Source organism: Peromyscus eremicus, chromosome 1 (assembly GCF_949786415.1).
Source record: "Peromyscus eremicus chromosome 1, PerEre_H2_v1, whole genome shotgun sequence".
NCBI lineage: Eukaryota > Metazoa > Chordata > Mammalia > Rodentia > Cricetidae > Peromyscus > Peromyscus eremicus.
Window position 1 is genome coordinate 17,735,829 of NC_081416.1, and position 70,014 is coordinate 17,805,842.

Genomic DNA, 70,014 nt, shown 5'->3' on the forward strand with positions numbered 1-70,014 from the left:
AAAGAGACATGAGGAGCCCATCAGAACCGCCTGTCTCCTGACTCTGGAGGAGAACTAAGTATGCCTGGAGACAGTCAATATTCAGCCATGGACAAGGACGAGTGATCACTGGACCTTGTAAATGCTCTAATCAAGTTTCCTGACTATCAACTTAGTATTCTAGGGCATGACCCTTTGGAGGTCCATTTTATTTTTCCTCCCCTTTTACAATACCCTGTGTATCTATAAGCAATACCCATCAGACAGAAGATGGTCTGAGGAGCCAATAACCCCCAAACACCTGAAAGTGTGTTTGCATGTTTCTCTGATGTGCCTCAAGAACTTTAAATGCTTCTCTGTTCTAACAAAAGGCCACCTGCATTAGTCTTGGTGCTCTCAAGCCTCTAGGCATCTCTGGTGTTGAGGCTAACCACTGGGAGGAGGTAAGACAACTAAAATTCAAATCTCCTTCTTTTACCCGATGGACCAGTGATATACCTAGGTGAGAAGCAGGACTCAACACTACCTAGAACAGCCCTGGCCCAGCTGGGAGAGCACAAGAAGCTGCTTTATTACACACTTCCCATTCCAGAAAAATCCTCTCAGGGGTCCCCAGATGGCACATATGCCCCAAGGCAGACATTACTACTAGCATGGAACGGATTATAATGGATCCGCCAGTCATGCCCAGCTCTCATCAGAAAACAAGATTTCCTAAATATACAAATAAAGTCAATGAAGAGGACAGCAGCTACTGAGACAAGGGGAGCTCCAGAGAATGTCACCAACCCTTACCTCCTGTGGATTCCCCAAGGCCTCTCCAAGCATCTTCTCGATGTTTCTCATGATGGCTACTTTCTGATGAGCTTTGAGAGGATATTCAATTCTCTTAGGGGTAGGAGCCCCCTACAAAGGAAGCAGTAGCTCAGGAAATACCTTTAACACAGGCTTTCAGCTCTAGTACCATATTCTCTTCTAAAAAAAATAGTTCAATTTATTCCTCTCCCTCTCCCTGCAAATCACTTCCAGGCATAACCAACAACCCCATCCCAGCCAAGACCACTCACTACACTATGCCTACTTCACCCCAGGCCCAGTTCCAGTTCCATATGGATACAGACACAAATAAAATGTCTGTGTGTGTATATCAGTAACAACAACAACAAAACGCCACTAATATTCACCTTATACCAGAAGTTCACAGTGATGGTAATTCCCCCATTTAGTAATGACTCTATGTGGTGCCACCTATTAAAAAGAAAAGAAAAAAAAAGAGGCTCCTGTTTACTTTCCAGAGACAAGGATAGAAAACTACTATAGTCCAGCTAAGGGAAACAGTGAAGACAGGAACTTTATGCTCATCCTGTAAGACACACAGTGGGCTAGAGGCTGTGGCGTTCAGTCTCCAAATATTGAAGAGGTGGATACAGGGAGTACAGATCTCTCTGGACTTGAGCAACTGTCTTCCTTTCTTAGGAGACAGAGTGGTCCTCCATGCTTAGTATGCTCATGTCTGGACATGCTAATCTTCCTGCAGGCTAATCCCGCCACAACTGAGAAGGGACACAAATAAAGCTTTCTGGGAACAGGAAAGAAAGTATTCCCAAGAGGCCCCATCCCTAGCCTCCTCACCAGTACATTGGGATGTACAGAACATCACCAGGGCCCACCACTGTTTCATAACCAACCACATTTCGGAAATTGGGGAAACTCTCGTAGTCAGGATTGTCAAAGTCCACCTAAGGGTCAAGAAAAAGAAAAAAGATCAGTCCAGTGATTGCTTGCTATGGCAGCTTTAAAAAAAAAAAGAGACTTAAAACATGATTTCAGAGTTTGTATCCAGAAGACACAATGGATATTAACTGCCCCTCTCAGAGAACAACTTAAGGAAGTCCATGCTCATTTGTTACATGATAAATAATTTTAGACTTCAGTGCTCCTGAGCTCTGAAAAGCTCCTCAAAAGCCTTAGGATATGAGGAGTTAGGATTCATCTGTCACCCAAACCTTTCCAAATATTTTCTCCCAAACAAATCCTAACCTGAAGACTCCTACATGAAGTAGTAAGGCATCTTTCTCCTCAAGAAGAGGATGTCGGGAGCTGGAGAGATGGCTCAGCAGTTAAGAGCACTTGCTGCTTTTGCAGAGGACCATGATTTGGTTCCCAGCACCCACATGGTAGCCTCACCACCATCTGGAACTCCAGTTCCGGGGGATCCAACGTCCTCTTTTGACCTCCACAGGCACCAGGCATGCACATGGTGCACATACATACATGCAGGCAAAACACTCATACACAGAAAGTATTTTATTTACCTATCTCCCTATCAAAAAGAAGTAGCATACATGATAAAAGAAAACAATTATTCAAGTCAATGGAGGCATTCATATTTTGATGAAACTGAGTCAAAAAATAAACAAGTGATCTGAGTCCACCAACATTAATGATGGAGCTTGTCCCCCAACAATTAGCTCTGTTTATACTTACAAATATCTGGGAATCATCACAGGAGCCTAGAACATGGGGACTACACTGTGAAATGATTCTCTGGCCTTGTTTGTAAGGCAAGACCAGTCAGTAATGCTGACCTGCCATACCCACAAAGGGAAGAGCAACAGTATTCCAGCCTCCGGTCTCAAAGGCGCCCTTAGAACCTAGAGCTCTACCCCCTCTTCAGACCACAGAAGCTCACCTGGCTCTGCCTGTCACAGGGATGATGGACAGGGTATGGATAGAGGCACTCAAACTGATCTGGAGGGAATAAGATGCAACGCTTGTGGCCTTTTATCTGGGCAAAGAAGTTCTGTTGCTCATCATAGTGAGCAGGTGTCACATTTCCTGTAAGAAAAAGACATTTTCTTAGCTGAAGTAGTGGCTCTACCATACAGCTGAAATGCAGACAGAGCCTAGTGCTGGAGTGAAGTCTAGCTGGCCCCCCAGCTAAAAGTTAAATTAAATCTGAAACAGGATCAGGAAATTGCCATTACAACTCTCAGTAAATCAGGTGTTACATTTTGAGCAGTAAACTCTAGCAACCATCACTGGGTAAGGCATCAGCTAGTAGACTGTCCTCAATGGTGGCTGATGCCCTTAGCTGGCAGCAACCATGAGAGACCACTGGCGTGACGGGTACCAACAGCACACAGTACACTCTGGTGCTAACTACTCACTTTGCTTCTGGAGCCCAAAGACTCTCAATGGTGCTCTCACTTCACCCACCACACCTATGGGACGCAGCATCGCTCAGAGCAACACTGGGCTACTGACTCAATGAGAGAAATATTACTGAAGAAAGGGTCATAGAATTTAAGAGACATTGCTTAGAATGCCACCTTGGCAAGGCCTTGTAGTGCAGGCCTGTAATTCCAGCTACTTAAGAGTCTAAAGCAGGAGGGTCATAATTCAAGGCCAGCATGGACCACTTAGTGAAAATGTTTTAAAATGGCTGGAACAGCTCAGTGGTACAGCACTTGCCCAGCAAGCACAGGGCCTGTGTTCAATTCCCAGCACCACAAGTTTAAATACACACACACACACACACACACACACACACACACACACACACACACGTTGTTACCTTGAATTAGTTCTGCCATAATGCACGTTCCATCTATTCCTGTATACCCAAGGTCACATCTGTATATTCTATATAATCTCTGAGTTTAGAAAACATTCCCAGATAGACATGGTGGTACATACCTGTAACCCTAGCACTAGGGAGGCGGGGCAGGACTGCTGTGTGAGGCTACCCTGAGCTACATAGTAAGTTCATAGACAACCTGGGGTATATAGTGAAACCTTGTCACAAACAAAACAAAACATCCTGCAGGCTAGCCAAGTATGCCAAAACAGCTGTCTTCCTAGTGCTGACAGTCTAAGTGCATCCTCAAATAATAGAGCCCTCACATCTCCACCAGAGGCAGCTGCTTCCCTGCACCTGGCCACAGGAAAGGAAAGCAATGAGATTAACCCAGAATCAAGGAAACCAGAACTATATTCTTTCTAAAGAGCCAAAACTTGGTTTTAGAGGAGCAGATAAGTTATCAATTCATAAGCTGCACTGTGGGAAACCTATTTACTATGTTATCAACCATCCAAACCTGTGGAAATATCAACAAAAGACGACCGAGGAGCTCAATTAGGTCAATGGTATCAAATAATTATTCTGTTTCTTTGTTCAACGAAGTTTACTCACCACTTATTACACAGCTCTTGATGGCTGGAAAAGAAAAATAATAATCCTGTCCTGCAAGCAGTGTTCCTTCTCCTGACCAGCACTTAGACACTTCTTTCTACTCAAAACAACAAACAAGGGGCTAAAGAGCTGGCTCAGCGGTTTGGAGCACTTGTTGCTTTGGTAGAGGACCAGGGTTCGACTCCTAGCACCCACATGATGGCTCACTACCATCCTAACTCCGGTTCAAGGGTGGTATCCATTGCCCCCTTCTGATGTTCACCTGTACCATGCACACAGATGGTGCATATACATACACACACATGCATGTAGGCAAAATATTTATACACGTAAAATTAAAATTTTACAGACCATTAAAAAACTCAGAACACATTTTACATATTTACTTATGTGTTTATAAAATTCCCAGCAAGATACACACACTAGAATACCATGAAGTGCCTTTAGAGAGGGAAACTGAGAAACTGGAAGTAAAGGGAGAAGACTGATGGCTAAAACCCATTTATATCCTTTCAATGTGAACCCCATAAATATATATTTAAGAGATAAAGTTTTACCATATTACAATAGTTTCTGCCAGGCACTGTAGCACATGCCTTTAATCCCAGCACTCAGGAGGCAGAAGCAGGTGGATCTCTGTGAGTTCCCGGCCAGCCTGGTCTACAGAGTGAGTTCCAGGACAGACAGAGCTACACAGTGAGACCCTGTCTTTTAAGAAAAAAAGTTTCCATTTTTACAGGAATACAATCCCCTCAGTGTACTGAAAGGCAATGGAATGCAGTAGCATTTCAAGGAGACCTCACTATCGCAGTGTCTGTGCTCACACAGCAACTGAGAAAGGAAAAGAACAGCCTTGGTGGTCCTGGAACTACTCTGTTGACCAGGCTGGCCTCGAACTCAGAGATTCACCTGCCTCTGCCTCTGAGTGCTGGGATTAAAGGTGTGCGCCACCACTGCCCAGTGAGAAAGAAAAAAAACTTTTTTAAGACTGTATGACGGCCAGGCAGTGGTGGGGCACGTCTTTAATCCCAGCACTTGGGAGGCAGAGCCAGGTGAATCTTTGTGAGTTTGAGTCCAGTGTAGCTCGAGTTTTCCTGCCTGGCCCACAGTCAGGACAAATCTCTCTCACCTGCCAGTCCCACAGTCGCTCAGACCCGACCAAGTAAACACAGAGACTTATATTGGTTACAAACTGTATGGCCATGGCAGGCTTCTTGCTAACTGTTCTTACAGCTTAAATTAATCCATTTCCATTAATCTATACCTTGCCACATGGCTCGTGGCTTACCGGAATCTTCACATGCTGTTTCTCATCGTGGTGGCTGGCAGTGTCTCTCTGACTCAGCCTTCCACTTCCCAGCTTTATTCTCCTCCTTGTCCTGCCTATACTTCCTGCCTAGCCAATGGCCAATCAGTGTTTTATTTATTGACTAATCAGCAACACATTTGCCATACAGAACATTCCACAGCAGTCCAGCCTGGTCTACAGAGTGAGATCCAGGATAGGCTCTAAAGCTACACAGAGAAACCCTGTCTCAAAAACAAACAAACAAACAAACAAAAAGACTGCATGACACTACCCAAGAGATTTAAAATATACATTATCTTATTTAATCTTGGTAGCCATTTATAAGATCTATCTTGTTCCTCAGCAGATGAGGGGGCTGCAGCATTGAAAAGTTCAGTGACTTGTTCAAAGTTATGGAGCTAGTAAGTGGAGGAGACAGGATTAGAAATCAGGTTTGCATGATGTAAAGCCATGCTTTCAAAAGCATTTCTTACCTTCCATGCCAATGAGCAGCAGGTTAGAGGTCAGTTGCCCCCAGCCACGTTTTCCCTGTTGCTTATTAATCCAGTTCCAGTTAAAACCCAAGAAGTCCATGACAATCTTCCTCCCAACGGTGTCATTGAGCGTTTGCTGCAGATACAACCTATATCCCCAAGAAAAAAATCCCATCAGTATGTGAGATCAGTCCTTGGTATGACCTCTCTGTTTGGAAACTCAAATCTGTTACTACATCCCCAACAGAAAACAGCTGTAGTCATGCAAGACTTCAGCACGGTTCACAGCTGAGTTCTTTCTCCCTGTCTGAGCTCTGCTCCACAACAACCTCTTAAAGATGAGATTCTTAACCTTCTGGGTCACAGCACATATTACCTAAGAATTAAAGGCCTCATTTAAGAATGTGCATACACAGAGAAATTTCATACAATTTAATTTCTTGGAAGCCTATCCACACAGTCTATGATGAATCTCCTTCTTTCAGACTCTCAAGATCTGACACAGCTCCTTTGGCCCTTGATGACCACTGTGGCTGATTCTAACACTGTTCATACTACCAGTCCCTCCTTGTGGAAAGTTAACTCTCTGGTGCTCACGTAAGACAGTCTTATTTAACTTTCTTTGACCAATGAAATGTCCACAGAGGGACTTGTGTTGCTTCCAAATATAATTTTAATACACAGTCCACGTTACCCTGTTTTTCTCTTTACTACATCCAACTGCAATTCCAGATTGTAACTACTGGGACAATTGTGTCCAAGAATCAACAAGATGATGTGACCCTAGACAAACACATACGAGAGTAAAAAATAAGGAACTTCACTGCTTTAAATCCTAACAGTTATGACAAAATTAATTAGAAATCTCAGTAACTTGGAAAAACTAGCTACAAGGAACCTTCAAAACTCTCTTACAATAAGAGGCTGGCCTTGAATTCTTGATTTTTCTGCCTCTACCTCCCGAGTGCTATGATTACAGGCATGTATCACCATGCCTGGCTATAACATACATATTTACAAAACAAAACAAAACAAAACAAAACGAGTTAGAGACACTTCCAGAAGTGAATAGAAGCAATACTCCTATGACAACTGAATAGTAAAAGCTCAACTATCTCACAGCATACATGTGGAGGGGAGAGGACAATTGGGAACTGGTTCTCTTCTTCCCTCATGCTGGTCTTGGGAAGAAACTCAAGTTAGCAGGCTTGGAACTCAGCACCTTTACCCACTGAACCACCTCACTGGCCCAGACATTTAAAATTGATTCATTAGGGACATACTGCTGACAGGAAGTCAGAAAGAGAATCAAGAGAGGACTCCAGACATGGCCATTCCAATGCAGGACAGTCACTCACTTTAAGTACTCAGCAAAAGAGAGTCTCCAGGGACAGTTTCACAATGTGGGACTGACTGGAACCTATATAACTCGGCTGTCCTCAGAAGTGGAGATAAAAACAAAGAGGAAGAAAGAATCACTCTCCCAAGTGATTTTTGGTCACTGGTACAAAACAAGCATTCTGTTCTGCTCTTCCCAAAGCTAAAGGATCCTGAAATCCCTTAACTCCAAATCATAACAAACTACTTCACTTTTCTGCATGAACTGTCTCCAGACAGTATTCTAGAACCAAGACTGCAAACTGTCAACTTTCAGGGCTAAATCCAACAAGCAATTATTGGCTGTCTGGCTGTCTGTCTGTGTGTGTGTGTGTGTGTGTGTGTGTGTGTGTGTGTGTGTTTTAAAACTTGTAAGTGGGGCTGGAGAGATTGCTCAGCAGTTAAGAGCACTGAGTTCAATTCCCAGCAACTACATGGTGGCTCACAATCATCTATAATAGGATCTGATGCCCTCTTCTGGCATGCAGGCGTACATGCAGAACACTTATACATAAAATATAAATAAATAAAATTAAAAAAAGAAAAAAATCAGAAGGGGCTGGAGACTATGCTCAGCAGGTAAGAGCTCCTGCAGAGAGGACTGAGGTTCAGTTCCCAGGACCCACATGACAGTTAACAACTGTCTGTAACTCCACTTGCAGAGGTGACTTCTTCTGGCCTCCATGGGCACTGAATATATACGGTGCACAAGACATACACACAGGCAAACACTCATACATGCCTTTAATCGCAACCCTCAAGGCAGAGGCAGAAGGATCTTAGTGAGTTTGAGGCCAACCTGGTCTATATGGCAAGTTCCAGGCCAGCCAGTTATAGAGTAAGACCCTGCCCCATCCCCTGGAACCAAACCAAAACCCGAAACAAAAAACCAACACCCATACACTGACTTCTTACTTCAAACATTCAAGCCTGCCTTTCATCTGTCTGACCCTGCAAGGTAACTGTCACTCTCACTGCCTAAGACAAGAAATTAGATTCACAGTTTAAGGCTAATGCTATTCTCATCCCTCACACTTCTACAAAGAACCACCAAGAGCTCAAAGCCCTTACAGGATAGTAGAGCAGAATATCCATCCGATCAATAATAGAACCCAGATGCTGGCGATGCCAATCTCTTCTCACCCAATTCCACCACACCTTCAAACAAGTACAGGAACATGGATCCCCTAACTCTACTCACTGGGCAACTTACCGCTCTTCTCCCCCACGCTGCTGTATGTCCTGTAGTTTCTCAACAAACTCATGAAATTTAATTTCCTCCCTGTTGGACCTCGGCTTAAAGTTCTGGAAATTAGCCATCTTCTTTTCATCATAGTATAAGAACTTATGGGTGCTGGCACTGTACACAGAGAAATCTCCGTTGCCAATATTCTCTTGCAGGTATTCTAGGTCCCACTTCAGAGCAGGATACACAAGGTTTGTGTCGGTCAGCACCACAGGCTCCTAAGCAAAAACATCAGCAAAATCAATGAAGTAATTCCAAGGAGCTAATAATTTCTTTTCGACGGTATCTGTACTTATCAAATTCACAACATTTCTCCTGCCGAGCACTCCTGACATACCATCATCTCTCCTTCCCGCCCCCTAAGTCTCAGTCCACAGCCCGGTCAGTTTCCCACCTCTCCCCATGACTGGGTCCCTTCCTCCACCCCTTAGCAGCAGCCCCGCCCCCCACCTCATTTTCGATGAGCTCTTCCGCCCGAGGGTCACTCTGGCTCAGACGTGGGATGGGCCGGGTCGGAAAGCTGTAACTTCGTAGCTGTGACTCATCCCAGGCGGGGCCCGGAGCTTCCGCCTCTTCCCGGGGCTCTCCAGAGCCAGAGGCCGCATCTTCGGCCGCTGTCGCCGCCATCTCTACTCTAGAGACGGCCCCACCGGAAGCAGAAGCCCCGCCCTTTCCGGAAGCAGCCACAACGGACACCATAGAGATGAACTGCAAGAGAAACCGGTCCAGACCCTTCAAGAAGGTGGGGCCCTTGGTTGAAGGCGCGCCCCCTACGGTGACCTGCAGCACTACAGTCTAGGCTCCACTCTTGGCTAATTAGTCCCTCAGAAACAGTACTAATAATTAACAAAATATTAAAAATATTAATGAGACTAACAAAATATTGCTGCCTCGGCATGCTCAAGCCTACAGAGGCAAGGAAGACGGCAAATGTAATTAAGCTTTAAACTTCGTTCTCATGGATGCAGAGAGAAGCCAACGTTAGACCCACTTACGGAATCAGTAGAAAAATCAATTATCACATAGATCTTGGGTAAAGCTATCCTGAAAGCTTAGGCGTATGATAAACGGCAAGCTGAATTCGTTCAGAATCAAGGGAAGACCAAGGACTTATAGTTCCAGCTACTCCAGAGGCTGAAGCAGTTAAGAAGATCACTTGAACTCAAAAGTTCAGAGACAGCCCAGGCAACATGGCAAAGCTGCCATCTCTCTTTTTTTTTTTTTTAAAAAAAAAAAAAAGTAAAGTAAAACCAAGGGAAGAATTCTTTCGTTTAGTATCACTTGAATTTTCTGCATATATAACCGTTTCTCCTACTTAAATCTATTCTTGCAATGAGACCAATGTTATTCATCTACAGACATCCACATTTTTAAACAGTATACACTGGTTATAAAAGACCATATTGTAGCTAGAGTTTTCCTGCCTGGCCCACAGTCAGGGCAAATCTCTCTCACCTGCCAGCCCCACAGCTGCTCAAACCCGACCAAGTAAACACAGAGACTTATATTGGTTACAAACTGTATGGCCGTGGCAGGCTTCTTGCTATCTACTTCTTCTATCATGAATTAACCCATTTCTATTAATCTATACCTTGCCACATGGCTCGTGGCTACACCATATCACTTGGTGTATATGTCCTATTTAAGTCTCTCCTTAAATGATGGCAAGACTTGTGAACATGACAGGGTAGTGCTCCTGTAATTAGGTCACATTATATGGCAAAGACACAGGCAAAGTCCCTAACCAGTCAATTTCAAGATCATCACAATGGAGACCTATCTTGAGTAGGGCTGACATTATCTCTCTAGCCCTTTAAATCTGGGCTTATGGGTCAGAATAGAAGTCTTGGAGATTTGAAGCCAAAACACATGCTGTCTGGTTTGCCTTGAAGGACCATATATGCCGCATGTCAGAGAATGAGAGGTGAATTGTTGTTTTGTTTTGTGACAGGGTTTCTCTGTGTAACAGCCATGGCTGTCCTGGAACTCACTCTGTAGACCAAGCTGGCCTCGAACTCACAGAGATCTGCCTACCTCTGCCTCCCGAGTGCTGGGATTAAAGGCTTGTGCCACTGCTGTCTGGCGATAGGTGAATTCTTTACAAGCTGAGGAAGACTAACAAAAAAGTGGGGAACACAGTCTTATAAATTCTTGTAGTTGAATTCTGCCAATAACTTCCATGCTTATATGCAGAGCCTCAAATGATATGGGGAACTCTGATTTCAGAGTAGTGAGACCCTGAGCTGTGGACCCAACTAACTGGAACCTATACTCATGGGAAATGTGAGATAATAAGTTGGTGTTGTTTGGGCTACTAATTTTATGATTTGTTTAAAGAATACTAAAACAAAATTTAACAATATGCAGCAACAGAAATTAATATTGTCTTAATTATATAATTATGCTACATAGTATTGGTGAAATTATTAAGGCCACTCCACGTAGTTAAAAGGGAGGTTTATTTAGTGGCGTAACTTACAAATGAAGGGATAGGTAGGTTGCAGGGTCTGGGAAAGGTATAACGCAGTCCTGCGGTGTTCTCTGGAGAACTCTGCTCGGTCTACCTCCAGCGTCCAGGGTCCAGGAACCAAGAGAGGCCCCCCGCATCCGGAACTCGGGTCTTCAGGGTCCTCCCTCAGCCCTGCCTTGTAGGCGTGACCATTCCCGAAGCCTCTATGCGGGTTGAAACTTCCAGGTCAACGCTGGAATGGCTACCCACTACCACACAGAAACTATATAACCAACTGATAACAGGGTTATCTCCATGAAGGGGTTTGGCGGCAGTCAAGGTTTTGTCTGCAATGTTTGAATGTTTCCAGATACATCAATTTATAACACTGGAAATTAAAATCATACCTGGAAGTTCATATCAATAAAATCAGGAATGAATGCAGGAACATAAAACGGACTTTACAAATATAAAAAAGAATATATAAAGTACTCTTAACAAGTGTATGTAAAAAATAGAGAATCTAGATGAAATTGAAGAATTCTTGTAAAAACACAAACTATAATAACTGATTCAAAAAGAAATAGAAAAATCTAACTGGACCCATATCAAAACTACATTAGGAAATAATTTTAAATACCATCTAAAAAAGCCGAAAACAATATGGATTCATTGATGAATCCTACCAAACACTTAAAACAGAATTAACAACAATCCTCAGGAACAGAGGAGGAGGGAAGACTTCCAAATTCATTCTATGAGGCCAGCATTACCCAGCTATCAAAATGAGATAAAGACAGCTAAAGAAAAGCAGATCAATATCCCTTATGAACACACATACAAAAGTCCCCAGCAAAACAAATCTAGATCCATACATATGGTATGCCCAAAAGGTTTAGGCACCAAAACTAAATGGAACTTATTTTTGGAATGCCTGGTTTATTTAACATTTGAAATGTTGATCAATGTAATCTATTAATCAAAGAAAAATATCACATGGTCATCTCAATATTCACAGTAGAACCTTTTGGCAGACTTTAACATGGTATTTTTCATGATAAAAGCAGTTCCAAAGGATGTCATTGAGACAGTAAGAAGATAGGAATGGTGATATATCTCAGCTGGTAGAGTGCTTGCTAGCACGCACTGAGTCCTGGGTTTGCTGTCAAGCACCATACAAACTGGCTATGATAGTGCATGACCATGACCCAGTGCTTTGGAGGTAGAGGCAGGAAAATCAGAAGTTCAAGATCATCCTCAGGTATCATCAAGTTCTAGGGAAGCCTGGCCGATGTGAGACTCTGCCTCAGCAAGAGAAAGGTGTGTGCTACCATGGCCCAGCTCCCCCCTCCCCCCTTTATTTTCTCATTCTCTTTGCTATCATATCACTATATCACTAGTCATCAAAGTTAAGCAAATGAAAATGAGATACTGCTATTGTTTGCTTGTGTTGCTCTAAAAAAGTCTGTATTGGAAATTTAACCCCCAATGTAAGCGCTGAGAAGTGAAGTCTAATGAGAGAGGTCCCAGGGCCCCACTTTCATGAATGAGTTATCCTTATTATAAAAGGGCTTGAGGCTGGGAGTTCAAATAGTGCTTTTGCATGTGCTCTCTGGCCCTTCATCACCTGCTTTTTGTCACCAAATAACATATCAGGAGACAATCACCAAGTATGGACCCATCAACCTTGGATCTCTTAGCATCCAGAACTATAAAAGATAGATCTCTGCCCTTTTTAAAAGTTCCTAGTCTCCAAACAGAGCAAGAAAGATGCCATCCATGCCCATAAGGCTGGTTTTAATGGAAAAGAAAGTAGCAAGTGTTGATGAGGACAAAAAGACACTGGGGTTTTTCACCTACTGGGGAGGAGGAGGGAGGATGCGAAATGGTGCAGCTCCTTTGAAAAACCATCTGGGAGTTTTTCAGAAAAGGAATCATACAAGACATCCTATGAGCGCGCAAATCTGTTCTTAGGACATAATTGAGAAAATTGAAAACATACATTCAAGCTCGGTTTGGTGGTGCATCCCTGTAATCCCAGCACTTAGAAGGCCAGGACAGGAGGCCGTTCAGGGCTTCAGAGTGAGTTCAAGGACAGCCTGAGTTCCAGAGTGAGACCTTGCCTCAAGAAGCCAGTGAACAAGACCACAGAGCAAAACAAACTCATAAAAACAAAAAAGAAAGAAAGAAAGAAAGAAAGAAAGAAAGAAAGAAAGAAAGAGAAGAAAGAAAGAAGAAAGAAAGAAGAAAGAAAATATACTATGTAAACTCACAGAAAAATTTGTACAGGAATATTTATAGTAGCATTATCCACAATAGCCCCAAAGTGGAAACAACCCATTGTTCAATAATTGATAAGTGTATAAAGTGTTGTATAGCCACACAACAGACTATCACTTAGCCATACAAATAAATGAAATATTAATACATATTGCAATGTATTCACATTATGTGAAAGAAGATAGACATAAAGGCCACATATTGTATACTTGCTTTTCTATACATATACAGATTAGGCAAAAGCCTAGAAACAGACAGTAGGTTAGTGGTTGCTAATGTGTAGAAGTAGAGGAATATGCTAATTGGTAGGAGATTTGTTGGGGGAGTGATGAAACAGTTTAGGATTAGACAAAAATGATGGTTACACACCTTTGTAATGTACACTAAAATCATTATACACATTACTTTTTTTTTGAGACAGAGTCTCACATAGCCCAGACTTGCCTTAAACTCCTTTTGTTAATCAGGCTGGCTTTGAACTCCTGATTTTTCTGCCTTCACTTCTCAAGTGTTGACATTACCAAAGGCATACACCATCATTTGAGGCTTGTTGTGTTCTTTAAAAGAGTATATTGTGGGGCTGGAGTGATGTCTCAGAGGTCAAGAATATTGGCTGCTCTTCCAGATAACCGAGGGCCCAGGACCAGTGTTCAATTCCCAGCCCCGCAGGAGGGCCAACAATCCGCTGTAAGTCTGGATCCCTTCTGCTCCAGTTCCAGGGGGTCTGGTGCCCTCTTGGGCCTCCTCCAGTACTTTGTGCATGTGGCGCACAGATACACATGGAGGCAAAGCACCCAAGCACATCATTTTCTTTTAAAAAAGAATCAATTATTTTGTATATAAATGATATTAGACCTACTTTGTTTCTTGAACCACATGAGATCAGGGCTTACTATGAGTTAAATGCAGATGTTGTCAAATTAATTCTGATGGTGTCAGGGTTTGCTATTAGTTAAATGCAGATGTTGTCAAATTAATTCTGATGATGTCTAGCAATTCTACAAGGGGACAAAATTCACTGCAGTAATCCTCCCCAAATTTACACATTGAAGACGACACGTCTGTGTTTGATGCTCTGGTATACATTAAGAAAGGATTCTATTCCAGTGATTTTTGTCCTAAGAACTGATAGAAATATGTGCATATGTAAAATATCCACCCCCTACTTGTGTAAGTAAAATGAAAACTTAATAGTATGCAAACATGTCTCCCAGTCGACCGTGTTAGAGTTTGTTAATTGTGTTCGGTTTGAAATCTGGTTTTCCTGGCAAATGGGAGGTTTGGGGCAGTGTCAAGGGAGCCGCCTCTGGTAATAGGCTTGGCTTTCTATTTGTTGGGTTGAGGTGACCCGGACGTTTAGATGAATTGAGACTAAGGAGCTAACTCCGAGCATCTAAGGAAAGGAGTCAACCAATTTGGAGAAAGGATCAAACAAAACCAAGAGCTAAATTTGGAGAAACGACGACGTGTGAGGACGGACGGTGGAAATGTCGATGGGGCGGGGGTGGGGGTGGGAGAGGCAAGCAACTTGACGAAAGAGTAAGCTGATTTTACTTTGGTCAGTTGTCTGAGACGTTCGGTGGGTACACCCCTGAAAGAGCCTCAGGCAGCCGAAGGCGAAAAGGAAAATAAGAAGTAACTTTGTTTTCTCTCCTTCCTGCCGTCCGCTCACCGCCTAGGATCTACTGCGTATTTAAAGCCCGCCCAGCTTGACCCCGGAGACCTCTGCGCCGGCTTCAGCGGTCGCGTTTGGCCCAGCTCAGCCACCGTGACTCGCCTTTGCGCATGTGCAGGGCGAACGGCAGAGAAGGTGAAGATGGCGGCGGCCGGGGCTGCGGCCCTGGGAGTCCGGTGGCTGCAAAGGGCAGCCCGCGGCGTGGTGCCCCTGGAGGCACGGAGAGGTCCGCAAGAACGCGCGAGAGGCGGGTGTGGGAAGGGGGTGTCTGACGTTTGCGGTTTCGGGAGGGGGCGTCCTCGGTACAGTGGCGGCGGTGTCCCGGCAGGGGGGCAGGTGAATTAGTGTGTCCGGGAAAGGGGATGGAGGGTTACCGTCGTTCGGCCTAGTGCGGAACTCCGACCTCTGCAGTCATTGCGGCTTAGTGCCTTCTGGGTGGCTAGAGAACGGTGTCCATCTGACCTGCATCCCTCTGCGTCCAGCCTTCCATATGACCAAGGACATGCTGCCGGGGCCGTATCCTAGGACTCCAGAAGAGCGGGCCGCGGCCGCCAAGAAGTATAACATGCGCGTGGAAGACTACGAGCCGTACCCGGATGAAGGCATGGGGTGAGGTGGGGGGTCTGCTCGCCTGAGGGGCAGTGATGGATGAAGACCGTTGGATGGGGGGGGGGGGGGGGTGCGCGACTCTGACGTTTTCTCTCGAACCTTGTGACCCCGTCAGAGTCTATGGTGTGGGTGCTTTTCTTGGTGGGGGGAGGTGGGAGTGGGTGAGTGAGCAGCTGCAGCCGAGAGGACTTCAATTTTTTCCTTGGCTCAAGCTGTTTCCTCAAATGAGGGAGCCGAGGTTTTAATGGCTCCCTCGAGGACTCCAGAATAGCAAAATTCTTCCTTGGCTCCATCCAGAGTACTGGGCTTCATTTAGATTGAGCATCTGCTGGGCTCAGGTGCTGTCATCTAGGCACGTGACCAGGCTGGAGCTGCACTCCTGTCACGAGAACCTTAATCGTGGATGGTGTGTACTCCGTATTTGTATATGTCTCTTCAAAAATTTGTCTCTCCCTCACCCCCCCCCCCCGCTTTTTTTTGACGTTAGAGACGTGAAAAGCGCATCAACTGTTCAGCAAATTAAATGCCAGCCTTCCTTCTCCATTTGGTGTTAGTTCCTTCTGCCCCTGTATCCATGAAGCACGGTGAATGATGTATAGTAATTAAACATCACCCTCACTTCCTGTGTTAGAATTTCTCCTTCCAGCACCTCTTGTTCTTGTTTCCCAGTCAGTTTCTCTGACATTCTTTGACAGTTACTATCATTTTCTATGTTTTTTTTTTACTGTGTTATGGACAGGGTAGTAGTCTGTATAAGGGGAACTTGGATTTGTTGGGGGAGAACCCAGCTTCTAAGCAAGGCCTCCCACGAGGCGTTTGAAGCATGAGGATGTATACCAACTTGTGGTTAAGAAACACAGTAGTTATGGAGGGGAAAAAAAAAGCCTTTTTTAATGTGTACCTTTTTTTGTTTCTATTCCAGCAAATGTGGATGGCTTTGTAGTTGGAGCCTGTCTGATGTAGGAATGGAATAATTGATTGCTAAAATTCCCTTTTAGTCCTAATTATAGAGTTGTGTGACTTTTCTGTGTAAAAGAAGATAAGGCCATGTTGTTTCAGGATTTAACGTAACCTCTAACTATAGTTTGAACTTTTTTTTTTGTTCTTTTATTAGTACTAGAACCTGAGATCTTGATTTGGGGTAGGTTCTTCTATCCTTAAGTAGTTATATCTGTCTCTTTGTTTCTCATCTTTGAGATGAGGGTGCTGAATTGTCAGCCACTGCTCACAGCCCTTTCCAGAAGTTCTTGCTGTCTGTCTCTCAGGTACGGTGACTACCCGAAGCTCCCTGACCGCTCACAGCAGGAGAGGGATCCATGGTATGAATGGGATCACTCAGAACTGAGGTTGAACTGGGGCGAAGCGGTGAGAAAACCATGCTCATTTCACTTCTCTCAGTTTCCTTATGTTTTCCTGGGATTCTCTTTAGTTCATGTAGTACTTTTTTGCTAAGCTTTTCTGCTCAAGGAAGCAATGTCTAGTGATGTGAGACCTGCAGTTCTACATGTGGCACACGGGACGGACCTTCTAGGAATATCCAGAGTCCTGTGTACTGTGAACATTGTGTGTGTCATGCTTGAGCTACCTTTGATCAAGCTGCCATTCATCTTTGCTGGCTCTGTGCGTCTTGGGCCTGGCTCTCAGAATATTGCCCCCAGGAAGTGGAATGGTTCTGTTAAGCCTTGTATCAGGCTCTGGCCATTCTAGATTGCCTGTTGTCTTAGGGTTTCTATTGCTATGATGAAACACCATGACCAAAAAGCAAGTTGGAAAGGAAAGGGTTTATTTGGCTTATACTTCTTCAGCACTGTTCATCATTGAAGTAAGTCAGGATCTCAAACAGGGCAGGATCCTGGAGGCAGGAGCTAATGCAGAGGCCATGGAGGGGTGCTGCTTACTGCCTTGCTCAGCCTACTTTCTTATAGAACCCAGGACCACCAGCCCAGGGATGGCACCACCCACAATGGACTGGGCCCTCCCCCATCAATCACTAATTAATAAAATGCTTTACAGCTGCGTCTTATGGAGGCATTTTCTCAATTGAGGTTCTCTTCTTTCAGATGACTCCAGGTTGTGTCAGGTTGACATAAGACTAGCCAGTACACCTGTCTTTTGCAGGAAGAGCAGTTTGTGACAGTTATATGCCTTTCTGCCACAGATGCACTGGGACCTAGACATGTATATCAGGAATCGTGTGGACACATCCCCTACACCTGTTTCTTGGGATGTCATGTGTAAACATCTCTTCGGCTTCGTAGCTTTCATGGTTTTCATGTTCTGGGTTGGAGAGACTTTCCCCTCCTACCAGCCTGTGGTGAGTATTTTATGTGTTCCCCAAAGGATGTCTGCTTTGCCTCCTTTCCTGAGAGAGTGAAGTCTCTGGAGTAGGAAACTAGCCAATACCAAGTTTGGCTTCCTAGAGTTTTAGAAAATAGGAAAATGAAGGGCCTTATCAAGCAGCCCAGCACAGTCGTCAGAGCACTGCTCTACCTCTACCTTGTGGACCAGTCTAATTGAAAAGACAGACTTTAGCATTAAATAGTGGAGGAGAATGTGGAAGCTAATCTTCAGAGTTTCCATTTGAGGATGGTAGTTACCAGTTACAATTTAGTGAACGGCCTTTCAAGGCAGAGTCAAAGAATCTAGAGCTGAAACCTTATCCTGTACTGGACACATGAAGGGCACTCTCTGCAGAGTAAATAGTTGTCCATGGTAAGCATAGACAGTTATATTCCAAAGATTTCGGAGGACATAGAAAATACACTTACCAGCTTAAAGGAAGTTTTAAGAAATTTTAGAGAAACGACATAATGAGCATCATTTGAACATGTTGTGAGAGCCTGGCGTGGTTTGTCTATGTATGCCTATAGTAAATGCCCAGAATAGGAGGGGCTGCTGTGAAGGAGTAGGATTGAAACTAGAGGCTAAAAGAAAGGGTTTGGGTGGTGGGAAGTCAGAACAGTAGGAGAGGAGGGTTTGGGTGGTGGGAAGTCAGAACAGTAGGAGAGGAGGGTTTGGGTGGTGGGAAGTCAGAACAGTAGGAGAGGAGGGCCAGTAAGTCAGGCCAGTGAGAGGCTCAGTGGGGAATGCACTTGCTGTCAACCCTGTTGACCTGAGTTGAGTCCCTGGGACCCCGTGGGTAAGGGAGAGGACTGGCTCCTGTGAGTTGTCCTCTGACTTCTGCATGAGTACCATGGCGAGAGTGTGCCCACACACTTGGATAGTCAAGAAGTAGATGTTATTTTAAAATATTCAAAAATTTAAAGCGGTCATTAAAAAAAATAGTTCCTAGCCGGGCGGTGGTGGTGCACGCCTTTAGTCCCAGCACTCGGGAGGCAGAGCCAGGCGAATCTCTGAGTTCCAGGCCAGCCTGGTCTACAGAGCAAGATCCAGGACAGGCACCAAAACTACACAGAGAAACCCTGTCTTGGGGGGAATAATAGTTCCTAGATAACCAGCTAGGGACTGAGTTTCCTAGAGAACTACAGTATATTCATATTCCTCAGGCCTGGTCCTTGGAAGTCCTAATTCTATGGCTCCACAATAGGGTTCTAGAATCAATATTTTCAACAATCTCTAGGTAGTTATAAAAGGCATTTAGAATTGAAGATCACTATATTAAAAAACACTGTGAGGTGAATTGATTAGTTCCATTGAGCAGCTTTTATTGCATATCTGAGGATTTGAACTTGATGGCATAGTGGTCTATTAATTGAGCAAATATTTATACAACCTCTACTATGTACCAGATGTAGACTGTGCCAGGGGATGGGATGCAGGAATGTCTTGGGCTGCCTCTAGTACCAGGGAGCCTTTTTTGTTTTTGACTAGAAGACGGACATGATGAGGGCCGGGTTCTCAGGAAGATTTATCTGGGAGTAGTCTCCGCAGGCAGGGAAGCTGCAGTGTTTGCAGTCGGGTGCCCAGTGCTCCCTCCGCAGAGAAAATGTCCTGAAGGTAGCTGGGACGGCCGTGTGCACTGACACCAGCCTTCTTGCCAAGCCCCAGGGACTCTCTGCGGAGAGCATGTGGGGCTGTGGTGAGCACTAAGCTCACTTCAGGAGAGCGAGGCACAGTGTGGCTCTCCGCACATCACCCTCTTCTCCTCCCTTTGAGCTGTGTTCTCTGGCGGCTGTTGGCTGGTGACGCCTGCGTTCCTGAAGCGTGTCCCAGCGTGTCTCCTCTGCTTCCCCCACTTCCCCCACCACTGCTCCTGCACGCCTCATTTGCTCGGCCACTTCAGTGGGGAAACCATTAGAGGCTGAGTGACTTACAGGAGATTGAGTCGTCTCGACCCCGAGAGAGAATAGGATGGATGGATGCATCGTCTCATTTAGAAAGCTTTGGCTCGGACGTCCCCCCCTTCCCCACCTCACTTGCAGGGCAGGTACCACTTCCCTTACAATTGAGGCTTTCCTGCTGTGGCTCGAGCAGGGGCAAGGGGCGTTGCTTCTGCCCCTTTAGCTCAGCTGGGTCTGAGCAGAGGCTACTGTATACCCATTTGCTCTGCATCATGGTTAACTAGAGTAGGGTGGAGTCAGGTACTGGAGGCTGGCTGTTGATCTTGCTGACCTGTGTGGGTTTTGTTTTTGTTTTCTTCCTTAGGGGCCGAAGCAGTACCCTTACAACAACCTGTACCTGGAGAAAGGCGGTGATCCTACCAAAGAACCTGAGCCGGTGGTTCACTATGAGATCTGAGGAGGCTTCATGGGCTTTTGTGCTCTCTAACTAGGACTCCCTCATTCCTCGAGGTTTAACCTTAATGGAATCCTAATAAAGCTCAGTGCCGCAGTTCCTGTGCCTCATTTCCCCAGGACTAGTCACTGCTGTGAGAGCCTCACCTTTGTGCTTCCCTCTGCCTGCTGCCCACCGGCTCTGAGATCGGAGGGACGGACGGACGGGAGGGCAGGGTAGGACTGAAGGTCAGAAGACAGTAGTGCTTTCCACTGGGGCTCTGAAGGTGCTTGAGAGCTGCAGGTTGTACAGCAGGTAGGGGAGGGCCAAAGAAGGACGGACTTCCCAGTTTGGAACAGTATTTAAAAACCACGTTTGTGGAGCACACCCATAGTGTAGGCAGCTGAGGCAGGATTATGCAAGTTTGAGGCCAGCCTGGGTACATAGTAAGGCTATAAAAATCAAAACAACCTGAACCTTTTAATTAACAGTTGTTACGTTTAAAAGATGTGTGGTGCATGCCTCTCACCCCAGCACTCTGGAAGCTGAGGCAGGAGGATCTCTATGAGTTCAGGACTGATCTAGGCTGTGTAGTGAGTGTGAGACTATCCTGAACTGTATAGTAAGACTGTTTATTTAAACTCTTCAATAATAATTAGGTTTTAAAAGAAAGTAATATGTTTCAAGTATATGATGGGATAGCGGGGGAAGGACTGCCCTAAAGCTGGGGCATTTCTGCAGTCCTCCTCTCAAAGCGAGATTTCTGAAACAGCTTCTTAGTAAATTAACATTGCCTATACTGTGGATTAAGGGATGTATCCAAGCTCCTGTGACAGCCTTAGAAAAAAGCCATGGTTTTGATAGTCTATCATAATTCATCTCTATTTTCTTAAAAATTTTTAAAGCATGTCTTGTCAACCACAGACAAAAATTATATGCAGATATCACCAAAGACTATGCAAGCGATGTTACTGAGAACTACTCCAATGCTGACTTCTAGATGTCTTGTTTGGAAGTGGCACAGTCGAAAGTTCTCAGATCTACAGTGATTGGTCACATGACTTTAATCCCAGCACTCAGGAGGCAGAAGCAGGGAGATCTCTTGAGCTCTAGGCTGGCCAGGGCTACATAGTAAGATGCTGTCTCAGGAACTTAAAGTGGGGGAAAGATGGCTTAATGTTTAAGAGCACTGGCTGCTCTTCCAGAGGACCTGGGTTCAATTCCCAGAACCCATATGGTGGTTCACAGCTGTCTGTAACTCAGTCCCAGGGGATCCCACACTGACTTCTGTCTTCCAGGGACACTACATACGGTACGAAGACATTCAGGTAAACACTCATTTAAAAAATGAAACAAAACAAAAAGCTGGATGTGCTGGCACATGCTTTTAATCCAAGCACATGGAGACCAGAGGCAGGTGGATCTCTGAGTTGGAGGCTCACCTTGTCTATGTAGTGAGTTTCAGGCCAAGCAAGGCTACATAGTAAGACCCTGTCTCAAAAAACCAAAACACAAAATTAAAAAAGGATTAAAAAGTATAGTGATCAGATTGAAGTTTATAAGGAAGCAATAACAGTCATCAGGGTGGTCATTGAATAATCTACAACGTAACCACATTTGCAGTCTTAGGGACTAAGCAGTAAGGCCCATGGCAAGTAGATCTTACTGGTGTGACCACTGAAGAGTGGGTAATATGGGCTTCCAGGCAACCCAAGCACGTCTGTTAAACTTCAAGGAGGCTAAGAATTAGCAGAAGGAAAATATGGTGGTTCGTGCTTGAAACTCCAGCAAATAAAAGAAATGCTATAAGTATCATCTCTGGGTTTTATAAAACTACAGTGTGTTAGGAGGGACATCCAAAGATGAGCTGAGTACACTGCCCATCAGAGTTCTCCCAGTGACAGTGACGCCCCTGTGTCAATGCAACAAACATTCTGTGTTTAGGATTTTGTCTTTTTGACAGGGCCTTACTATGTAGCCCTGGCTGAGATTAAAAGAATATTTTCCTAACTGTATTTCACTTGGAAACCTGACCCATAAGAAAGCATGTACAAGTCTGTGTACCATCAGAAGATGGCATTGGATACTTGGACTAGAGACAGAAATTGGAAGCTGCAGTGTGGGTGCTGGTAATTGAACCTTATGACTTCAGATTTCTTTTGTAGTACTCCATCAGTGTGGTTAATACTTCTGCTTTATTCCCTAATTTTAGGGTATTGGTCAAGGTTCAGTGTGTGTGTGTGAGTGAGAGAGACAGGATCTCATGTAGTCCGGGTGGCCTTGAACTTGCTGTGTAGCTGAAGAGGACTTGAACTTTGATCCTTCTGCCTCTACCTTCTGAGTACTGGGATTACAAGGTAGCCACCACCATAACTGGTTTCTGTGGTGCTGGGAAATAAAACCAGGGTTCCAAGTGTGTAGGGTAAGCAGCCCTGTACCAGCTGATCCACATCCCCAGCCCCTAAGGTTCAGTCAGCCATTGGCCTTGTTCATTCCCTGACTCCACCACAATCTACCTGTTTCTGTGCTAGGACATCAAAAATGTATGTTTAAATGCTTAGTATGTAACAAGAATGGTCCCGGCACATCTTTGCCGGATGTGGGTTTTAGCCTGCTCTCAGAACAACCGAGTCTGTCATCAGATAGTGAGCACCCCAGGTTCAGAGGTAAGTCAGGTAGGGGTTACCATACAATTCATGAATCAAGTGAACTTTCGAATCAACTTACTTGGTTATCTTCACCTGCCACAGTTCCCTCAACTTGAAAAGCATATGTGATATCTTCACGTTCTCTTTCCTCCTCCTCCAGATCTCTAGCTCTGTTAACAGTGCTACAGTCACCCTGACGCTACACCAGTGGTTCTCAACCTTCCTGATGCTACAACCCTATAATACGTTCCTCATGTTGGGGTGACCCCCAGCCATAACTATTTTCATTGCTGGTTCATAACTAATTTTGCTACAGTTATGAATCAATGTAAACATCTGTGTTTTCTGATGGCCTTAGGTGACCCCTGTGAAGGGGTCCTTCGGCCGAGCTTGAGAACTGCCCTAAGCCTCAGCAGTCTTGAACCCTTACCTTATCAGTCAGGAGAGCCGGTGGAACTTTCTTCAGTCACCACTATTAATCCGGGCTTTCTTCCCTGGTCCCTGGGCTGTTCTATTCCTCTTGTAATTGGATCTCTGCTTCCAGCTCTTCTCTCTCCAAGGGGATTCATACTGCCCAGATGCAAAATGCAATCGTCACTTGTGCCACTGGTCCAAAATTTTCAGTAATTCCCTTTTAACCGCATAATTGGATGGTATCCCACAATCTATCGGCACCCATTCTCGCCCAGTCTCTCTGATTTATGGGATGGAAAATGCCAGGACACCTAGCCACTTTGCCCCCTTTTGTTGATATCACCTAGTGCCCTTTCAGCTCCAAGGAGTAATGGCCGTGCGCTTGAAGTGTGCCTGACATCTTCCATGAAGCCCCTGGTCAGCAGTCGTCTCTCCTTCCACGCACAGCCCTTCATCAGTTTGTGGACACCGCTACTGGTGGGCTTCAGTGTGTATCACTGCTATTTACAGCTTCGATTGCTTTTTATCTTTTTTAGCTAAATGGATCACACCGAGAGCTCGTGGGCTAAGGGCCCGGTCTTCCTTCGCTTTAATAACTACATAAAACATAGAAAGTGTTTTTTCCATACATAGGCTATCCATGGAGCCTGGCTCAAACAGAATGGACTAGAATGGATTAGATCTTGGGCGCCAGAACTGTGCAATCACAGGGCAAGTGAGGATAGCCCTGCTGGGAAACCTCTGCACTGTCGGTGCTTACTCGCGTTACCAAGCTTCTAGGAGCGAGTGGAGGGAGCAGGTCGCGGGTCGCTGCCAAATCAAGTGTTCTTTTGGCCCTCGGCAGCCGCCGTCCGCAGTGAGATGCGTCCTAAAGCCCTTCGCTTGGACATGACCCATAACCCGGGCGCTGGGCACAGGTGGGTTTCCCCCGCGGGTCCGGGGCCCCGGGGCACCGCTCTTCCCGCGGATGTCAACGGGGAGCTCGCCAGTCGCCGAGACCCCGCCCGGGCCGCCTCGCTTCTGGAGCACCCAGAACGAACCCCTCCGACTGGACCCGGTCCCGCTCCCCGTGCCACGCCGGGTCCCCAGCCCCGCCAAGGTCCAAAAGCGCTGCTGGCGCCTGCTCCTCCACCCCGGCCCTGACCTGGCCCGGCCGGAGCCCTGGCCATTCCTAACTAACTGACCGTGGAGTGCCTCCTAGGGCAGTCGGCGGGCCAGAAGCTATGTTGACCTTTCCCTAGGGACGGGACTGCCAAGGGTAGCTGGCGCCCAGGTCGTGGTTCCCCGACCCTATCCCACCGGTCCACTACCCCAGCCGTCTGACCCTAGCGGGGGCTTTTTAGAAACTGATGCCTCAGAGCAAACTGTATGGAAAGCGGATTTTCCCTGTTCCTTCAGTCAGTGGTTTAAGCATGTCATTGCATTTTTGCTTAAATCAATATCGTGGTTAAAAGCACGGGGTTTATATTGCGGCTTAGCCGGTTGTTTTCTGTGCAGAATGGGGATAACAGTTTATAGAACTCTGGAGGGAAACTAATGAGTTGTACCTGTCAAATGCGCTGTTGGTGATCACCGCTGTTCTGTACCGGATGGCTCTGACCAGCAGGCGGCACTGGTGACAGAATGGTATGGTTTGCTGGTCAAAAGACAAGAGAAGCAGAGCTTCAAGTGTTTAGAAGTTCCCAGAAAAATCTTAGCTTAACTGACAGCTTTAAGCTTTCTTCAAGCTGGAAAGAACAGTAGAGATTAAGTAATATTATCTCCTGTTTTTAATAGGTGATCTGCCCTGACTGGCTTGCTCAAGCAGATCACAGTAGGCTCTAAGTTTCCCCCCTTTACCTTTTTGCCCTTTTGAGAGCCTGTGAGGATGAGACCCTGAATGTACATTAGACATAGAAATCACAGAGTTAAATGAATGCAGTGTGGTGGTTCACACCTGTAATCCCAGCACTTGAGAATTAGAGGCAAGAGAATCAATACTTCAAGATTATTCTCAGGTACATAGCAAGTTTGAAGCTAGTCTGGGTTATGGGAGACCACGCCCCACACCAAAGGAAAGAAACAGTAAAGGAAAGAGCTCTGTGGGTAGGAGCAGCAGCATACCGTTCTTACAAGAGGATTAGGGGTGGGTTCCCAACACCCACACGGTAGCTCACAACTGTGTAACTCCTGTTCCAGGGGATCCAACACCCTCTTCTGACCTCTGAAGGCATTAGGTACCCATGTGGTGCACAGACATACATGCAGGCAAAACACTCATATACATGAAATAAACATAAATATTTAAAAGATGACACGAAACAAAAGTGAAATGAGTATTTACATTCATCTGCTCACTCACTCATTCATTCGTGAGATACCAAGCACTTACTCTGTATTAATCATAGGTTTGAGCAGTAGCTAGAATACAGTGAGACATGATACTGGCTTTTATGAAGCTTACCTATTAGTGGAAGAGACTGACAATGTGGCTGTAAATAAACAAATTGTTAGAAAGAGAACAAGTGAGACTGTTTGGGATTGGGCAGGTCACCTCTGAAAATGCTGGATGCTCACCCAGAAAGATTTATAAAAAGCTAGCTATGCATAGAGCGAAGGAAGAACATTAGTATATGGGAAGCAGGATTTGCAAAGACTCCGGTGTAGGCAGAGGCCATGAGATGAAAAAAGACTTGTGTGGCTGGGGTACAATGCCTAGGAGGAAAACCAGGAAGATGTAGCAGTGAGCTGAAGCCTGAGGTTTAGTCTCCATGTGCTAGGTCACTTATTTCATGATGGAATGCCAATATCCTATTTTTTGAGTTCAGTGCCTCTTCGATGTGGAAAATAAATTACATGATGCCATGGGTAGTAAGGAGAGTATCATTTGGAGACTTTTGTAGTAATATGGGTGAGAGACTATGGTACCTTCAAATAGGCTAGTGGCATTGACTGTAGAAAAAGGACATTAAAACCAGGGAGATGAAATGATGGATTAGAAATGGGAGGAGAGACCAAGGATGATTTTCAGGTTTCTGGGCTGACAGCTTGGGTAGGTAGAAATACCATTTATCATGACGAAGAAAGCTGAATGAAGAACAGAGGATTGTGGAGGGACACAGTAGGACAGAAAATTCTGTTGTAGCTAGACTACCTTAGGTATCTTTGCTGTATTTGTGAGTGTATTTTTTTTAGATAAGGTCTTACTATATATGTAACTCAAGCTTGCCTGAATTTATGATCCTAATGCCTCAGCCCCTTGAGTGCTAGGATTATAGATGTTCATCATAAGCGGAAATGTTTAATTAGCAGTTTAATATAGAAATTGGTGCTCCAAGGACAAATGTATGCAGTAACATAAATACGGGGTTCATTGGCTCATAAACAATATTTAAAGCCACGGAAATCAGGCAAAGTCACTGAGAAATTAGCTGGTTTGATGGCTGTTACCATTAGGCCTGTGGTAACTAGTGTGATTAAACCTTGGGAGTTTAGAGAATTCAGTTTTAGCAATTGTATAAATGAATGAACTGCCCTTAACTCCACAGATGATCTGGTTTTTCTCATTCTGCATTTGTTGAAATACTTCATCTTGTGGAGAAGAGAGACAATACCTGTGTCCGCAGATGCTCCCTGGATCTCTGGCCCTAAGATCTTTGGTCTCTATTTTCAGTGAGCCAAGGGCCATATATGTTTTCTGCAACCTTCAGAACAGACCATGAAGTTGAAGGAACTTGAGAGGCCAGCCGTCCAAACATGGAGCCCAGCCAGCCAGTACCCTGTGTATCTGGCCACAGGTATGATGATAATTTGGATTAGGAGCTGCTGGAAGTTGTATGTCAAAGGAGAACTTAGTATCTAGGCCACTTTAATGAACAGGAGAGGAAGCTGTAGGGTTGTCAGGTGGGGTCCCTGGTAACCACGTTGGACTGTGGCTTACGGATGACCTCTCATGCTTTCCTTGGGGTTAGCTCTTGAGGAAGGCTATCCTAACTCTCCTGTTGTTTGCTTTCTACTCCCTGCCGTATTCACGAACTAAATCCATGCATATATTGTTCATTTGCTGCCTCTTCCTTTCTTTTCTTGTGACTAGGAACATCTGCCCAGCAACTAGATGCTTCGTTTAGCACAAATGCCACACTGGAAATATTTGAGGTTGATTTCAGGGACTCTTCTCTGGACTTGAAACACAAAGGAATTCTTTCTGTCTCAAGCAGGTACTATGATGGGACTGTGAGTGGGTTTTCAGGTCAGACCCTGATGAATATACTAATAGAGGTCCTGGGGGTGGTGTATACAACTCAGGGATCACAGTGCGATAAGTCTGGGGAATAGGAGTTCTGTTAAGTCTCAGAGGAGCTAATTCTGTGCAAAAGGATTTGAAAACCAACCATTTTCACCTTACCAGTCAGCAGTAGCAACAGCAGTACCAGGCAGGATGCAGGTAATAGAGCTGCCCTGCACAAGCCAGGACATGCGCACCAGGTCTCTCTTTGAACCCAGGGCTATTGACTCCTTCCTCCATTGGCTTTTGTTCAAACATCAATGTTACACAATGTCACACTCTTCTGCCAACAAGGAGGAGAGTGAGCGAGTGATCTCTCCTCATGGCTCGTGTGGGTGCTGGTTGGGTACTCAGAGTTTCCCTGGCTATGGCCAGCTGGGTGCTCATGGATTTCTTGGGTATATTGTGTAACGGCAATGAAAGGGCGATCATTCACCCTTTATTGGCAGGAATGTCTACAAGAAGTCCTTGTAGAGCTCAGTATGCAAGGCAGTATCATTGGGACCTTGTATGTTTTACTCATTCCTCAGAATAAGCCTAAATTATGAATTCCATTATTTCCATTTTACATGGGTAATGGAAGCCCCAAGAAGCTGGGCTTGGCACTGAAGTATGTTCCTATCTGATGCTAAGTCTGCTTCCTTCTATTGTTTCACTGCTTTTGTTTTCTAGACAAGGTCTTGTTAAGACTGGCTTTGAACTCACAATCTTCTAAACTCAACCTCCTGGGTAGCTAGTGTTACAGGTGTGTGGCATTGTACCTGGCTCTCCACTGCCTTTTTAAGGGTTTTGTGAAGATTGTGCTTGTAGTCTGATATAATAGTCTGTAAGTTTTTATACCATCAGAAAAAAATGGGAATATTCATTATAGTCTACTTCATATTTAATATAAGTAATATACATATATTACCATACTACTGATTATATATATATATATATATATATATATATATATATATATATATATATATATATATATAGACTAAGTATGTCTTTTTCTTATAGCCCAGTAAATTTTCTTGCCTACTCTAATTTAGAGATTTCTGGTCTTGAAGGCAACCTTCCATCTGATTACTGATGGGCCCCTATTCTTTCTTTGCTTCTGCTGTCATAGAAAGCACAGTTGTGTTGGGTTGTGCCTAGCTGTGATGCTAATTAAACTGTGTCATTTTAGAAAGTTACATTGATTGCCTTGAATTTTCTCACTTAATTTTGAAGAAGAGGTCATACAAGATGATGCTAAGAACCTACTGAGACATGCATCCAGATCTTACACGCAATCTCTCCCAACTTTCTCAGAGGAAGTTTTCCTTTCCCTTTTATCCCTTAAAACTTCCTGGGGGTTGTCAGGGTGGCTCATCAGGAAAATATGCTTGCTGCAAAAACCTGGCAACTGGAGTTCAGTCCCCAGAACATCATGAAGGACTCCCACCATGCTGGTGGAAGGAGAGAACCAAGTCCTTAGAGTTGCCCTCTGACTTCCACATGAGTGCTGTAGCACATGTATCACACATATGCCATGCACAAACACAATATTAATAATACAAATTAAAAAAAACCCTCTGTGGTGGTTTGAATGAAAATGGCCCCATAAGCTCATAGGGAGTGGCACTATTAGGCAGTGTAGCCTTGTTGGAGGAGGTGTGACCTTGTTGGAGGAAATGTGTCACTGGGGGTGGGCTTTGAGGTTTCAAATGGTCAAGCCAGGCCCAGTGTCACTCTCTCTTCCTGCTGCCTGCTGATCCAGTTGTAGGACTCTCAGCTACCTCTCCAGCTTCATGTTTTCCTGTGGGCCACCATGCTACCCACCATGATGATAATGAACTAAACCTCTGAACTATAAGCCAGCCCCAGTTAAATGTTTTCTTTATAAGAGTTGCCAGGGTCATGGCATCTCTCCACAGCAATACAATACTGACTAAGACACACCCGATTCTTTCTCTTATACCTTTTCCTATTAGCAAGACATATGCTTCCAAAATCTCTCTTCCTCTGCCTGCTTTTTTTTCTTCACACCCCCAGTCAGATTGGGCCCTGAAACTGCCCCCTTTTTCCCTCAATTTATGATGCCTCTGAGAAATATTCCCTATTTAGAAACATCTGATGGAAAGCAATGTTCTGAAGTACCTATGAAGGTATCAATAAGGGCCAGCTTAAGCTGTAGATAGATTGAAGAGACATCATGGGCAAAAGTTGTGGAATATTACTTTAACTATGTAAAGATGGGTTTCATTTGTTTTACTCTGCCTGCCTAAGGCACCCAATTGGTCTAATAAAAAGCTGAATAACCAAGAGCTATGCAGGAAGAGGGATAGACAGGGCTCGTGGGCAGAGAGAATAAGTAAGAGGAGGAATCTAGGAGAGAGACACACAGAGTACGACATACAGAATGAAAGAAAGGTAAAAAGCCCCAAGGCAAAACATAGATGAAGAGAAACAGGCTAAATTAAGTTAAAGAAAAAAAAGCTAGCCAGAAACAAGCATAAGCTAAGGCCGAGCATTCATAACTAATAAGAAATCTCAGTGTCATGATTTGGGAGCTGGTTGGTGGCCCAAAAGAAAGCCTTCTATAGGTAAAGGCCGCCTGGTGCAAGCAGGGTCAGTGCAGATCAGCATGTGCACTGAAGAAGCCATGTGTGGTTGTTATACAAATATCAACATGGAAGAAGGGTTTGGGGGAGAATCTTCTTGGGCTATGTCAGAATGAGGTTGGAGGTCAATGTGTGACCTGCTGTTTACATTGAGACTCCAGATCTCTGAATATCTGCAGAATCTGACCCCGTCCTGTTAACAACATAGGGGAAAGTGGGTGGTTTATCTGCTCTGAACCTTTATCTCAGTTCTCTGGATACTTGGAGAACAAGGTTTAAAGTGAGAAATCCATGGAGTCTGATCAAAGGGCAAAGGGATTTATTAAGAAAGGAAAACTCACAAGACAGAACAGAGGCATTGTCGAAGGGTCCTGGAAAGGTGAGGCACGGTCCCACGCTGTGTTTCCATCTGAGACTGTCCCATGAGGGAGTGAAGAGAGCGGCCTACAGTGTGTCTCAAGTCTTAAGAGTAGCCCCGAGCCATGCCCCAGGGGCAGGCACTTAGGGCAGTTACCTGCTACATCTTTGGGGTGGTGCTTCAAGGTCGTAGACAGAACAGCTATCCACTACAAAGGTTGGCTCCTCGTTGGGTGCTAAGGGACAATGAACACTAAGCTGGAAAGAAAGTCATTCTGTGTGTCTCTCTTAGTGGTTCTGTGCTCAAGACCCCCCTTCTTAGCTGCATCAAAATCATATGGTAGAGAGAGTGTGGCCTTTATTGTTTCATAAACCCAGGTTCAAACCTCAGTTCTGCTGTTTATTGTCTTCTTGGGCATAGAATCCAACTTTTCTGACTATTTTCTCCACTATTAATTCAGGACATAAAGTAGAAATAGTAATGCCTGTGCCTCTCAGGCATTCAGAAGAGTGTGTTGCCTCTCCAGTGGCCCCGTCCATCCCTCTGCCATTCTCCAGCGAGGGCCTGCTTTCTCCATTCTGCCTCTTAAAGAGACTGGATTCTCCTGGCTCATTTGCTCCGGATATGGACAAACTCTTTTTCACTTCAGTTAACTGTTATGAAGTTGGGATTTTTCAAAAGGAACTCAATAAAATGAGAGCAAAATCTAAAATGAAGACATGAATCAAACCATGTTTGGGAGAGTTTCTGCAGCAGGTGTTCGTAATCATGAGGTGCTAAGTGCTGCTCTCAGATCAGCTTAGCTGGTCCAGCCTCTTGATCATGAGGCTTCAGCTCATTCTCATCCTCATCCCTTTTGTTTCCACCGGAAACAGCTGTGATCTGATTGCTAGGGCTGTGTCTGTCTGTGAATGTCAGTGTTCCCTCTTCTACCCTGATTTGCTGTGCATTGATTCTCAGCCCTGGCTGCTTCTCTGAATCACTTTAGAGCATCTGTTCAAATGTAGATTCCGGTGGCCTGTCTCTTCTCTGGACCTTCTGTTTCCTGGCCTCTTGTAGGAATAGTGAACTGCGTGGTCTTCAGCTGTAGCTCATCGTTATCCTAGGAACACCTTCATCAGAGAATTCCATGCGTTCTCATGTGACAACATGACACCCTCTTGAGTCCGTATGGGCTCGTTCTTCGGGGATTGGTGCCACTTTAGAAAACTTCTCCCCGTCTGCTGGTCACCACAGAACCACTTACGTTGTGTCGCTTTCCCGTTCTTCAGACGTGGGCCCAGCCTGGACAAGTGCTCAGCTTCATGCTCTTGCCAAGTTGGCTGTGCTCAAATGCCAGGTGAAGAGTTCTTTCTCTGTCAATTCTTGTTCACCCAGTTCCCTTGATGACTCCTCTCAGGGTGTGGAAATGTTTCATTGCTCTTAGGGATCGAGTGACATTTGATGTGAAATCTTCTCTCATGGCTAGCCACAGTGAGAGTGAGAGACAGGACCTCCCCCCCCCCCCAACACATACACACCCTCAGGCCTTCCAGTTTTCAAATATTTTTCCGTGGGGCTTTGCATAAGACCTTAACTTTTTTTCTAGGAGACCCAGGGTTTGAATTTTTCTTTTATTCAAAACTCTGGCACTGTTTTTTTGTTTGTTGTTTTGTTTTGTTTTGTTTATACATATCCTCAGAAAGATAGCAAAGAGCTTCCCACTTGGGGTATTTAGTATTTTGTGCCTCTGTGTCTCAAAGCTGGCCCATGACAGTTACATGTTCGTTCCAGTGGGCCAGCCACGAGGGAAAGACAGGATGAAGGGAGACCCTAAGGTTTTCTCACTTCCAGTTTGAGATGGGACAACAGTTGTTGTTCTAGGGAGCCTGATTCTAGTTTGTCCAGGGTAGGCTCTGGATGAGATGCTCTCTAAACCTTGACTCACTTAGCTGTGTGAAGATGGATTGATATTGTGGCTTTGCATACAGAAGCTTGTAACTTCTCCAAGCTCACCTTCCATAACTTGAAATTGGTATAATGGAGCTTCTTCATAGAACTGCAAAACGTTAAACTAGTGAGCTCTTGTAAAGCACTTAAAATACTGTCTATTCTATAACAAGTCATCAGTAAAGGAAGTTGACTTTTTTTTTTTTGAGTCAGGGTTTTATGTAGCCCAGGCTGGCCTTGAACTTGCTTATATAAGATGAGGATGATCTTGAATTCCTGATCCTCCTGCCTGTAATTCCCAAATATACACCTGGCCAGGTTGTATTCTTTTACTATTTGAGCTGTCTATGCAGACACCATGACAACTACTTCAAATAGAGTACATCACTTGGTCCTCACAGCTCACAATGTGAACTTAAAAACAGGCTGGGCATGGTGGCACACACCTTTGACCCCAGCACTCGGGAGGCAGAGACAGGTGGATCTCTGTGAGTTCTAGGCCAGCCTGGTCTACACAGTAAGTGCCAGAATAGCCAGGGCTATACAGTAGAGAAACCCTGTCTCAAAACACCAAACCAACCAACCAAACAAACAACAGCAACAAAATAAACAGAATACTCCCATATTACCCAGGCAGTAGCTTTCTGGATTCTAGTTTAACATAGACTATATTTTTTCTAAAGAAAGGGCAAGTCCAGGCAAAGGAGACTTCCCTTCTGGGTCTGGAGAACAAGGAAAATAGACAAGCAGATACAGACTTGGGCTGGGAAGCCTGCATGATAGTAGATACTGGCAAAGATGCCTGCCCTCTGTATACTGTGATGTAACTAAGTTCTTTTCCTTTGTAGGTTTCACAAGCTAATCTGGGGAAGCTTTGGCAATGGGCTTCTGGAAAACTCTGGGGTTATTGCTGGTGGTGGAGACAATGGCATGCTTACTTTGTACAATGTGACCCACATCCTTTCTTCAGGAAAGGAGCCCCTGATTGCCCAGAGACAGAAACACACAGGGGCCGTCAGGGCCCTGGACTTTAATCCTTTCCAGGTACTGTGTCTCAGCTGATCTGATGGAGGCACGGCACGGCGTTCTGAATGGGAGTGTTCTCTTGTGGCCTCCAGGCTGTAGCTCTGAACCTTTCCAGGCTGCGAGGGGGAGGCTCTGGGTTTCCCAAATGTGGCTCTCCTCCCTCTCTCTTTCTGATGGGAGGGGGTCTTTAGAAATATCTTTTATATTTATATTTATGTTCACACAGCGCAATCTCCTGGCTTCAGGAGCCAGTGATTCTGAAATCTTCATTTGGGATTTGAACAACCTGAGTGTTCCAATGACCCCTGGATCCAAGTCACAGGTGAGGAGGCTCCCTCCAGCCTGGGGCTGCCATTTAGTGTGTGCAGCTGGTTTTCCCAGGTAAAGTTTTGAATTCTGGAGCTGGCAGAGTACCAGAGATTTCAGGCTTTACCACTGGAGGGCAATAAAACTCCACAGACTGACACTCTACTAGCCACCCAAGAGTCAGGAGAGAGGGGATGCCTAGTACTTGGTTCATGGTGGTTATTAGCTGTTCAAAGAATTTCTGGAAGGAAGTGAAGGGCAGGGGGATCAAAAGACACCAAGAAAGGCAAGGAGTGATATTTATCACAGTTGAGGGGACAGGGCTGGGTAGGTCCTGTGCTCAGTAGGGAAGGAGCCAGAGTGGAACCCTGGGTACATCACCATCCTTTTTGTGGGGGGAAGAGCGGCCTCATCTCTGTGTGGCTCTTGGAGTACCTCTGGGTATGGCTCTCTGTCAGTCTGTAGCTTGGCTTATTCTTTTACTTTTCCCTGTCTTGTGCTTCATTATGAAATAATTGTGAGTCGGCTAGCACTCAGTACCCCAGAAGTTACGCTAGTTCTCTCTCTGCTTCCCTTTTCTGGGGCTCTTCATATCTGTTTCCTCTCTCAGATTTCTCCCCCTCTCCTTCTCTGTTCTAGAGAGGGGGGTTATTTTTCAATCTTGACTCTATACTTTTAAGAGAACTCAGTTGTAGTGCTAAACCCAGGTATACCAGCTGTTACCTCCCACTTCCATACCAATATCTTTTTTTAAAAAATAAATTTATTTATTTTACATCCCATCCGCAGTTTCCCCTCCCTCCTCACCTCCTAGTACCTCCTCCCACCCCACTCTCTGTTCCTATCTCTCCTCACCTGCCACCGCCACCAATTCACTTCTCCATTTCTGTTTAGGAAAGGGCAGGTCTCCCATGAGTATCAATAAAACATGGCATATCAAGTTGCAGTGAGACTAAGCACCTCCCCATGTAGTAAGGCTAGGCAAGGGGACCCAGCATGTAGAAGATTGCAAATAGATCCTTATCTATCACCTACCCAAAACGCAAGTTCAAGTGATCAAATCCAGATACACTGAACCTGATAGAAGAAAAAGTGGGAAATAACTTCAAACACATTAGCACAGGAGACCACTTCCTGAACAGAACACCAATAGCACAGGCACTAAGAGCGACAATTAATAAATGGGACCTCATGAAATTGAAAAGTTTCTGTAAGACGAAGAAAGGATAGTATCACTAGAACAAAATGGCAGCCTACAGAATGGGGAAAGAGTACTGTACCAATATCTTAAAGCATCTTTCTGGGAAAATGTACCTCAGCTCTGAGCCTATCTTAGTGGGAGGAACCTCTTGCCTCCTTTGGGCTTGGTGTGGGCTGTAGAGAGGAGTAGAATGGTAGACGTCACTTAATCAGGTTATGACAGTTGTCGTTTTTACTGTCTTACTCCAGACACCCCCAGAAGACATCAGAGCACTGTCTTGGAACCGCCAAGTCCAGCACATCCTGTCTTCTGCTCACCCCAGTGGCAAGGCAGTTGTGTGGGATCTCAGGAAGAATGAGCCCATCATCAAAGTCAGTGACCACAGCAGCAGGGTGAGTAGTAGGCCAGAACACAGGCCTGAACTCTGGCTTCTCTCTGTCAGACAGTTGGAGCTGTTCTTGCCCAAGTCAGGGATCCAAGTGTTGGGAGTGAGGATTCAGCCCCATGGCAGAGATCCTATTAGAGTGAATGCTTGGGAAGCTAACCAGCTGATCTAGATTCTTGTAGTGTGCCTTGCTTGCTCGTAGTCATTACTTATCCCCTGATGGCTGGGTTGTTCCCAGCCAGATAGAAGAGGCCGAAGGTAGCCTCGGAGTAGTCTGATTCCAACTGGGCAGAAGTTGGGATAGTCTGAGAAGTCAGGTTCTACCACCCATGAGGATCTCCTTTGTCCACAGATGAACTGCTCAGGCCTGGCTTGGCACCCAGACATAGCCACCCAGTTAGTGTTGTGCTCAGAAGATGATCGGCTTCCGGTGATCCAGCTGTGGGACCTGCGCTTTGCTTCCTCACCCCTGATGGTGTTGGAGAACCACAGCAGGTAGCATCTCAAACCCATCCACACACTCGGCCTCATTTCAGCTGCTAATATCTTCCATGTCTTCCAAGCCATTGCAGAGAGCACAGCCAATACTAGCTTTCTCTCTAAGAGGAATTCTTTTGGAGCCTGGACCTATGGAGAAGAGCCTGGAATTCATATTCTTCCAGGGATGGGGTCATGAGAAACATTAGAGCAAATTAACCCTTGTGTTAGTTTCTATCACTAACTACCTGAAGTAATTAACTTGTAAAGAAAAAGCTTTGTTCTCTGTTCATGATTGACTAGTATCCTTACTTTGGGGACTGGGATGTGGTAGCAAATTTTATCAGGAGTGTGTAGGGGGCAAAGCCATTCATCTCATGGCCAGGGAGCAAAAGAGATCTAGGAAGAGAGCATCTTCTTCAGAGCCTTCACTGCTCTATCTGTCCTGTCATTGGGAGGCCTCTCTACCTCCCAAGAGCCCCTCTGAGGATCAGACTTTAACACATAGACTTTTGGGAGATGCTTGACATCTGAAGTACTGGGATTGAAGGCATCTGCTACCATGCCCACCCTTAGTTAACATCTAAGCTATAAACTATGTAGTGGTTCATGCCTCTAATCCTAGCACTCAGGAGGATTGCTGGGCATTCAAGGCCAGCCTGGGCTACAAAATGAGGAGGAATCAAAGCCTGAGCACAGATGAGATCCTGTCTCATAAAACAAACAAAACCCAAAGTATAGCAATCTCCTTGGGAGAGTCTCCTAGGTCCTGCTCTGAGAACAGTATTCTTTTCTCTGAGTGGGGAGCCTCCTGCAAGACATCTTAATAAGCAGCTTGACTCCTATCTGTTCAGGAAGACCTGCCTCTGAAACTGTAGTTCTTGGGCCCACAGCAGAGGACACAATGGGGCCAAGGGGTGCCTTTATTCCTCCTTTAGCGCTCTCTCTCTCTCTCTCTCTCTCTCTCTCTCTCTCTCTCTCTCTGTGCGCGTGTGTGCGCATGCGCTCATGCTCTCTCAGGCATATATGCATGTGTACATGTAGTGTGCACGTATGTGTACAGACCAGTGGTCAACCTCAGTAGATATCTACCTGTTTTTTTGAGACAGGGTCTCTCACTGAGTCTTAAGCTCTCTAATTGGGCAAGGTCAGTTGGCAGTGAACCCCAGGAATCCTCCTGATTCTGACTGCCCAGTGCTGGGATTACATGCACTACTTTGCCGGGCTTGGTTCCATGGACACCAGGGATCAATCTCAAGTCCTCACACCTTCATCTGACAGATACTCACTTTTCACATCATTGTTTTCTTCTTTGAAAATAAAAGTTAGATCATCTGTTTTTTTGGGTTTTTTTTTTTCTTTCAGTTTTTCGAGACAGGGTTTCTCTGTGTAGCTTTGCGCCTTTCCTGGAACTCACTTGGTAGTCCAGGCTGGCCTCGAACTCACAGAGATCCGCCTGGCTCTGCCTCCCGAGTACTGGGATTAAAGGTGTGCGCCACCACCGCCCGGCATATCATCTGTTTTGAAGAGCTGAGTCTTATCTAAGATGTATGAGGCACCCACTCAGAGCTGGCATTCAACAAACATCGGCTCTCATTTTTAGGGGGATCTTGTCAATGTCATGGAGCCAGGCTGATGCTGAACTACTGCTTAGCAGTGCCAAAGACAGCCAGATCTTTTGTTGGAACCTGGCAAGCGGTGAGGTAGGCTGGTCCTTCTGCGGGCACTGTGATGGAGGTGTGATAGCAGGGGGATCCCAGCTATGTGTTCTGAGTGGCCTAAGTCAGCCTTTCCTGGACTGTTCCTAATGGTTCTGCTCTCGCGGCAGGTGGTGTACAAGCTGCCCACACAGAACAGCTGGTGCTTCGATGTTCAGTGGTGCCCTCAGAACCCGCCTGTGTTCTCTGCTGTCTCCTCCGATGGCTGGATCAGTTTGTACTATGTGATGGGTAGGAGCTGGGAGGTCCAGCACACGAGGCAGGCTGACAAGGTTTGAAGGGCTTGGTAGAGAGTTCTGGAGGGAGGAGCTGTCTGTGTTTTAGGGAAGAAAGGACACATAGCTCGGGAAGAAATGGGAGCTATTGAGGAGAGGGAGACCAGGCTGTGGGTTTTAGAGGAATATATCTTGCATTAGTACCCAACTTCCTGGGAGGAAGTCAGTTTCTGCCACAATATGAGGGAAACCATCATCTTAACTCTTGTTATTCACTCTGATGCTCTATTTTGGGGTTGTTATCTCATAGTATGAGCTGACATAACTCCCTCTCTGCTGTATATATACTTTGTGTTACACTCCAGTGTAGACTTTAAATATAGTTTTCCAAGAGGCCCACACATCTGAGTCTCCCATTCACTCTCACTCTCATCCCCATATCCTAAACTGTGGGAGTCTCTGCTTCTAGATCAAACTGGGCATCACAAGGATTCATCCCCCAATTGAGATTGTAGGTAGAGTTCCTCGCTAAGTTCCTCTCAACGTTGGTGACACAGGTGTCCCTTCCCTCTAGATTTCCTCCTCTTTCAGTGAAGGGCAGCCTCTCCCACTGCTGCAGGCGCCTGAGCAGGCGGCCCCAGCGTCGTTAATCCCGCCCTTGAAGAAGGCCCCCAGGTGGATGAGAAGGCCAGCAGGCGTTTCGTTTGCTGTAAGTACTGGTCCGTGTCGTGCTTGTGTGCACTGCCTCTCAGGTGCCCAGCAAGGAGCCAAGTTGGTGTCTGTCTCACTCCGCCCCTCACGCAGATGGTTAATCTCGCTTCTCCCTTCACCGCCAACACTCTGCAACCTGACTGACCTGCCAATCCTGTCTAAAAGACATCTACTGCTTTAGACTTCCTGCTTATGACAAACAGCCTGAGACTGTCCCTGAGATTTCTGTAACTCTTACATGTCTGGACTGCTGGCAAGGAACACAAGGAAGGAAAGAAAAAAACAAGTCGATTTTACCCTGTTGTTCCTCTGCTCAAAAGTTTTGAGCTTCCGCTGCCTTGCAGGCTTAAGGCTGTCCATCCATGGGGCTCCATTTACCTTCCCAGTCTCTTCTTCTATCTCATTCTTAGGAGTCCCTTGTATTTCAGTTATCTTCTCTTCTATGCCCACTGAATCCCACAGTGGACTTTGAAGACTTCCTAATACCACTTTCTCCACGATACCTGTTCTTAATCTTAGTTAACAGCCTCCATTCTATAGAGATTTGTACTCCTGTAATTCTATAAATATAATATAATGTGATATAATATAATATAACATATATATCTGGAGACTCTGCTAAGTAACAGATTCTGTAAGGCTAGGAAGTGCCTTGTTGATTTTCATATCCCCAGAGCAGAGCTTTTAAACTCTAATGTGAATAAAGGTCACTTGCAGATCTTACTAAAACTCAGGTTCTAGTTTAATGGATCTGATATAGGGCTCAAGATTTCCAATTTTCCAGCAAGTCTCCAGATGGTATCTTTGCTTCTAGTTTGAGGACCAACAGTTTGAGTAGCAAGAAGGCTCTGAAGCACCCAACACGCTGCTTTAGATACTGGATTTGATCTAAAGAAAAGGAAAAGATGTGTAAGAGGAGATTACTGTGTTTAGAGGCAGCAGTTTTACGATGAAGGTATGACTTAGGAATGTCTTTATAAAAGAAGAGGAGTGGGCACTGGGGATGGAGCTCACTGGAGAGCGCTTGCTTAGCATGCCCATGGTCTTGGGTTTAAATGACTCATACCACCGCCATCAACAACAAAAATGGCAGGGGAAGTCAGGTCAAGAGTTCTTGTCATAGCTCTGTTCCTAATTAGTTAGATGACTCCGAAGAGTCATTTAACCCCTGGGACTTCAGCAACTTATTTGTAAGACAGAAGTAGCAGTGCCTGCCCAGCGTTCTGTAACATTGTCCAATAGTGTGCAAATTATAATAATTTAAATGGTTTTGTCGAGCACTAAGTTATGCGCTGAAGTTTGTTTCGTAAGTGATAGAATTGTGACTGGAAAATTCACTAAGCCAGTGAGATTTAGGAAGGAAAATAATGACTAGTTGGGGGTGGAGCGGTGTGTCAATCTTGGTAAAACACGGGAATACCTTGTGGGTTTCAAAACGGCTGATGCTACCCTCTCCCAGCTCCTGGTATCCTTGTCTGGGGTGTGGCCTGGTGACTGGAGAGCTTTCCAGGAGTTTCCCTGTGTGGCCAAGATGGAGAATGGTTGGAGGAAGGGTCTCTAAACCTCTGGTTTTGTGTCATCTGCTTGATGTAAAGTGTCAGGTTTGGCTGGCTGGAGGCCTCAGGTGAAGTGGTGTTGTAGGTAACGACCCAGAAGTGGGCAATGTGGAGCAGTCACATAAATGATCGAGAAGAAAGATGCTGGGCAGACATTTTTGGCCCTGACTTTTTGGGGGTTTTGTGCATGCCAGAGGAGTGTAAGTGTTCTCCTGTGGTCTGTCAAACCATCATACAGCGTGGGTAGCAGCAGGGGTGTGTGAGCAATAGGGCAGACTCTAAGCCCTGGATTGGAAGAGTGGAAAAAGACAAAGGCTAGCAAACACTTCTAGGATTGGAGGTGGGCTCGCAAAGGGTGTAGGAAGGAGAGTATCTGCGTCGGAGACATTGAACAAGGCACTGAACAGTACGCTTGGCTGTGGTGGTGTGTATAGCCTGGGAGAGCACCACTGTGTTTGCACTAGGTGCCTGAGAAGTGGTGGTACTAGGAGTGGGAAGTGGGAGAGAGTTCCATGTGGTGACATTTGAAGCTTGTGATAGTAAGATTGCTATTATAATAATTGCTATTATAATGAGGGCCCATTTGGCACTCAATTCCTGATCCTGTTCCATCCTAGCAACTTTCTGTTTGTTTCCCGTCTGTCTTGGTCACTGTTCTATTGCTGTGAACAGACACCACGACCAGGGCAACTCTTATAAAAGAAAGCATTTAATTGAGGGCTTGCTTACAGTTTCAGAGGTTTAGTTCATTATCATCAAGGTGGGGGAGCATGGTGGGATGCAGGCAGACATGGTAGCTGAGAGATCTACATCCAGATCTGTAGGCGGCAAGAAGAGAGAAAGCCACTGGGCCTGGCTTGGACCCTTGAAACCTCAAAGCCCACCCTCAGTGACACACTTCCTCCAACAAGGCCACACCTTCCAATCCTTCCCAAGTAGTGCCACTCCCTGATGACCAAGCATTCAAACATATGAGTTATTGGGGGATATTCTCATTCAAACCACCACGTTATCCAAGCCTTGTCCAACAGATAGCCTTCTCTGAAATCTTAACTTGGTGTTAGCTATCGGCTTGAAAGTATAATCTTTTCCTTTTTTTTTTTACATTTTCTCACCAGTTTGGGGGGAAGCTGGTTACCTTTGGCCTTCCCAGCATCCCTGTCCAACAGATGCCACAGCCTTGCCCCCGCCCTGTCTACCTCAGTCAAGTGGTCACAGAATCAGACATCCTGGCACGGTCGGCTGTGCTGCAGGAGGCCTTGGGATCCGGAAATCTCCTGAACTATTGTCAGAGCAAGATTCAGCAAGCTTCACTGCCATGTGAAAAGATGCTCTGGCAGTTCCTGGAGGTAGGAGCCTTGAAGGCTGGCTGCTCTTCCCTAAAGATCCAGACCTCAGCCCTTGGCAACTCCACGAGATGTAGCAAGCACACTGTGACCCATTCAAGAAGCATATCCCTGACTCGGTGTTTTTATGTTCTCTGGACACAGGGTCTTTATCCTTTACCTTCACCCTTTCTAAAGGCTCAAAGGCCACTTGAAAAGATGGCACAGGGCGGGGGTTACTGCTATTGTTGGTGTCCTGGGTATTTTACCAGTTAAGGCAAATGCTTTCATAGTATCATGCCAAAGGAAAGATTCACTGGAGGGATTCATGAACGTAAGGAGTTTTGGGGTTTGTTTGATGTAACTCGGGGCAGGTCCCTGTTGGGCCACTCCACGTCAGCACCAGGGATGTAGTCCTAGTCTTCACTCTGTCAAGTTCTAACATGGAGGAGTGTGTGCTTGTCGGCAGACAGAGAACTAGCTTGTGGCAGAGTACCTGCCTAGCATGCATGAGGCTTGGAACTACAGTGCTCTCTCTCTCTCTCTCTCTCTCTCTCTCTCTCTCTCTCTCTCTCTCTCTCTCTCTCACACACACACACACACACACACACACACACACACACACACACACACATTCACAGACACATTCACATATAAACACATACAAAAGCACATGTGCATACACTCACACACATGTGCACACACATAAAATAAATAAATAAATGTAAACTGGGATACTCAAAGCTGTCCATCATGATGGTTTCTGAAGATAGGTGTGGAGGGCCATTTCCAAGGAAAAGCATGGGAGGAGAAGGAAGGCCAGAGATTGTCAGAAAGATTATAGTCAGAATCCATTGTTCAGTGTAGAAGAACAGAGGCCCTTGGTGTCTGGACTCTGAGTGGGAAGCTGACTTTGTCCCTGTGCATCGTCCAACAGTGCCTTCTCAGGGCCACTGTGGGTTCCACCTGGCATCAGTCTCCTCAGAGGGTTTGGAGACCAGGAGCACAGCTTATCACAGGGTAGTGTCAGTGGCACTGTCCTGTGGTAAAGTCTTTCCAGTACTTCATGCATCAATTCAGAGTTCTCCTTAGCTCCCCACACAGCTCAGACACAAGGAGATGACCCAGGTGGACACAGGCAGATGTATAAGGTGTCCTGACTTAGAACTGCTCAGGCAGAAAGGCCAACAGCCAGTTCAGAGTCCGCAGAGGGATGTGTCCATTAACCAGAGTCCATCAAGCTAAAATAAAAAAATAAATAAATAAAATAAAAAAACAAATTAAAAAAAAACAAAACCCTGACATGGTATCCATGTCAACCGATACATGGTTTGCATAGTTCAGGCCACATGCAATAACCAATCAGTTACAACAGCCTCCAAACAGCTGATGCTTTACTCTCATCGGGTTGCCAGGGTAACTGAGTTAGGAAGTCAACGGAAGGGACAGTTCTCGTGCAGAAGTGGCAAAGGGTTGTGATAATACTGTCCACAGCCCAGCAAAAACCAGATCTGAGGAAAAAAGATAAGAGGGAGCACCATTGTTGTGGGGGTACTTTTGATGGCATGTGGAACTGTATTTGAGGGTACACTCATATGGATGTCCATTGTGGTACAGGAGAAGGGTCATTCACATTCACGTAACGGAAATGTTTCTGCGTTTTCCGGTTCCTTAGGTGACCTTAGAGCATGACTCTAGGCTGCAGTTCCTCAGGCTGTTAGGGTTCAGCAAAGAGGAGCTCCTGAAGAAGGTAAGCTTTTCACGTCTGAAACACGCTTGCCATGGAGAGCAAGAGTCCTGCTGGAGGAAACTGCCCCAGGTCACCTGGCCATAATTTACCACAGATGTGTATTTTATCCCCTGGAATTAGGACTTCTCCAGAAAAGTGGGTGAAGGATCTTGGAGAGTATAGGTGTGGTGCATGGGGGCGGGGACGTAAGACTTGGGGGAGCCTGCACTGGAAGAGTGGTATTCATAAGGCTCTCCCCACAGGTGGACACATGCTTGAAGAATGACTTGAAGCTAGGGGGAAGCCCTCGGCTTGAGGCAGTTGACCTCAAAAGTGAGAGACCACACCCCTTTTGCCACCAGGTATGGTAGGAGGCCAGGCCACCTGACTTGTTAGGGAACGTTCTCCCCACTGGCCCCTTCACCTGTCCTCGGTAGACTTCTAGAGGAGTTGCTGCTCTCTTGGAGCCAGAGTGGGACACGGAGTCCACAGGGCACTTCCCAAAGCCACCTGCGCATTCTTTCATTTTGTGAGCTTGGGCCCAAACAGTAGAGCTTTGTTTCAGTGCATGTGCTCTCTTTTCTGGTTTTGGTTCCTACGCAGTCACATCTGCCCTTCTGTGGACAGGCCTCCAAACACACCACCGAGGAAGCCTCTGCATCCTCGGCCTTCTTTGATGAGCTGGTTCCTCAGAACATGACTCCATGGGAGATCCCCACCACAGAAGGTACCTGGCCCCGGGGAAGCAGGTGACCCAGAGTTTTTGGTTTTAAGAGTCCCTATTGTCTCATGCCTCCCACCTAAAATCTCAACTGTGGGTGGGCCTTTTAGTGCTCTCTCTAGTCAGAGTCTAAAATGGGTGCTGCCTATGGATGGCCTCTACTACAGTCCTTTTTCTATCCCTTCATCTTCTGGTTAAAAGGACTGTGACCTTGCCCATGCTGAGCAAGCACACATCATGCCCGAGATCCTGCACACAAGGCCCTCTCTCTTTGAGTCCTATTTTAGAAAGTTACAGTTGGACCACGGCACCCCGGGACACTGCATTTTGTTGCCCAGAAATGAAACGTGGGAGTTTTGTGGAACCAGGCAGGCTGAATTAGAGACAGAGTTTGCAGACAGGCCTCCAAGCACACCCTGGAGGAAGCCTTCACATCCTCAGCCTTCTTTGAAAAGTTGGAACCAAAGGGAGAAAGTGATGTGTGTCTTAGGGACAGAAGTGAACGTATGAGGGCTGGCTGATGGGGTGGGGGTGCCCCTGTGTGCAGACACTGATGGACTCCTGAGCCAGGCCCTGCTGCTTGGGGAGCTGCGGCCTGCTGTGGAGCTGTGTATGAAGGAAGAGCGCTTTGCTGATGCCATCATCCTGGCTCAGGCTGGGGGTGCAGAGCTGCTGAAGTGGACACAAGAACATTACTTGGCCAAGAGGAGAACCAAAATCTCTTCGGTACTGCCCATCACGCAGGAGAAGAAGGGAGGGGGGATTACCTGGGTCTGGACAAGTGGAGGCCCACGCCTTGGGACTGGTGTTCGGAACCCGCCTGTGTCCCTACTCTAAGGACCTCTACTTCATGGCTAGCCCTGTTGAGTGTTCTGACATGAGTGGCTTTATTGGAACCTCCCTGTGTGTGACACCGACTGACTGTGCTGGATGGAAGGCTGAGGGTCTCTTTCCCTTTCTGCCCAGTACAGCTTCTAGCCTGTGTTGTAAAGAAGAATTGGAAAGACGTAGTATGTGCCTGTAGCCTGAAGAACTGGAGAGAGGCACTGGCTTTGCTGCTGACATATTCAGGGCCAGAGAAGTTCCCTGAGCTCTGTGGTAGGTATGACTCCAGCACAAGTCAACAGACTTATACAAGGAGGACACAAAGAGTCAGCCTGGACTCTGGGAGGCAGGGCTCAGCCAGGAGGCAGGGACGGTAGCGGCTCGTTTCCTGGAGGCGTCGCACATGTTCTCTTATTCCTCTTGTCACATCTTGTGGCAAGTTCTTTGCCTTTCTCTAGAGAGCAAGGTTAGTCTGAGTTAGCTTTTCTTTAAAAGAGTTCTTTTTTATCTTTTATTATGTGTATGAGTATTTTGCTTGCATGTATATGAGTGAATGTGCCATGTGAATGCCTGGTCCCCGGGGAAGGCAGAAGTAGACAGATTCCCTGGAAGTGGAGAGCTGTGAGCTGCTGTGTGGGCTCTGGAAATTGAACCTTCACCTCCAGAAGAGCAGTGTGTGCTCTTCACCATGGAGCCGTTGTACACTCTTGTGTCAGAGCTCACACTAGTCCACTTAGTGTGAAGGAAGAGCAGCACAGGGAAGTTGTGCTGTCAATCAAATCTGCATCTCTCCACAGACATGCTGGGAACTCGAATGGAGCAGGAGGGAGGCAGGGCACTCACTTCTGAAGCCAGACTCTGCTATGTGTGCTCAGGAAGTGTGGAGCGGCTGGTGGAAAGCTGGGCAAAATGCCAGCAAGCCTCGTGCCCCGTGGCTCTGCAGGTACCTCTTCCCTGCAGAGCTCTGGCCACTCGGGGCGGTTAGGAGAGAGTAGTGGTCGGGATATGCAGGTAAGAGAAGTGAGTCACATGCAGATAAGAGAGAAGTAAACTAGAGCCTAGTGTTAGGGAAGAGCAGAGAGCCCTCAGTGTCTGATGCCTTCTCCCAAGGATGAAATAATCACCTTATTCCCTCAGGATGCGAGCTTGGGTATGAGCTTTCATAAAATTTTCCCATCCAAGGATTCATCATACAAGTCAATTTCATATTTGACTAATAGTTTCTGTGAAACATGCTAGGGATCTAAACTCTATCAGGTGCTCTGTGGGCAAGCAGAGAAGGTGAAGTCACAGACGTGTGAGGAGACCGGGTCTCGTGAAACGTTAGGTACAGCAGAGTCTGGTTGATGACATATACTAGCAGGAAGGGACAGAAAGTACCGAGAGGAGACAGAGATGCATAAGAACCCAAGGCCTGGATGCAGCCCATTGATCCCAGTCTTTACAGCCTAGGAGCGAGGCCTCCTCCATCATGTCTCTGGACTGTCTGTTGCCTTCACCATGGTGTGTCCAGGTGCCCTCCTTTCCATGGTATGGTGTTCCTGGGTGAGCCACCTGGACACAGAAGATATGCTTGGAAGAGGTTGATCATCTTCATCCTTGTCCCTACAGGACCTGATGGAGAAGGTGATGGTCCTTAGCAGGAGCTTGGAACTACTGCAGGGTTCTGACAAGATGAGCCCAGGTCCTGCCACCGTCTACAGGCTCACCCAGTACGCCAATCTCCTGGCAGCCCAGGGCAGCCTGGCCATTGCCATGAGCTTCCTACCCAGTGACTGCATCCAGGTGAGGGTGGCCATGATAAAGGCCACATCATCTTATTCCTTGATCTGACACTGGGCATATCCATGTTTTAGGCACTATGCTAATGCTGTAGTGCCTGGGAGAAATAAGATCCCTTAGGCAGCTCCCAGTCTGTTGGGAGAGACCGTATCAGTAATTTCCAGTGTCGTAACAGAGGGTTGCACTAAGCACGTCAGGGAAGAGGCTGTTTTTTCTGGAGAAGTGAAGGAAGCCTTTCCAGTGCTTAAAACAGTTGGACTGGACCTTCAAAGAGAAGGGCATGTAGGGCACTCCCGGCGGGGAGAACAGCCGGGGGGGGGGGGGGCACATGCAAGTGTTTGGCAGGGATTAGAGAACTGTGGGTCTCTTCAGGTTACTGAAGAATATAGAGAGTAATCCAAAGCTTGTTGAATGTGGCCAGGTTTGTAAGATGTTTGCCTGTTCTAGTTTCCTAACAGCTCTTCCATATTACAACTTTAGCCAGCAGTTCAGCAGCTGAGAGATCGGCTTTTTCACGCCCAAGGTTCTGCCGTCTTGGGCCAACAGGCTCCCCCTTTTCCTTTTCCCCGGGTTGCTGTAGGAACTGCCCTCCACCCCAAAGAGAAGTTATCCTACGGAATGGGATCCCAGCCTTCTGACCAGGTGAGAGCTTGTCCGTTCATTCATTTATTCATCCATTCAAACGCATTTATGGACCAGCCACGGTTGTAGATACCTGGAATATTTTAGTGAACAAAACCAGATAGAGCCGGGCGGTGGTGGTGCACGCCTTTAATCCCAGCACTCGGAAGGCAGAGCCAGGCGGATCTCTGTGAGTTCGAGGCCAGCCTGGACTACCAAGTGAGTTCCAGGAAAGGCGCAAAGCTACACAGAGAAACTCTGTCTCGAACCCCCCCCCCAAAAAAAAAAAACCAGATAGAAATTCCTAGCTTCATAGAGCCATACTAGATTCAGTTATTTTTTAATAACTGTTTATTGAAAAACACTAGAATCTTAAAACATAAGGGACACAAATATAATCTTTGCCCTCAAGTAGTTCATCTAGTGGAAAGATAAGTTTGTCTTAGTTAGGGTTTCTATTGCTGTGAAGAGACACTATGATCACGGCAACTCTTAAAAAGGAAAACATTTCATTGTGGAGGCTTACAGTTCCAGAGGTTCAGTTCATTATCACTGTGGTGGGACATGGCAGCATGCAGGCAGACATGGTGCTGGAGAAGGAGCTGAGAGTTCTACACCTGAGTCCACAGGCAACAGGAAGTGAACTGTGTACCACACTGAGTATAGCTTGAGCAAAGGAGACCTCAAAGCCCACCCCCGTAGTGACACACTTCCTCCAACAAGGCCATACCTCCTAATAATGCCTTTGGGGGCCATTTTCTTTCAAACCACCACAGATGTATTAAAACAGTGTAGTAGAATTCAGAATAGCTATGATTGCAGTATGGCAGAGTGCTATGGGATTATATAGAAGAAAAAGAAATTTCGTGTGTGTGTGTGTGTGTGTGTGTGTGTGTGTGTGTGCTGGGGAGTACAGCTCGAGGAATATTCTAGAATGAGTATGATTAAAAAATTGTATTACATTTCTTTAAAAGGTTTTTTTTTTCTATCTTTATTCACACATATATGTGTCTGTGTGTGAGTGACATGTATGTGGACGCTCACAGAGGCCCGAAGAGGGTGTCAGATTTCCTAGGAGTTACAGGTGACTGTGAGCTGCCTGATGTGTGTTTAAGAGTGGGCTAAGAGAGTACTCTCAACCACTGTGCCGTCTCACCAGCCGTCAGCCCCTTCAAGAGGGCAGGCTTCCTTCTTCCTTCCTTCCTTCCTTCCTTCCTTCCTTCCTTCCTTCCTTCCTCCCTCCCTCCCTCCTTCCCTCCCTCCTTCCCTCCCTCCTTCCCTCTCTCTGTCTCTCTCTCTCTGTCTCTGTCTCTGTCTCTCTCTGTCTCTCTCTCTCTCTTTCTTTCTTTGTGTGACAGGATCTTACCATGTTGTGGATCTAGAACTCACTATGTAGACCAGACTGGTCTTAAACTCACAGAGATCCACCAGCTTCTTCCTACTGAGTACTAGGCCTGCACCACAATACTGAACTTGAAAAAGAGATTTCTTTTTGTTGTTGTTGTTGTTGGTTTTGTTTTGTTTTGTTTTGTTTTTGAGGCAGGGTTGCTCTGTGTAGCCCTGGCTGTCCTAGAACTTGCTCTGTAGACCAGGCTGGCCTCAAACTCAGAGAGATCTGCTTGCCTCTGCCTCCAAGTGCTGGGATTAAAGAGGTGTACCACCACCACCTGGCCCCTGAAAAAAGAGATTTTTTTAAATGTATTAGTGTGTGTATGTGTGTGTGCGCACGCACGCGCGCGTGTGTACATATGTGGAGGTGCATGTGTGCCACAGTACATATGCAGAAGTCAGAGGACAAACTGTGGGAACCAGTTCTCTCCCTCCACCGTGTGTAACAGGCCATCTCAGCGGTCTTGAGTGGCTGCTCTAGATCGCGGTATTTAGACGAGGGAAGGGTACTTTAGGTCTGTCTCAGGCTCGGGGCAGGTGTGCAAACACAGCGAAAGTGGAAGGAACAACGGCCTTGGGAGGAACCACTAAAACGTCAGTGGGTTGTGGTCTTGGGATTGGGTTAAATAAAGGAGGAACAGATGGCAAGTAGAAGGCCGAGAATCTGGCATCTGTACTGAAGAACTTAGGCTTGACCTGGTGTCGGAAGAACTGGCCACACCACACCAGCTCCCTGACCTTTTTCTCTCTTCACAGGTCCCAGCTCCATCTGCAAGGTCAAGGGCCACAGCTCAGCCATCATTAGTGATGCCCTCCACACCCTCCCATCCCAGCCCTTCTCAGGGCTCACAGACACAGTCTACAGGTGACTACAGGGTACCTGGGCCGCAGGCAACCCTGCCTCTGCATTTGGGCCCTGGAGTAAGGCCTGGTGAGTAAGGGAAGTCTCTTCTGGTGGAGTACAGAGGTCTCAGGAGAGACAGACATACTGCCTCCCCAGTACATGCTGACGATGCCTAGAGAGAACATTGTTTTGTTTGGGGTCTCCTGTAGCCCAGGCTAGCCTTGAACTTGCTGTGTAGCCAAGGATGACCTTAAACTAACCTTCCTGCCTCTACCCCCAAGTGCTGGAACTACAGGGGTATACCTAGCTTGTTTTGTCTTTTTAATAACTTTTTGCAATTCTTTTTTGGGAAAATTGCTTTGAGATTGAAGTCTGAATTCCTAATAGTGTCTTTTACTGAATCCCCCCTTATATTCTGTCTCTCTCTCTGTCTCTCCTTGTCTCTCCCTCTGTCTCTCCCTCTGTCTCTCTTTGTCTCTGTCTCTCCCTCTGTCTCTCTTTGTCTCTGTCTCTCTCTCCCTTCCTCCTTCCCCCTCTGTCTCTCTCTCTCTGTCTCTGTCTCTCCCTCTGTCTCTCTTTGTCTATGTCTCTCCTTTCCTCCCTCCCCCTCTGTCTCTGTCTCTCTCCATCTCTCCCCCTCTGTCTCTCTGTCTCTGTCTCTCTCTCTCTCTCTCTCTCTCTCTCTCTCTCTGTAATTTTGACAGTATACCGAAGTAACTATGTCAGTCATTTCAATTCACTACTATTATTTTGAGGGTCAAATAAGGACAACAGTTAAAAAGTACTTGGAAAATTGTAGATTTCTCTCTGCATGTGCTAATCGTTCCTTGTTATTATCAGGTGTGGGTTTACAAGTGTTTTTTGGGGGGGAGGATTGATTCTTGCTTGATTTCAAACTCTTGGTCTCCAAAGATCTTGTCTCAGCCTCCCAGGTGTCACTGCAGGTGTGACACCACATTCCCTCTTTTATTTTTGTGTTGCTGATTTGTTCCTGCATGATGTCCTCTGAGTCTCTCCCCAGATGAAGTTAATGATAAATTACCCGTTTCTCTTCTGCTTCAGCTTTTCCTCAGCCGCAGCTGTTGGGGGAACAGAGCACTAGAGCTGCAAACCCGGTTGACTTCTCTGGAACATGGCCTCTTTCTGGTCCCCGTCCACCCATGGCATCCCCAGACGCCATGCAGCCTGGCTGTCCCCCGCTGCCTCAGACACCTAGACAGCTCCCTCTGGCTCCTATGGGACCACCAGGTCCCAACCCTCTGAGCTCCCTGCCCTCAGGCTCTCCTGTCACTTTTCCTGTGGCTGGCCCTCCTGGAGGGCCAGGGGCTCCATGCTCCAGGACCCTCCCAAGCACTGGCATCTGGACTCCTCATCCAGGTCAGTCTTCTTTCCATGGCTTCTTCTTGGGGGTCATTGCCTCACTCCCCCATTCCCACCACTACTTTGGGAGTCTTTTTCTGCCAAGACCCTTTGTCAGCTAGGAGTATGACTGATCTACAGAGGGAAGTATGGCCAACTCTAACTAAAATAATTTTTCCAGCTTTTAAACGTTTCCAAGGTCCTTGACCATGTCCTTAGAATCCCCATTTTTTTGTTCTTTAGGACCCCAGGATGCCTGGCAAGCTGCTCCAGCCAGTTGGGAAAAGGTCCCGAGGAGAAAGGTCCTGCACCTTTCCCTGCCCGGTGATCCACTCTTCAGTTCTTTAAGAATTCAGCCCTTCTCTGAGTTAGTCTCTACCTGTCAGCAGCTCCCTCTCTTCCTCCTGCACACATCTTTCTGTTTCCCAGTTCCCTACTCACCACCCTGTTTCTTGTTCAAAGTCACAGCCTGTAATGTCTCACCATTCACTCATATGCTTTTCTGTATCTCCTCAGCTGCCAGAGCCATTTATACCCCCAGCACCGATTACAGCGCCGCTTATGAGCCTTGGCCCTGAGCCAGGACAGACCCTGCTGCCACAGCCCCAAGTCTCCAGTGTGAGCTGGTCTCCTCCCGGAGCCCCAAGAGAAGGCAGCCTGCAGGTGACCAGAACAGTGAGTCCCCTGGGAGGCTTTCCAGCCCTGTGTGGGCAAGAAAAGTAAGATCATAGAAACTGGATTCCTTGCTCAAGGTAGAAGTAATCCTTGAGCCTGAGCTGAGGATGTCCTTCCTGCAGAGGAGGGGAGGGTGGCGCTCAGCTCGGCCTTGATGGGAAGCGTGACCTCGAGTCACAGGTGACTGAGCCTTAGGGAGGCCGTGGGGACGGACGGACGGACAGCCTTCAGTTCTTCCTCACTGCTCCTCATTAACAGCTGCAGCCGCTGCCTCCTGAGAAGACGGGAAAGAAGGAGCTGCCCCCAGAGCATCAGCGCTTGAAGGACAGCTTCGAGGCACTTCTCCAGCGCTGTTCTCTGTCTGCCACTGACCTAGTAGGTCTGACCCTTCCCCCGGTTCCCCCTCACATCCTCGGTAGGCTGCTAGTGCCTCGGATGGACACCGGCTCCCTTACTGTCCCGGACATATTGACTGTGTCTGCACTTCCTTGATGTCCAAATGAAGTGGGGAGGGCCTGGAGTCTAGGTCCCACTTCTCAATAGCAGGACCAAAGAGCATGGGGATTCGCAGCGGCAAGGCCGTTAGCAAAGGGGGCGTTGGCGGAAGGAAGCCGCCCTTCACTCGCTAGCTGTGTCCCTGGGCCAGTCTCTTGCCGTCTTTGGGCCTCTACTTTGTGAAATGAAGGAAATGGCATATCTCAGGAATGTTTGTAGTGCTGTATAGTGTGAGCCTTAAGGGTGGGGTCAGAATCCGTTTTCCTCCCTGCAGAAAACAAAAAGGAAGCTGGAGGAGGCGGCCCAACGTCTAGAACATCTATATGAAAAACTTTGTGAGGGGGCGGTGAGTACCTGACTGACTACTTCTGCCTGGTGCCTCTCCACTGCCAGCCACAGTCAGAGAGGCCCAGTGTCCCTTCCTCCCAGAGTCTCAGAGCCATCTCCCTGTCCTCTTAGCCTTTCCCTGCTGTCAGAGTCCGGGCTGGGCTGGGCTGGGCTCACCTAATCTAAGGGTCATTCCCTCCACAGCTCTCACCCCACGTCCTGGCTGGGCTCCACGAAGTTGCCCGATGTGTGGATGCAGGCAGCTTTGAGCAGGGCCTTGCGGTGCATGCCCAGGTGGCGGGCTGCAGCAGCTTCAGCGAGGTGTCCAGCTTCATGCCTGTCCTGAAGGCTGTCCTCACCATTGCACACAAGCTGCAGGGCTAAGACAGGCGCCCTCTTCCACCTGGAGGCCATTTCTGCTGCTGCTTACCTCCGGGTGCAGAGGGGGAGGTTTTCAATCATCGTGTTCATTTCTCCCAGTATTTTCCCCTTGCTGCCTGCCAGCTAGGCCATGCTGGGGGCTTGGTTGCACACCAGCTGAGTGCCTGTTTCCTCCCCCTTTATGCCTGCCCACCTGGGCTTTCTTAGGGTGCTCTCAGCCTGGGAGGTAGAGCACAGAGTCAGGTCTTCCTTTCCCTAATCTAGCAGTCCAACAGGGTCGGCACCAGAATGTCTCCCACAGGGGTATTCTGTTCAGATGGTTCAGAGAGGGTAAACAGTCTGTCACTGGTTCAGTCTGCCTCTGCCATGACTCATCTTGTGGGTCTTGTTCTCTCTCTTCTGGAGTTGGAGTCCAACTGTCCTGTCCCCTGCCTCTGTCTTCATATTTTAAGGTCAATATTTATTGTAGCCCCAGGGAGTTGGTTGATGGTCACTTTTTCAACAAGTCATGGACATGAGGACTGGGTGTGGGTGTTGAGCAAAATGAAGAGAGGAAACTGGTCCTTTAAAAAAATGAAACTTCTCATGTACTAGCATTACTCAGGGTGGGCTGTATCTTATGTTTGCGTTACTCAGAATGGGCTGTATATCTTGTGTTTGCATTACTCAGGATGGGCTGTATCTCATGTATTAGCATTACTCAGGGCGGACTGTATCTCATGTATTAGCATTACTCAGTCAGGATGGGCTGTATCTTGTGTGTTAGCATTACTCAGGATGGGCTGTTTCTCATGTGTTAGCATTACTCAGGGCGGGCTGTATCTCGTGTGTTAGCATTACTCAGGGCGGGCTGTATTAGGTGGCCAGTGGAAGAGTGAAGTGCCTTTTGTTTAGACTATGAGGTAGAAGCCTGTAGAGCAGCAGTTCTCAATCTTTGGGTCACGACCCCTTTGGGGGTCAAACGACCCCTTCACAAGGTTCTCCTAAGACATGGGAAAACACAGATATTTATATTACAATCCATAACAGTAGCAAAATTACAGTTATAAAGTAGCAATGACATAATTTTGTGGTTGGGGGTCACACTGAGGAACTGTGTTAAAGGGTCCCAGCATTAGGAAGGTTGAGAAAGCTGCTGTAGAGAATGACCTTTGACACTGCCCAGGCTTGAGCCTGGCCCTAGGCCTTACACTATCCAGTCTGCGATTTTGAAGCCCGATTCTGGAATCAGAGCCTGGCTTCTCATGGATCCAGGGCCCTTCTTCCCCTCAGCTGCCTTATGTCTCTGAACTGCTTTCTCTGGCCATATCTCCATGCTGACCTCTTAAACAGTGCAATAAAGTGACTTGCTTTCCAAAGTTGTTTCCCAATCCTTGTCTTCTCTGGATCCTACTTTGCTGACGCTTCCCTTTCAAGAACGGAGAGGTCTTGCTTCCTCTACTATATAGGAAGGCAGGAGAGAGGTCTGGGGAGAGATAAGAATAAAACATTGAGGAAAAGAACTTATAAAAATATGTGTATGAGTGGTTAGCCTGCATGTATGATTGTGTACTATGTTTAGTACTTAGTGCCTACAAAGGCCAGAAGAGGCACCTAGTGGGTGCTAGGAATTGAATCCATGTCCTTTGGAAGAGCAGCCATCTCTCCAGCCCAAGAAAACAATTTTTTAAAGTGTAGACCCATGGACTTGGGCAGCAGGCCTTTCCTTGCAGCGTATGTAGCTACACTGCTTGTGTGTGTGTGTGTGTGTGTGTGTGTCTGTCTGTCTGTCTGTCTCCATCTGTGCCTGACAGTTAGCTGCAGGGTTTCCCCCACACCACTTCAGGGCTGAGCTCAGCTGCACAAAGGGCCTGGGTGTGAAGCCAGGGGGAACCAGCCCTAACCCTGCTGTCGACCCCATCATGTCTGCAGGCTAGATGTGTGTGTTTGGGAGGGAGGGATTGTTAGGCAGTATTTGTTTGTAAAGCCACTTGCTCTTCAGATAATACTTGTGCTAACTTCTATTGATGAAGCAGTGTGAGCCCCAGCAAAGCCCTTTCCCAAAGTGTCTTTGAAGCCAAGAGCCCATTGAAGGGAAGAAAGGCCGGGAGAGGGGATTAGTTTGTTCAGCAGCTGTGAATTTCAGTGGGAGGTTGATGAACTCTGAAGTCTTTGTTTAAATTAAAGGGGGGGGGGGCCTGCTGCTGGAGCGAGAGCCCCACTTGGGGCCCTGAACTAACACAAGGAGAAGTCTGAGCCGCAGGGAGCTGTGTACTGACTGCGGAGACTTTTCCCAAACACTTTCGGAAAAGGTGTTGTGAGGAGAGAAAGGGGCGGAGTGGCGGATTAACATGTGAAATGAAGTTTTCATTGACTCCGGTGGGGGTAGAAGGCTGTTTTAATGGCATTTTGTTCCCCTATTTTCTCTTCTTGAGCTCTTTAGAGATATTGTTTTGCTAAGACAGGCTTTCTTCCCTTTTCTTTCCAGTCTGCGGATTGCCTCTATGGGAGCCAACATAAATATTTCTCCTCCAGGAATGTGGGTTAATTAAAAGGAAATGAATGACTGGAAGCATCCAATCCAGACCGACAATAGGCGAGTGCCCCGGCCTGCCCTCCCCTCCCACCACCACCCGCGCTACCAGCGTGCCAAGGACGACCCTTTCTCTCTTTGCACTGACCTGCTCCTAAGGCCAAGTGAGGCTGGGATTCTTTCAAAGAAAAGAAAGCCCTGCTTGTGTGTAGGTTCACAGGCCAGAGACAGGAAGGAGACAGTGTTTTGCTCACCCCACCCAGTCCCCGTCACTTCTCAGGACCTCCCTCTACTTCTGTGCTCGGACTGAGACAGATGGGCTCCTTGAGAGCACACAAGAGGAGGGAAGGGGCCTGGGTGGCTGTGCCACCCCACACTAACTTACAAGCCTGTCGGCTTTCTCAACATCAGTTTAAATGTGTGGAGCAAAGGTTTGGCTAGCTGACCTCAGAGGGGCCTAGTCTTCCCAGTCAGCAGTTCTAGAGTTTTCTGCACAGCCCAGGTGATTTGGTGTGTAAGCCCCGAAGCCTCGGACTGAGGGATGCTGATGTGTCGTTGGCTGTCTCCACTTCAGTGTTCACTGAATGAACAATACATGAAGGCATAATGCTGGGGGGGTGGGGGGGGCAGGACTTCCTTCATAGAGCAGGAATGACCTGGATGTCAGTCATACCCACTTGGGGATACAGAGCAACCTTTGAAAGAAATGACAGCCTCATGTGTCTAGAGTCTGACTTTAAAGTTCTGAATGTTGAAGTGCAGAGCTTCCGTTTATGCTGAGAGCCCTGGAAAATGCAGCTTTACTTTCCAGCATGGAACCTTCATACTTTTCCGCTGTATTACCACGATTCCTTCTGTGCACTATCAAGTGACTGTCGGTGAGACAGTGGCATTAACACGCTGCTGCCTGATGAGGGAAAAGAAAGGATGACTTGGGAGACTGAGAAAGCACAGATAACTGAGGGAGGGAAAAAAGAGCCTTTTACTAATAGAGCTAGAAGTGAAGTACCAAGGGAAGTGTATCCCCTGCTAAAGAAGAGAAAAAAAAACACGCCCAGTTAAGTGTGGAGAGGAGCAGAGGATGCACAGAGGCTGATGTCAGAGGCAGTCTACTCTTCCAGGGCGGCCCCTGGGCCTTTGGTGTTGTGAGCTCTGTACTTCCTTTAGGAAAAGGGGGACGAAGTGAAGAATTTCGCTGGCTCGGCAACAGAAATGCTGTGGATGCCCATGCCCAGGACTAGCCTAGGGCAGGAGCAGCTGTGGGGAAGGTCTGGGCTGAACTGGCTCCTCTGTTGCCAGATCCCTATTTCATAAACAAGTCCCTGCTGGACTGCCCTTCTCTGAGAAAGGAACCTCAGACTCAGAAGCAGCAAGCTCTTGGCTTCCAAATAAATGCATTAGTGGAAGATTTATGTGGGTGATTTACTAATCCCTGGCAGATTAACCCCAGCCAAATCAAGCTAACTACTTAGGCCATCGGGAAGGCTACAGGGAGATGGTCTCCTGCCAACGTGGGAGGAAAGAGAGAGTGTAGGGGTTAAGTTTCTCCTCTGCCTTCCCCTCATCATCCCATGAGTTCAGGATCTGGGGGGAGGGGTGTGTATCAGAGACTGAAATAAATTAAAAGGTCAGGGTTCTGAACATCCTATTAGCAACAGTCTCATAGCAGGGGGATTACTTCTCCAGGGAAGTAGCCAATGGTCTGAATCCTGCGGAGTTGAGAACCAGGTGTTGGGGCCGGACTTCTTCCTATGTATGCCCTGCCTTTAGAGGTACAGATCCAATCGTTGTCTTGATTTACCCGTCTTGGCTCAAACGATCAAAGCTCCTTTGGAGAAGGAGACAAGGTACAGATGGCTGCTATGATCAGGAAATGATTGCCAACCTGCCCACTGCCGACCTCTACCACTCCTAGGCCTCTTGTATGTGTCTGGAGTATCTTTGGTGTTTAGGAAGGTCCCTGCTCAGCTAATGAAGTCCGTCAGTGACATGGTGTCACAGTGTGCAAGTTGGGTTTGGGGGTTCCCTTTTCCCCCATATTCAAAGGCTTTCTTGTTCCCAGTTTTTTGTTTGTTTTGGTTTTGTTTTTTGTTTTTTTGTTTTTTCAGGACAAGTAAGGAAATGAGAAGACAAAGTGTTAGATTCCTGAGGAGCCAACATCTGGGGAACTAGGTCTAGACTGTAGGCCCCAGAGGCTCTGGCTCCCTGGAGGGAGGTGCAGTTGTGCTGAGCAAGAGAAGGGCCACGTCTTTACCTGCACTCTGCGTGTCTGAGAGGGTTCTTTCCTCGACCTGATAAGCTAGGCCCAGCATTAAGACAGCTGGGGTCCGGGGTAGGGTAGGGTGAGGAGAGGAGACTCGCCTGTTTTCGTCCTTTTCTCAGGAACAACTGTGCAGAATTTTAGAACAGTTTTGAGACCTAAGAATGAGCTGCGAAGACCATGCAGAGGAATCCGGGAAACCGTTTGGAAAGTGGCACTCGGTGGAGTGACTGCGGCCTCTCCCGGTCAAGATCGCCGAGCTAGGGAGTGCGAGGTCCCCAGTCTGGGTCCCTCTATTTCCGGGGGTATCTAAACGAAGCCGCGGACGAACAGGAAAGGTGGCGGGAGGAGACCCTTAGGGTTTCTTCCCAGGTTTGTGCGCAGCGCCTCTCGGCGGCCGCTCGGCGCGGCTGCAGAAGTACTTGGTGACCCGCCGGCGGCACTGCTCGCAGCGGACCGCGCAGCACCAGTGAAACTTGCAGTTGCAGCTGGACACTGTCTCGGTGCGGCGCTCCTCCACTGCCAGCCCGCAGTCCCCGCACAGCCGGCGGCAGCTGCGGCGCTCCCAGCGGCCCAGGGCTCGGCCGCGCCGCAGGCACTCTCGGCCCTCGGTGCCTAGCAGCCCCAGGGTCTTGTTCTCCAGGCAGTAGTCTGGGGAGTCCTCCAGGTGCACCAGCTCGCGCGTGGAGATGGAGCGGAAGGTGTCGGCGATGGCGCCGCGGCCCGCCGCGCTGTTGCCCGCGCCCTGCAGCAGGTCCACCTTGAGCGCCACGTGATACTTCTCTTTCAGGTGCGCGCCCACCTCCCGGAACTCGGGCAGCTGCAACCAGCAAGTCTGGGTCGTGCAGCTGCCCGACACGCCGTGGCACTTGCACGTGCGTTTCATGGTGCCCTTGACCGCCTGGGGAGAAAGCTGCGCGTAAGCAGTCACGGCCGGGAGGAATTGCAGGGCGCCTAGCTAGGGAGTGGCCAGCCGGCTGGGTAGAGTCAGTTAAAGAACCGAGATGTTGGAGCTGGCCGTGGATGGAGCCAGCTATCTAGTAAAGGGCTGCGGGACTCACCTTGCGGCCAGCCTCATTGTTGTGCAGATTCATGGCTGCTCTGGCATCCTGTCCTGTCTCCAGGGCATCCACGAACTGCTTGGAAATTGCCTCTCCGAAGCCCACGTTGTCGCTGCAGCCGCCCCAGAGCCAGCCTTGGCCTCCTGAAAAGGCAGGAGCAGGAAAAACCATTGAGTCCAAAACTTCCTGGGCTCATGTTTCTGATTGGGTGGATGGGTAGGTGGGTGGAGGAGAGTCTGGAATGGGAAAGGGTTAACGTTGGGTGAGTGCCCTGTTTCTGGATTGGTTTCCATCTTGGTTTGTTTTTTACCACCTTTTCTGTTCTCTTTCAGCCTGAGCCAATCCCCTGCTCAGGCCTTCATGACATAACTAGTTGTGCCTGCATGCTCCTCTGCGGGAGGGTGCACGTGTCTGGTGGGCAGGCGGTTGAAGTCTGGGAAGGGACAAGAGTTCAACCTTTGAGAGAGGAAGAGAGCCTAAGAGAGGAGATAGGGAGCAATGAAGTCAGGAACTGAGTGAGCGGGTACAGAGGATGGGGAAGGCCGTGGGAAATCGCGGGACGAGGGATGTACACAGGACAGGACGACAGGAAAGAAATTTCCCCTGGGAGGGACGAATGATTGAGTCTACACACTATTCCGTTATTATTGTGTTTAAGTTAAGAAAATTTGGGGAGAACAGGACCTTACACTCTGTTTAGGCAGGGTTGTCGCTGTAGTGTGTGTGGGCTGGAACTGGCTTGCCCTACTTAAGCGTTATTTCCCATGTGTTTAGAAGAATGCAGGTTTATTTCTCCAAGTCCCCACCATGCTTTTTGTTGTGTAAGTGAACTTCCCCCGCCTGCCTGCGCTCCTCATTCCCACATTTCTACTCACCCAGTTGTCCATTTCGGGAGTCATCACACCCACAGTTGTCAAAATCTCCAAGGCTGCAGTTTCTAGTCAGGGTATACATAACTCCAGCAGAGCTGATGGCGTGTACAAACGCGGTCTCCCGGTTAGCTAGGGGATCGAGCCAAAGTCCCTCAAGGGTTAGAAGAAGAGGCTGCAGCCCAAAGAAATGCTAATGTGCTGCTTCCCCTTAATGCCTTCATTACACACACCCTCCCCAGCGCTAGCCTGTTTCTCGGAGTCGGGTAGCTTGCCCGCTTTCAGGACCCATCCCCTCCCGGCTCTCAGCCCTAGCCCTCCTTCCCTTTTCAAGACACATTTTGTGAGTGGTCGGCTAGACTGCTGATGACATGATTATGGAGGATTTAGGTGGGAAAGAACCTGGGAAAAAAGTGGACATGAATCTGAAAGCAAAGAACCCACCCCATTTCCTCCTGGAAAGTCTAGAAAGCACGCAGCAGTCATTCTTAAAAAGCTCCTCCGATGTGGGTCTTCTCACTATTGTTTATCTTCTCTATGGTAACCTGGTCTCCAAGTTTCTCCTGGGTCAGCACCTCTCTCTAAGCCTGCTGAAAGGAGCGGCTAAGCAGTGTGAGGATTTATTAGCCTAACCTGTATCTTGGTACTGCTTAGATGGTGATGAAGCCTTCGGCCAACCAAGGACAGTATACAGCCAAGGGCAGTATAGGACTGGTGATGAGGCAAAGTGTATTAAACAGTGAGGGGGGAAGAGAGAGAGAGAGAGAGAGAGAGAGAGAGAGAGAGAGAGAGAGAGAGAGAAGAAAGAAAGAAGGAAAGAGAGGAAGGAAGGAAGAAAGAAAGAGAGGATTGGGGAGAAGGGGGAAACAAAAGGGGCAGAGAAGGTAAAGAGAAGATCTCAGGAGAGAGAGAGAGAGAGAGAGAGAGAGAGAGAGAGAGAGAGAGAGAGAGAGATGTCCTGAGCAAAGAGACTGGGTGAAAATTAAGGACCTAGAGGAGCAGGGGAAAGCTACGACTAGCAGTTCCCGGAGCAGAGGCCAAGGCTTTCCTTACCACTACGAAGTCCACCATGGCTGGACAGCTGCAAAGCTCTCTCAGGGCAGTTCCAGCGGTCCCAAGCAAACTGGTATTTACACTCTTCAATGCCACTCTGGGCACCAGCTGCCACGCTGCTGGAGTAGACGAGGTAAGCCTACAGGAATACGGGCTCAAAATTTAGCCTCAGCTTAGGAGACATTTGCCCCAAGCAACTCCTCTCTGCTCTCCCAGCTTTCTAAAACACGGAGTGAGGAAGCAGTCTAAATATGCTATCTCATTTAACAGTGCTAGTATCCTTGTGGATAGGGACCATTGTGCAGGTCAAGAAACCAAGACTCAGAGCCTCACAGTTAGCAGATGGCAAAAGGAGGAGAGAACTTGGTTTCCACCAAACCCTAGTCCCCACCAGACTTTACTCATTATACTAAACCATCTCTCCGAACTGAGTCCCAATCACACAATTCTTGAAATTTCAGGTATTGCACCCCACTACTAGCTAAGGATGGTTTTGGGGGAACTTCTTTCCTGTAGAGGCCATGTAGTACAGTTCCTGAATGTTAAAGGGACACTGACAGATGCGGGATTGCACGTGTCAAAGCGGTGACTTTTCTGGCTCTGGAGATTCCGGCCATAAATTCAGTAACAATACAGCCAAGTGCTCCTCTGAGCCCTGAAAGTTTGCTGAGTGGCTTCGGACGAGTTCCTATCTGTGCTATATACCACAGCATAGTGGAAGCTGTAGATGTAATGAAATCACCGTGTATTATCTTCAGCCAACAAGTTAAAGCTAATGACATCTGAGTTCATCAAAGACATTCCCCTTACCTTTGGCCCGGTCATCAGAAAATTGTTCACTGACCTAGAAGAAGGAGAAAGCAGAGCACAGTGGAGAGATACCGGTTTGTTTCTGCCTCCAAGAGTCACAGAGATCATTTCCACAATACCGTTGAGAGAAGAAAAGGGGAATTAGCTTCCATAAGCAACGTTACACCTTGTCACAAGGCTGATAAAGATAATCCACTCAGGACCAGCAAGATGGCTCCGTGGGTAACTGTGCCTGCTGCCACGCCGGACAAGTGGAGTTCGACCCTGGAACCCACGTGGTAAGAGAGAACCAGCTCCTGCAAGCGTTTTCTGTTCCCCACTCATGTACTATATCATGCGTGCTGGCTCCAACACACGTGTGTACCCAAAATAAATCAATTTTAAAATAATTTAAAAATTTAAAAGATAACCCATTTAGCTAAAAATATAAGTTGAAAGTAGTACGTTTCTCTAGATTACAAAATATTTATTTTTATTTTAAGTATATGAGTGCTTGCCTGTATGTATATATGCACACCACACCACGTACCTGAGGAGCCCCAAAGAGGGTGTCAGATCCCCTAGAACGGGAGTTACAGATGGCTGGGAGCCACCATGTGGATGCAGGGGACTGTATCCAGGTCCTCTGCAAGAGCAGCCAGTGCTCTTAACCACTAAGTCCTCTCTCCAGTCCCATTTCTTTGGATTTTTAAAGTCAGTTATAATTTCCAACACCATAAAAAATTTAAAGTTACAGCTTCTAATACCATAAAAGATGGAAATAATGCTTGATTATTGTTTTGCCACAGGCTGGGGACAGAGCTAGCATTAATTCACAACTGGGTACCAGACGCTACTCGTATTTCACGTGTAGCCCCTTTAAATCATTTCTATCTCTATTTTGTCCATGGGGATCCAAGGGAAAACAGCTAACTTCGTGTTCAGGCTCACCCAGCTAATGAGTGAGGAAGGTGGATCTGATCCAACTTTATCTGACTTCACTGAACTGCAGAGAGACACCTGTCTAATTAGGAAGAGTAAACAGTGAAGTGTCTGTCTCAGGTTTTAATAATTGAATCCTAAAATAAAGCCGAATTTGAAAAGTAGCTCGGTCTCTACTTAAAAACGAAATGGCTTCGCTCTTAGGTCTTTACCTCAGAGAAATGAAAACTTTTTAACCTAGGAATTCCTATGTGGGTGAACTTATGAGTGTGAAAGGTAAAAATGTAGCATTTGCTGGGCTTATGGTGCACACTTGGGGGGTGGCAGCAGGAGAATCAGGAGTTCAAGGCCAGCCCTGTCTATAGAGCTAGTTCCAAACCAGTCTGGACTACTTGAGACTGTGGTGGTATTTTACTTGTACTGAAATGTGATTTTAATTGTATGTTAATAAATAAAGTTGCCTGGGGGTCAGAGCTATTAGAGCCATAGCAAGAGCATGGCGGTGGTGGCGCACGCCTTTAATCCCAGCACTTGATAAACAGAGCTAGGTAGATCTCTGTGTGTTCAAGGATACAGCCAACATTGGAGACACACGCCATTAATCTCAATACCATAGAGGACCTGGAGGGCTGTACATACAGGCAGTGACGAAGCAGTCATGTGTTTGGGTTTACAACCAATAAGAAGGCAGAACAGACAGTCTATATAAAGATGAACAGACAGGAAGTAGGCCCCTTTTCAGAGAGCTCTCTTGGCTGAAGCAGAAAGGGTAAGGCTCTTAGTTCTGACCTCTTGGCTTTCTTCTCTGAATCAGCTCTGTGTTTCTTATTTAATAAGACGGTTGGTTACATCTACATGAGACTCTGTCTCCAACTAACAAAACGAGCAAAAACCCTCTAGCCTCACTTATACAAAGCCACTGAGTTCAAGCCTCTGTACTGCAACAATAAAAAATCCTTACAATAACAACAATAACCACCAAGTATTTAAAAAAAAAAAAACAACCCAAACTGTCACATCCACACCATGGAATACCACTCAGCAATAAAAAGAATGAGCTATTAATAAACACAATTACTGGGACAAACCTCAAGGAAATTAGATTAAAGTCAATCCTAGACTGGGGTGATGGCTTAGCCATTTGTGTGATTGTGCAGAGAGACAGGATCCCAGAGCAAGCTGACTAGCTAACTAACTAGCTAACTAGCTGAATCAGTGAGCTCTGGGTTCAGTGAGGGACCCCGCCTCCCTCACTATGTGAAATGGAGAGTAGTTGAGGAGACAGGCAGTGTCAACCTCTGGCCTTTATATGCACGTGCACATGCAGGGCCACACAGATGAACACACATACACACATGCACATAACACACACACACACACACACACACACACACACACAAACAAACAAACAAGTCAGTTTCAAAAGTTATGTATTTCTGTGTCTGGTCCTGTAATTGTTACCACTTGGGAGGCTGAGACAGGAGGATCACAGGTTAAAGGTGTGCGTGAGCTACAGAGGAAGTTCAAACCCAGAGTGGTCAATTTATGAGACTTTTTTCTCAGAGTGAAAAAGAGAAGATTGCAGATATAATTTAGTTAAACACTCACGAAACATGTGTAATCCTTAGTACCACAAAAGGGGGATATCTACATAACATGCTGCTGAAATAGAGCTGAGAACAGAGTAGTGAGGCTAATAACAGGTTGGCGATTTGCCAGGAGTTTGAAGTAGGAAGATGGATGCTGCTATTAAGAGTCATGAGCCTTAGTGACAGAAAGTGTCTTAACTGTGGTCATGGTTCCACAAGGGTGCAAGCATGGCAAATTTGCATCAGAATATCTCTCTCTCTCTCTCTCTCTCTCTCTCTCTCTCACACACACACACACACACACACAGATACACACACACACAAATATACGAGTCTAAGGGTGCAGTAAAATAGTGTCTGAATAAGCTCTAAGGTTACTATATAATAATTTTAAGATGGAAACATTGAGGAAGGTTATGGAAAAGGTACAGAAGCTTCCTGAATATTTCTTTGTAACTTTTGCAAATCTCTAGTTATATAAAAATGCAAAGTTAAACACAGATATGATCTGCAGTCTTGGAAATTTAGAGAATGACTTCAAAATAGACATTTTATATTTGTGAAAATGTATTATCTATAAGCTTTCCATCATGGGCAAGTAACATGGGAATCCTTAGGGACTGTACCCGAAGCTTGGCATCCCCTGGCAGTTCTGAGGGCTGAAAAGGTGGTAAAACATCAGAAAGGGAATTAGAAACAAAATAAATAAAATCATTCTCTTATTGGTGGCCAAGGGGCTTGGTGGACTCTCCACATGAAACACAACAGCCAAAATGTGGGTAGTTTTTGAGAAACAATATTAGCAGTTTGGAAGGCAGACAGAATAGTTATCGTTTTACAGGACAGTCATTACTGGGAAAGAAGACAGCATGAAACAAAACATGGCTGACAAAGGACAGAGCTTTGCCAAGGCTGAGCCCGGGGCAAGAGTCTCGCCATGAAAGAGTCTAAGTCAGGAAAACAGACGAGTAACGGGGGGAGGATTTGGAGGGTTTGCCCCTCCTAGAGAGCCTAGTTAAGGAAAGACATGTGTAACATGCTTGTCAGTTGAGCCAACGAAAGGGACAGGTTTCACTGAACACCTGTCTTGGCACAAAACTTGGTCCTTATTTAGATAACATGCGTATGTTGTTATTTGTAATAGATTGGGTCCTTGTGACTGCTTTACTTCTATGCAAAATCTCCAATGTCGAGAAAAGACTCTGTGTCCTCGTGGTGAGCACCAAAGCAGGAGAGTGTTAGTTTTAGTTAATGAGACAGTGGTATGATGTCCTTTGAACCAGTCAAAATAAAGACTGCAGAAGGCGTAGTGGATGAGTGCTGTGGGGAGAGTGAGAGGATGAAGAGGGAAGGCATTTAAGTGTGTTATGGGCTGGGTGCCAGCTAGAGACAGTCACGTGACTGAAGGGAAGACACTGCCAACAAACATGGGAGATGGAATGTCTGTTTAATAGATGGCAGCTCTCTATGGGTGGGTCATGATGTATACTCTCAGATGGAGGTGCATCTTCCCATTCCCCAAGAGCGTGTACCGTTGCTGCTGCCACTGCCCAGACTGGGTACCATTCAAAAGGGTTTTCAGTCTTCCTGGACCTTCCCAACTATTCTCAGGCCTTTTTGTTCGGTCTCCAGACTTGTACACTCAACGATCTGCTTGATTTGGTAGGCATCCAGCTTAACTTGCCTCAAAATGAACACTTGCTCTCTCGACACCTCAACCTACTCCAGCTCAGAAGGGGAAAGTCCCTCCTTGCTTAGATAAAAGTCCCAGCAAGTCATCTTTGACTCTTTCTTCTTATTTTGTATTCAATATGTCCTCAAATCTTGCTGACTACAGCTCATACTGTAACCCGTTTTCAACGTCTCCCTTAATTTCTGGGGTCAAGCCATCACCATTTTTGTCTGGATTACAGGGGACAGCCTGTTAATTAGTTGGCTATGGTGTTGTACACCAGCAATCCCAGCACTGGTGAGGGTGTGTCTGGAGGATTTTGTTAATTAGTTGGCTATGGTGTTGTACACCAGCAATCCCAGCACTGGCGAGGGTGAGTCTGGAGGATTTTGAGTTCAAGTTTATATGAAAAGTTCCTTAAACTCAGCAACAACAAAAAAAACTCTGTTTACAAACAGACATGTGACTTGAATAGACATTTTCCCAAACGTGCCATTGAGCCCGTGGAAAGATGCTCAGCATCACTAGTCATCTGAGAACAAAATCACAAGAATCCACACCCACTGAGGGAGCTAGACTGAAATAAGAAGCCTGGGTGTGATGGGGCATGCCTTTAGACCCACTCAGGAGCACTCGGCGGCGATGCGGGAGGGGGGGGGGCAGAGTTAGATAGAAGCCTGCTCTCCATGGTGAGTTCCAGACAGCCAGGACTACAAAGAGAGACTCTGTTTCAAAGGAAGAAACTGATGAAAACTCAAAGCGTCCAGAATCCTCAGTGTAGCCCTCACTATCCTGGAACTCACTCTGTAGACCAAGCTGCCCTCGAACTCAGAGATCCGCCTGCCTCTACCTCCCAAGTGCTGGGATTAAAGGTGTGCGCCACCACTGCCTGGTGAGTGCATGCACTTTAGAAAATTGTTTAGCAGTTCCTCCACAGGTTAAATATAACACAGCAGTTCTTCTCTTAGGCAGACATATATGACACAAAACATAGACACTGTGCTCACAACAATATTAATTAGAATAGCCAAAAACTAAAACTGCCCAAACGTCTAGCTCCTAATGAACGGGTGCATGCAATCTGGTATGTCTACAATAGACTATTATCTGACCATAAAAGTAAACAAAATGCTGATACATGCTCCAACACAGATGGACATCACTCTACGTGAAAGAACCCAGACACAAAAGACCAAGAGCTATAGGAACCCTGTTCTTGATTTTATGAGAAACTTCTAGAAAAGACCATTCTATAGCAACAGAAATTAGATTGGCAGTTATCAAGGACACAGGGGAGAACACTGGGATAGGACTGCTAATGGAAAGAGGAATTCTTTCAGGGTTGGTAAAAATGTTCAAAAATGGATTGTGTTGAGAGCTGCACAGGTATGTGGAGTTACTAAAAGCCAATAAAGTCATCATTTATGTCTTCCTTATTCTTGGGTAAATGTCTAGTTCAAATGAGTCATGCTCATTACTTCTTCTTCTTCTTCTTCTTCTTCTTCTTCTTCTTCTTCTTCTTTTTTTTTTTTTTTTTTGAGACAGGGTTTCTCTGTGTAGCTTTGGAGCCTGTCCTGGATCTCGCTCCATAGAGCAGGCTGACCTTGAACTCACAGAGATCCGCCTGCCTCTGCCTCCCCGAGTGCTGGGATTAAAGGAGTGCGCCACCACCGCCCGGCTCATTACTTCTTTTTTAAAAATTGTGTGTATCTACTTTATTTATGTGCTTTGTGTTGGCCTGTGTGACTTTGTGTGCACCACATGCATGCAGAAGCCCAAGGAGGAGAGAAGAAATTGGATCCCCTGGAACTAGACAACAGGCAGCTGTGAGTCACCATGTGAGTGCTGGCAATCAAACCCGCGTCCTCTGCAAGAGCAGTGGAAATCCTGGGCCATCTCTCCAGCCTCTACAACCAGTACTTCTGAAGCTTCACTGCAGGCGTTTGGGGAAAATGGGGTGGATATGGAACCCAAGGCCTCACCCTTACTAGACAGGTTATTAATTTCAATAACCCAAAGCAACGGCTCTGCCACAAACTACCCCCCAGCCCTTGCTTGCTTTTTCCTTTGTAAGACAGGGTCTCACTATGTAGTCCAGGCTGGCCTTGAGCTCACAACCCTCCTGTCTTGGCTTCCTAAGTTCTAGGATAACAGGCATGTACTACCATATTTGATATCACAGTAACCCCGACCTCCAACCAAGTCTCACTGTTTAGCCCAGGCTGGCCTTGGTTTCCATTTACTGCCTTGTTTCTGATCATAAGTATGGCTTGCCTGAGGTATCTGTTGCCCCCAGCTCCTCTTACATACTACTTTGAACATAGAGAGTGTTCTGTACAAGTGGGTTGAATTAAAGGGTTTGGAAAGGAAAGGTAATAAAGGGCTCCTTAGAACCAATGGGAAATTTGAAAAGAAAAGGGCTTACAAAAAGATACATGGGTAAAAGGGAGACAGAGATGAACCCACAGATTGAAAACCCAGGAGCTACTTTTCTTTCTTTTTAAAACCTTTCCATACTCAGCCCAGAAGGCAATGCAGCCCAGAACCTACCATTCTAGAAGTGTGCATGGCCCAGATCTTAGATCTTTGTACTGGGATGTCACTTGTCTTCAGGACAGTTCATAGGTAGCACTTATCTTTTAATTAAAATGTTTGGAAAGAAAAGATTTGGGGGATACAAGGGAGAAATGTGGGGCAAGCAGAGCTGCCTCTTATTTGTTAATTGAGCAGATGGTCATACAGCAAGGATGGAAGCCAGAGCACTGAGCGAATGCACGCAGTGAGTGGTTAGGGTAGACACATCCATAGCCCTGTATACTGCCATGGATGTCATCATTGTGTTTCACAGTAATTAGGAATGGGTGTAAGCAGTTTGTACAAATAACTGCAGTTTTTCTTTTATACTACCAAGTAAATATCTTATTGTTTCTTCTCCTTTTGTTACTCATATATATGATACATAATCTATATACATATGTGCATGTATAAAGTGTGATGTTGCAGTCCCAGGCATGGTGGCACACTCCTTTAATCCCAGCACTTGGGAGGCAATGGCAGGCAAATCCCTGTGAGTTTGAGGCCAGTCTAGTCTACATAGTGAGTCCTAGCCAGGGTTCCATAACAGGACCCCATCGCAGAAAAGTATGATGTCACATAAAATGCAGTTCATTGCTGTGGGATGTTCTGTATGGCAAATGTGTTGCTAATTAGTCAATAAATAAAACACTGTTTGGCCATTGGCTAGGCAGGAAGTGTAGGCGGGACAAGGAGGAGAATAAAGCTGGGAAGTGGAAGGCTGAGTCAGAGAGACACTGCCAGCCGCCACGATGAGTAACAGCATGTGAAGATGCCAGTAAGCCACGAGCCATGTGGCAAGGTATAGATTAATGGAAATGGATTAATTTAAGCTGTAAGAACAGTTAGCAAGAAGCCTGCCATGGCCATACAGTTTGTAACCAATATAAGTCTCTGTGTTTACTTGGTTGGGTCTGAGGCTGTGGGACTGGCAGGTGATAGAGATTTGTCCTGACTGTGGGCCAGGCAGGAAAACTCAAGCTACAGTTCATTTCACATACTAACAGCTAATATCATCAGATATGTCAGGGTAGTGGTACTTTACCTGTTACATGTTACAAATTTTCCTAATGACTGAACACAGTGTTTATGCTGTGCACAGCAAATCTATTGTAAGTATTTTAATGCTTGAAGCTCATGCAATTGCCACAACAGTTATAGAAAACAGAATGAGTCTATTCTCCGCTTCACAGACACACAAACTGCGTTGTGGTGTGTCAAGGCAATATAACACACTAGTTCAGGGGTGGGTCTGGAACCTACACTGTTTCATTCTAGCACAGCGGTTCTCACCCTTCCTAATGCTGCGACCCTTTACTACAGTCCTCATGTTGTGGTCACCAACCATAAAATTATCTTGTTGCTACTTCATGACTGTGATTTTGCTACTGTTATGAATTGTAATGCAAATATCTGATATGCAACCCTCATGGAAGGGTCATTTGACCCCAAAAGGGTCATGACCCACAGATTGAGAACCACTGTTCTAGGCCATGTACTGCTGAAAATGTGACTCATCTCTCCTCTGCCCCCAGTTCTTCTGCTGGTCCAGGACTCTTAATTCCTGAAAAGTCATAATGGATATTTGGAAGTCTCAGTGACATTCTACTGAGTGATCGGTGCCTGTGCTCAGTAAAGAAGTCCAGATGGCGATCACATGGTCTCGGCTACATTTTTCTTTTTGTAATGCTCCAGTGCTCCCTTCTAGAAGCTTCCATGCCCACAGGGGCAAGGGTTCTGGGAACTGCCAGATCCCCTATAACTGATGATACTCACACTGGCTCTTGTGTAGACAATGTAGAAATGAACAAGGGGATTTTATGGGAGGAGATATGGAGATAATCTGGAAACTATACTTCCTGCTCAGTTTTTCTCTATAAACATAAAACTGCTTTTTAAGAAATGTGTATTGATTTTTTTTAAAGTAGGGACACATGCTGGGAGGCTGAGGTGCCTAGCTGAGGTAAGGTGAACAGTGTGTGCAGCTCCTGTTCTTGACTTCTCTCTCTCTCTCTCTCTCTCTCTCTCTCTCTCTCTCTCTCTCTCTCTCTCTCTCTCTCCTTGCACTTCCAGTGGCTTCCTCACATTGTGGCCGACTCATGCCCTCTTCCCCACAGCACAACGAAATGTTAGCACAGTGGACTCTGCCACAAGG

General features: G+C 46.6%; 4 protein-coding genes across 4 annotated transcripts in view; 2 read left to right on the forward strand and 2 right to left on the reverse strand.

Moving 5' to 3' along the window:
* Positions 1–15,647, reverse strand: part of Hif1an (hypoxia inducible factor 1 subunit alpha inhibitor) — a 17,347-nt gene extending 1,700 nt beyond the window's left edge. The window contains exons 1-8 of the mRNA XM_059257534.1: positions 15,358–15,647; positions 9,030–9,287; positions 8,547–8,797; positions 5,957–6,105; positions 2,672–2,817; positions 1,612–1,718; positions 1,164–1,227; positions 775–885 (exon numbers count right to left, since the gene is read on the reverse strand). Coding sequence (XP_059113517.1) covers positions 775–885; positions 1,164–1,227; positions 1,612–1,718; positions 2,672–2,817; positions 5,957–6,105; positions 8,547–8,797; positions 9,030–9,278 — 1,077 coding nt within the window. The 5' untranslated portion in view covers positions 9,279–9,287; positions 15,358–15,647. The remainder of the gene's footprint in view (positions 1–774; positions 886–1,163; positions 1,228–1,611; positions 1,719–2,671; positions 2,818–5,956; positions 6,106–8,546; positions 8,798–9,029; positions 9,288–15,357) is intronic.
* Positions 15,074–20,383, forward strand: Ndufb8 (NADH:ubiquinone oxidoreductase subunit B8). The gene is made up of 5 exons (XM_059257547.1): positions 15,074–15,209; positions 15,466–15,592; positions 16,858–16,957; positions 17,751–17,906; positions 20,198–20,383. Exons 1-5 carry the CDS (start codon positions 15,125–15,127, stop codon positions 20,288–20,290), a joined length of 561 nt encoding a protein of 186 aa, XP_059113530.1. The 5' UTR covers positions 15,074–15,124; the 3' UTR covers positions 20,291–20,383.
* A 3,767-nt stretch (positions 20,384–24,150) lies between these two features.
* Sec31b (SEC31 homolog B, COPII coat complex component) lies at positions 24,151–53,896 on the forward strand. The gene is made up of 26 exons (XM_059257561.1): positions 24,151–24,245; positions 26,981–27,104; positions 27,401–27,524; positions 33,319–33,514; positions 33,723–33,818; positions 35,252–35,395; positions 35,741–35,883; positions 37,469–37,568; positions 37,694–37,855; positions 38,373–38,507; positions 41,184–41,414; positions 43,066–43,140; positions 43,383–43,481; positions 43,747–43,846; positions 44,388–44,566; positions 44,812–44,938; positions 45,463–45,608; positions 46,277–46,450; positions 46,928–47,089; positions 49,214–49,388; positions 50,364–50,678; positions 50,904–50,962; positions 51,177–51,335; positions 51,594–51,710; positions 52,105–52,176; positions 52,362–53,896. Exons 2-26 carry the CDS (start codon positions 27,026–27,028, stop codon positions 52,539–52,541), a joined length of 3,549 nt encoding a protein of 1,182 aa, XP_059113544.1. The 5' UTR covers positions 24,151–24,245; positions 26,981–27,025; the 3' UTR covers positions 52,542–53,896.
* Positions 53,897–57,665: 3,769 nt separating this feature from the next.
* Wnt8b (Wnt family member 8B) lies at positions 57,666–67,073 on the reverse strand (the record flags this gene model as incomplete). Its single annotated transcript, XM_059246438.1, has 6 exons — positions 57,666–58,211; positions 58,372–58,514; positions 59,247–59,372; positions 60,294–60,432; positions 61,104–61,163; positions 67,053–67,073. Coding segments are annotated over 6 exons (1,035 nt in total), but the record flags the coding sequence as incomplete, so codon positions are not given.
* Positions 67,074–70,014: the final 2,941 nt, after the last annotated feature.

Bases quoted from the DNA above. Each gene is read 5' to 3' on its own strand.
- Ndufb8 (XM_059257547.1), top strand. From the start codon at position 15,125: ATGGCGGCGGCCGGGGCTGCGGCCCTGGGAGTCCGGTGGCTGCAAAGG. The intron at 15,593-16,857 runs GTGAGGTGGGGG...TCTGTCTCTCAG, and splicing joins TACCCGGATGAAGGCATGGG to GTACGGTGACTACCCGAAGC. The intron at 17,907-20,197 runs GTGAGTATTTTA...TTTCTTCCTTAG, and splicing joins TCCCCTCCTACCAGCCTGTG to GGGCCGAAGCAGTACCCTTA.
- Sec31b (XM_059257561.1), top strand. From the start codon at position 27,026: ATGAAGTTGAAGGAACTTGAGAGGCCAGCCGTCCAAACATGGAGCCCA. The intron at 27,105-27,400 runs GTATGATGATAA...TCTTGTGACTAG, and splicing joins CCCTGTGTATCTGGCCACAG to GAACATCTGCCCAGCAACTA. The intron at 52,177-52,361 runs GTGAGTACCTGA...TTCCCTCCACAG, and splicing joins AAAAACTTTGTGAGGGGGCG to CTCTCACCCCACGTCCTGGC.